Source organism: Muntiacus reevesi, chromosome 1 (genome assembly GCF_963930625.1).
Source record: "Muntiacus reevesi chromosome 1, mMunRee1.1, whole genome shotgun sequence".
Classification (NCBI taxonomy): domain Eukaryota; kingdom Metazoa; phylum Chordata; class Mammalia; order Artiodactyla; family Cervidae; genus Muntiacus; species Muntiacus reevesi.
The window spans coordinates 118,177,488-118,249,576 of record NC_089249.1 but is presented as its reverse complement, the minus strand read 5'-3'; the positions used below and the strand labels follow the sequence as shown (position 1 = coordinate 118,249,576).

The 72,089-nt window shown below is 37.0% G+C and overlaps 1 protein-coding gene across 1 annotated transcript; it reads left to right on the top strand.

Annotated features, from left to right (window-relative positions):
• The first annotated feature begins 35,117 nt into the window (after positions 1 to 35,117).
• Positions 35,118 to 61,206, top strand: LOC136163564 (calcium-activated chloride channel regulator 1-like). Its single transcript, XM_065927970.1, has 15 exons — positions 35,118 to 35,247; positions 36,945 to 37,125; positions 38,147 to 38,287; positions 38,481 to 38,628; positions 39,398 to 39,506; positions 42,901 to 43,081; positions 45,558 to 45,785; positions 46,576 to 46,800; positions 50,496 to 50,673; positions 52,314 to 52,414; positions 52,772 to 52,996; positions 53,135 to 53,405; positions 53,999 to 54,169; positions 54,701 to 54,943; positions 59,659 to 61,206. Exons 2-15 carry the CDS (start codon positions 36,967 to 36,969, stop codon positions 59,997 to 59,999), a joined length of 2,721 nt encoding a protein of 906 aa, XP_065784042.1. The 5' UTR covers positions 35,118 to 35,247; positions 36,945 to 36,966; the 3' UTR covers positions 60,000 to 61,206.
• Positions 61,207 to 72,089: the final 10,883 nt, after the last annotated feature.

Here is a 72,089-nt window from a genome sequence, read left to right as displayed (position 1 = left end):
TCAATTATTGCAATTTATGCCAAAGAATGTTCTATGTTTCCTCTAAGAGATTTATAGCATCCAGTTCTACATGCAGCTCTTTAGTTCATCTTGAGTTTATTTTTGTATATGGTGTTAACCAAAAATAGAAATACAGATCAATGGAACAGGAAAGAAAGCCCAGAGATAAACTCATCTACCTATGCTCAATTACCCTACAACAAAGACGGCATCTTAAAACTATCCAATTGCACACACATAGAGAACAGAATTATGGACATGGCTGGTTGAGGGAGAAGGAGAGGTTGGGAGGCATGGAAAAGTAACATGAAAACATACATTACCATATATAAAATAGATAACCAACAGGAATTTGCTTTGTGACTCAGGGAACTCAAACTGAGGCTTGATAACAACCTAGAGGAGTGTGGTGGGACAGATGTTCAAGTGGAAGGGGATATGGGTAAACCTATGGCTGATTAATGTTTGGTAGTTCAGTTCAGTTTAGTTCAGCTGCTCAGCCATGTCTGACTCTTTGTGACTCCATGGACTGCGGCACACCAGGCTTCCCTGTTCATCATCAAACCCTGGAGCTTGTCCAAATTCATGTCCATCGAGTCAGTGATGCCATCCAACCATCTCATCGACTGTCACCCACTTCTCCTGCCTTCAACCTTTCCCAGCATCAGAGTCATTTCTATAACACTGATCATGAGGAAGGTTTTCTTATCTCTCCTTGCTATTCTTTGGAACTTTGTATTCAGATGGATATATCTTTCCTTTTCTCCTTTGCCTTTTGCTTCTTTTCTTTTCACAGAGATTTGTAACGCCTCCTCAGACAGCCATTTTGGTTTTTTGCACTTCTTTTTCTGGGCGATGGTCTTGATCACTGTCTCCTGCAAAATGTCACAAATGTCTGTTCATAGTTTTTCAGGCACTCTGTCTATCAAATCTAGTCCCTTGAATCTATTTGTCATTTCCACTGTGTAATCATAAGAGATTTTATTTAGATCATACCTGAATGGTCTAGTGTTTTTCCCTACTTTCTTCAATTTAAGTCTGAATTTTTCAATAAGGAGTTCATGATCTGAGCCACAGTCAGCTCCCAGTCTTGTTTTTTCTGACTGTATAGAGCTTCTCCATCTTTGGCTGCAAAGAATATAATCATTCTGATTTCGGTATTGATCATCTAGTGATGTCCATGTGTAGAGTCGTCTCTTGTGTTGTAGGAAGAAGGTGTTAGCTATGACCAGTGCGTTCTCTTGGCAAAACTCTGTTAGCCTTTCCCTACTTCATCTTGTACTCCAAGGCCAAACTTGCCTTTACTCCAGGTGTTTCCTGACTTCCTACTTTTGCATTCCAGTCCCCTATGACGAAAAGGACATCTTTTTTGGGTGTTAGTTCTAGAAGCTCTCTTGGGTCTTCATAGAGCTGTTCAGCTTCATCTTCTTCACATTACTGGTTGGGGTATAGACTTGGATTACTGTGATATTCAATGGTTTGCCTTGGAAACGAACAGAGATCATCTATCATTTTTGAGATTGCACCCAAGTACTGTATTTTGGACTCTTGCGTTGACTGTGAGGGCTACTCCATTTCTTCTAAGGGATTCTTGCCCACAGTAGTGGATATAATGGTCATCTGAATTAAATTCGCCCATTCCAGTCCATTTCAGCTCACAGTTTCCTAAAATGTTGACGTTCACTCTTGCCATCTCCTGGTTGACCACTTCCAATTTGCCTTGATTCAAGGACCTAACATTCCAAGTACCTATGCAATACTATTCTTTACAGCACTGGATTTTACTTCGATCACCAGTCACATCCACAAGTGGGTGCTGTTTTTGCTTTGCCTCTGTCTTCATTCTTTCTGGAGTTTTTTTCCTTCACTCTTTTCCAGTAGCATATTGGGCACCTACCGACCTAAGGTGTTCATCTCCCAGTGTCATATCTTTTTGCCTCTTCATACCGAACATGGGGTTCTCAAGGCAAGCATATGAAGTGGTTTGACATTCCCTTCTCCAGTGGGCCACACTTTGTCAGAACTCTCCATCATGACCCGTCTGTCTTGAGTAGCCCTACACAGCATGGCTCATAGTTTCATTGAGTTAGACGGGACTTTGGTCTGTGTGATCAGTTTGATTAGTTTTATGTGATTGTGATTTTCATTCTGTCTGCTCTCTGATCAATAAGAATAAGGCTTATGGAAGCTTCCTGATGGGAGAGACTGACTATGGGGGAAACTGTGTCTTGTTCTCATGGGCGGGGCCATGTTCAGTAAATCTTTAAACCAATTTTCTGTTGAAAGGGTAGTCTTTCCCTTCTCCAGGGGATCTTCCCAACCAAGGGATCAAACCCAGGTCTCTGGCATTTCAGGTGGATTCTTTACTAGCTGAGCCGCAAGGGAAGCCTAATGTTTGAGAGACACCAATTCAAAACTGTAAGCAATTTTCCTTCAAGTAAAAATAAATAAACCAAAAAACAAAATAAAATGGCCAAAATCTCTGGGGGAAAAAAAAAAACTATCCAATAGAAAAAATACCATCTGTTCAATAAATGGTGCTGAGAAAACTAGACAGCTGCATGTAAAAAATTAAATTAGAATATTCTTTAACACCATACACAAAAATAAACTCTGTATCTGCATTCTACCCTCCCTAATATGTCTACCACATTGCCCCCAAAGTAATGCACAAAACCAAAATAGCTCTCAAGCTAATTTTAAAATAGTCTCATACCACAAAGGAAGCGACTATATATCACTTTTACCAGGAAGACATCTAGCACAAAAGCATCAAAATACGTATCAAATGGGTTGGTGCCAGGCCTGCCAATGGGGCTCTTGCTTCCACTTCCTTATCTCTTATTGTACCATCCCAGTGATCTCACATTTTTAATCTGTCAGACTTTCAGTCTTCCCAAAATTCCACATGATTTTATATCTCTGGGTGTTTATCAGGAACACCATAGTCCCTCATCCTTCTGCATTTCTAACCCTACCATCTTCAGGCTCCTTTTTCTGCCTTCTGATCATGTCTTTCTTTTAAAATCCCATCCTACAAACTTTCTTGGTTGCCTCACCCTCTTGCAGGAGTAGAGCACTCCTTATTTTCTGTCCAATTGGAAAAGGTCAGTTTTCATCCCAATCCCTGAGAAAGGCAGTGCCAAAGAATGCTCAAACTACCACACAATTGCACTCATCTCACATGCCAGCAAAGTAATGTTCAAAATTCTCCAAACCAGGCTTCAACAATACATGAACCATATTGTTCCAGATACTCCAGCTGGTTTTAGAAAAGGCAGAGGAACCAGGGATCAAATTGCCAGCATCTGTTGGATCATCAAAAAAGCAAGAGAGTTCTAGAAAAACACCTATTTCTGCTTTATTGACTATGCCAAAGCCTTTGATTGTGTAGATCACAATAAACTGTGGAAAATTCTGAAAGAGATGGGCATACCAGACCACCTGACCTGCCTCTTGAGAAATCTGTATGCAGGTCAGGAAGGAACAGTTAGAACTGGACATGGAACAACAGACTGGTTCCAAATAGGAAAAGGACTACATCAAGGCTATATATTGTCACCCTGCTTATTAACCTATATGCAGAGTACATTATGAGAAACGTTGGGCTGGAGGAAGCACAAGCTGGAATCAAGATTTCCGGGAGAAATATCAACCTCAGATATGCAGATGACACCACCCTTATGGCAGAAAATGAAGAAGAACTAAAGAGCCTCTTGATGAAAGTGAAAGAGGAGAGTGAAAAAGTCGGCTTAAAGCTCAATGTTCAGGAAACTAAGATCATGGCATCCGCTCCCATCACTTCATGGGAAATAGATGGGGAAACAGTGGAAACAGTGACTGACTTTATTTTGGGGGGCTCCAAAATCACTGCAGATGGTGATTGAAGCCATGAAATAAAAGACACTTACTCCTTGGAAGAAAAGTTATGACCAACATAGGCAGCATATTAAAAAGTAGAGACATTACAGTGCCAACACAGGTCCATCTAGTCAAGCCTGTGGTTTTTCCAGTGGTCATGTATGGATGTGAGAATTGGATTATAAAGATAGGTGAGCACTGAAGAATTGATGCTTTTGAACTGTCGTGTTGGAGAAGACTCTTGAGAGTCCCTTGGGCTGCAAGGAGATCCAACCAGTCCATCCTAAAGGAAATCAGTCCTGGGTGTTCATTGGAAGGACTGATGTTGAAGCTAAAACTCCAATACTTTGGCCACCTGATGCAAAGAGCTGAGTCATTTGAAAAAACCCTGATGCTGGGAAAGATTGAAGGCAGGAGAAGAAGGGGATGACAAATGATGAGATGGTTGGATGGTATCACCGATTCAGTGGACATGAGTTTGAGTAAACTCCAGGAGTTGGTGATGGACAGGAAAACCTGGCATTCTGCAGTCCATGGGGCCGCAAATCGTTGGACACAACTCAGTGACAACTGAACTGAACTGGAAGGTTGTTGCTGAGCTATGAAACACACCAGCATTCTTGGCCTCCTGAGGAGAGGAATTCAATCTGGGGCCAGTGACAAGACTTGATTGCTCAGAGCTTCTGTGTAATAAAGTTTTATTAAAGTATAAAAGAGATAGAGAAAACTTCTGACATAGACATCAGAAGGGGGCAGAAAGAGTGCCCCCCTGCTAGTCTTTAGCAGGAAGCTATATACCTACCAGCAGGCTGCTAATTAGAGAAAAGAAATGTCTCAGAACTCAGAGAGTGGCACCAGGCCCCACACCCACAACATGCATTTTGAGATAACATTGGAACAATAAATTGATATCAATCTTGAAGAAAGGCAGGTTTCCAAGCAGAGATACAGTCTCATAAACACAGCTTAAGAGAACATTTATATGAGTAAAACATACTGGTTTGTCAAGTTGGTTCTGAGTCTTAGGTTAAACTGACTTGAATAAAGAGAGAATCTAGGGTAAATACATAGTTCATTAACACAGCTTAAGAAAAACATTTCCATAAGAAAAACACATTGGTTAGCTCAAGGTTTGAGAAAAGTTAAGTTCAGGTGGAACCAGGTGTCATCATGGCAACACAGAATTTTAAAAGAAATCTTCTTTTAATTTTGTATAAAGAAGGGAAAAAAAATCTGACACTTGTAGTTTGTTTCCTCCTGCTGCTTAGTGGTTTGGTCACTAACAGAGAGAGAAAAATTGTCTGACACTTGCAACCTATTTCCACTGTTTGGAGACCGCTAGCCTTCCTGCCTGTTACCCTCTCAGAACAGCTCCTAGCAACCTCTAGGCGACAGCAGAAGACCCCAGGCCTCCGGGTTGGGGCAGGCTAAGCTCCCTGGAATGAGGTAGGAGAGAAGATGGAGACATAAAAAGGGAAAAGATAGAGAACTTCTAAATGAGAGTTTGGGCCCCAAGGGAAGGAGTCGTGAAGGAGGAAGAGATTCCCGAGCACTGGGAAGCTCCCTCACAAGGGGGCCCAAGGGGGAGTGGAATCTCAGGCAAAACAAAGGACCTGGAGTGCAGAAAACAGAAAGCTGCACTTCTCAGCCCACAAACAGCTCATGGATTGTAGCTCCAACCAGACGGCAGGCTCAGGGAACCAAGGGAAGTCCACAGAAGCCCCAGGGGCAGATGGCCAGCCAAGGTGCCAAGAGATGCACAGAATTCAAACGTGGAATTCAGAGCACACAAAACGTGCAGTGCAGAGGGCAGGTCCAGAGAACAGAAACGTGTGAACACAAGCCCTGTGACACAGAGGGCAGGCCTGGGGAGCTGAGACAAGTGCAACAAGTCCCACAATATAGAGGGCAGGCCCAGTGAGCCCAAGCAAGTGCACACATGCCCCGTGACACAGAAGGCAAGCTGAGGGGCTGAGGGAAGCTCACACAGGTCTCCATGACGCAGAGGGCAGGGCCAGGGAGCTGAGAAAAGATCCACACAAGCCCCTACCTAGCAACCTTTGGCTTGCAGTGCAGGGCAGGACCAGGGGACAGGAGCACTGGCAGAGATTCCAGGGACAAGCAGGGAATGGTGGCAGTGAAGATATGCTGATACGGCCACTTTGACGTGACTGCAGAAATAGATATGTCTAACACTGCCAATGCCAGGAGGACTGCTCAAAGACATACTGAACCCACAGACACCCCAAAACCTACTATTGGACACTGAGGTGCCCTTCAGAGAGATGAGATCCAGCTCCATCAACTGTAACATAGCCACAAGCTCCCCCAACCAGGAAAACATCACAGGACACTAATCCAACCCCATCCACAGAGGCAGACTTCACAATCAAGATCTATGACCTTGAGAAACTTTTTTTCCTTTTTCTCTTTTAAATCACACTATTCATTCCCCCTACATATTTCTACCTTCACATTAGCCTTTAGCAGTACTGTGGAGTGTTCCTCTTTGTTTTTCTTTTAAAAACAATAGCAAAAAAAATTTTTTTCACCCTTTTACTTGTGATTTTTCTGATTTTGTTTTTGATATATTTGACTGCTTTTCTTAAAGTTCTTTACCAGTTGGAGCTATTCTTCAATATTTAAAAATCTTTTTCACATGTCTATTTATCCTTGCTTTTCTAATTTTTCATTTCTCTCTCTTATTTTAAGCTCTCTATTCCACTGCTTCCTTACCCCTTTCCTCTTCCTTCTCCTCTTTTTTATCTCTTTTTCTTCTCCCTTTTTTCCTTCTCTCTTTTTTCACCACGTAAGTTAAACTGTTGTGCTCTCTTTGCCATATTCCCCAGTTGGCAAAAAGCTCAGCCTCAGTTTTCCAGATTGAGCCTTAGTTAGCTTTGCTTTTCATCAATATCACTCACTTTTGGTTTCCCTTGCTCACCAAGCAAGGTGAGCAAGTATTTTTCTTTAGAATACTTTGGTTGTAACTGTATGTGTGGAAGTATGTGTATATGTCCCATTATTTCTGTAATTACCTGCTTGATCTGCTTGATCTCCTCCCACTGGAACACAGATACAAGTCACCCCTAAAAAGAAGTCAATACAAACCACTCCTCCAACCTTTTCTTCCAAGGGCAAAAACCACTATGAAGAAGGAATGCAAACGTAAAGTCTGGGAAAAGGAGACTTCACACAGAGCAAAATAAGGGGAGAAAACAAAAAGAGAGAAATACAGCACAAATGAAAGAACCAGGTACAAACTCAGAAGACCAAAGAAACAAAGAGGAAATAAGCAATCTACCTGAAAGAGAATTCAGAATAAGATAGCAAAATGCTCCAAAGACTTGAAAACAGAACGGAGAAAATGCAAGCTTCATAGTGTCACAGCGGCCACCAGTGCTGGTCTCTCTCTACCCTGTTTGTCAGCAAGCCAGCCCCCATACACGTCTCTCAAGCAAAGTTCAGGCCGCTCCAGCTCCCTATCTGTCCCAGTGGACCTTCCAGGCAGTGAAAGGGGTTCCCAGAAAGAGGGAACCTCTCCTCTTTCACAGTTTCTTCCCAGGGGAGCAGGTCATCCTGATTCTTTTTTTTCTTTTTTTTCTTTTCATATTACCTGGTTACAAGGGGATCTTCCTTGAAGCTTTTTGTTGCATCAGCTTTCATCTGGTATTTTGTGATAATTGTTAATGTAGATTTATTTTTGATGTGTTTGTGGGGGGAGGGGGGACGTGAGATACACAATCATTCTACTCTGCAATCTTAATCTTTGTCCCCTTCAGTCATATCTTCCTAACTCTTTCCTGAATCCAAATTCACCTCTCTTCCTTCTTTGAACACAAATAATATATTTAGATATGCAACAAAGAGAGAGACAGACAGGCAGACCAATATACATACATTAGAATTCAGAGTAATAGATCCAAAAACGTCTAAAGGAATTAAATTTCAGAGGGAAAGTTATTCATAGGAGCATTGGCACAGGATAGGGTCTATGTCAGGCAGAGGGATTCTGCTGAAGTAAGAAGCTAGTAGTGCCTTTACGAGCTATACATGCTGGTGTGATAGACTGTAATCTGTATGAGTCCCAAATACAGAGGTAATTCTTCCATTCCTCTACCAGTTCTGTTCCATGGAACTTCTGTGGAGACTGCAACAGAACAAGAGGCTGGTGGCCGTGCTTAACAGCAGAAAGTCTCATGATGCTTAGACTCCCAAAATCCTTTTTAGAGGGAAACTGCTGTAATACACACAGACTAGATCTGATTCTCAAGATATTTGAAAGTACATGTGAATTCTAATTACCCCAAACTACAACCCATTCCTGACTCAGGTAGACTCCTTAAAAAACAAAGGGCATGCCTTTTCTTGGAGAAAGCAATACTTAACCCTATCTCTAGGGTGCTTTCAAGCACAATGTCAAGGATATAATAAGAAAAAATGGTGAACTGTGCAAAGAATCAGAAAAATATGAACTATGGACTTCCCTGGTGGTATAGACAGAATCTTCTTGCAAATGCAGGGGACATGGGTTCAATCTCTGATCTGGGAAGATCCCACATCCTGCAGAGCAACTGTCCATGTGCCACAACTACTGAAGTCTGCATGCTCTAGAGCTTATGCTCCACAACAAGACAAGCCACGGCTATAAGAAGTCCATGCACTGCAACTAAAAGTAGTCCCCACTCAATGTAAGTAGAGAAAGCCCATATACAGCAATGAAGATCCAGCACAACCAAACAAATAAATAAATACAAATTTTTTAAAAAAAGAAAACACAAGTGTTTATATAAAAAAATATGGACAATAAATTTAGAGAAAAAATTAAATATGTTAAAGAAATGAATGAAAGAGTAGAATTTCAACAAATAAGTGGAATCCCTAAAATATCTCTCAAAACACAGCCTACTTTTCATAAATGGGGTTAAAAAAAAAACAGAAGAGGTTAAAGCTTGGTTTCAAACTATATACTCTCTGCTTACTCCAAGATTTGACAGTGTCAGGAAACAATCCTTAAGAAAGAATGCTTGCTACAGTGGTCATGATGAAGCTTGCCTCTAGTGACACTGGGAAATATCAATAACCTCAGATATACAGAAGACACAACCCTCATGGCAGAAAGCAAAGATGAACTAAAGAGGCTCTTGATGAAGGTGAAAGAGGAGAGTGAAAAGGCTACCTTAAGACACAACATTCAAAAAACTAAGATCATGGCATCTGGACCCATCACTTCATGGCAAATAGATGGGGGAACAAGGGAAACAGTGAAAGACTTTATTTTCTTGGGCTCCAAAATCACTGCAGACAGTGACTGCAGCCATGAAATTAAAAGACTCTTGATCCTTGGAAAAATAGCTATGACAAACACAGACACTGTATTAAAAAACAGATACATCACATTGTCAACATAGCTCCATATAGGCAAAGCTATAGTTTTTCCAGTAGTCATGTGTGGATGTGAGAGTTGGACCATAAAGAAAGTTGAATGCTAGAGAATTGATGCTTTTGAACTGTGGTGTTGGAAATCAAAACAAAATAAAACTTTAAAATAAAGAATATTATAAGAGACAAAGAAAGACACTACATAATGATCAAGGGATCAATCCAAGAAGAAGACATACATAACAATTGTAAATATTTATGCACCCAACATAGGAGCACATCAATACATAAGGCAAACATTAACAGGCATAAGAGGGGGAATCAACAATAATGCAATAATAGTAGGGGACTTTAACATCCCATTTACACCAATGGACAGACCATCAAAATAGACAATCAATAAGAAAACACAAACCTTAAATGAAACATTAGACCAAATGGACCTAGTAGATATCTTCCAGACTTTCCATCCAAATGCAATAGAATACATTTTCTTCTCAAGTGCACATGTAACATTCTCCAGGATAGACCACATCTTGGGCCACAAATCAAGCCTCAGTAAACTTTAAAAAATTGAAATTATATCAAGTATCTTCTCTGACCACAACATTATGAGACTAGATACCAATTACAGGGGGAAAAAACCTGTAACAAACAAAAACTCATGGAGATTAAATAATACATTACTAAATAAGGAAGAGGTACTGAAGAAATAAAAAGGGAAATCAAAAGATTCCTAGAAACAAATGACAACAAAAACATGGTGACCCAAAACCTATGGGATTCAGCAAAAGCAGTTCTAAGAAGGAAGTTAATAGCAATACAATGCTACCTCAAGAAGCAAGAAAAGCATCAAATAGACAACTGAACTCTACATCTAAAGCAGCTGAGTAAAGAACAAAAAACCCCCCAAAGTCAGCAGAAGGAAATAAATCATAAAGATCAGAGCAGAAATAAATGAAAAAGAAATAAAGGAAACAATAGCAAAGATTAATAAAACTAAAAGATGGTTCTTTGAGAAGATAAACAAAATTGACAAGCCACTAGCCAGACTCAACAAGAAAAAAAGGGAGAAAAATCAAATCAACAAAATTAGAAATGAAAAAGTAGAGGTTACAATAGACAGCACAGAAATACAAAGGATCATAAGATAATATTATGAGCAACTATATGCTAACAAAATGGACAACATAGAGGAAATGGACAGATTCTTAGAAAACTTCAACCTCATGAGAGGGTAACAGGCAGGAAGGCCAGGAGTCTCCAAACAGAGGAAAGAGGCTGCAAGTGCCAGACATTTTTCTCTCTCTTAAGCGGCAGGAGGAAACAAACCAGCGATATTTTTTTCTTCTCTATACAAATTTAAAAGGAAGTTTCTCTTAAAATGCTGTGTTGCCATGACACCTGGTTTCACCTGAAGCTAACTACTCTCAAACCTTGAGTTAACCAATACATTTCTTTTTCTTATGGAAATGTTGTCTTAAGCTATGACTCTATCTTCAAGTTGGTTCCCAAATGGCCTAACCTACTTACTCAGATATTGTTCCCTAATCTATGTAAACGAAACTGTTTGTTGGTAATCTGCCCTTCTACAAGATTCAAGTCAATCGTTTTATGGCCAGGGATGAATTATCTGGAAGTTTTATGACATTCCTTTCTTTTCATTAACAGATTGTGAGTGACTATATAACAATAATGTATCCTGTCTGAGGACAGTCTTTGGATTAAACCCTCTGGCTAATTCTGTTATCTTAAAACATAAGTTATGGAAGTAGGTCTGGTCTTTACAAGGATGTATCTTGCCTGAGGACAATCTTTGAATTAAACCTTCTGGCCAACTCTGTTATCTTAAAATGTGAATTATGGGAGTAGGTCTGGGGAGGTCTTTACAACCTCCAGACATTCTTTGGATTCATTGGAGAGTATATAACTCCATTGCTAATACTAGCAAAGGGGGTACTCTTTTGCCCCCTTCTGATGCCTATGTCAGAAGCTTTCTTTATCTCCTTTATACTTTAATAAAACTTTATTACACAAAAGCTCTGAGTGATCCAGCCTCGTCTCTGGCCCCGGATTGAATTCATCTCCTCCAGAGGCCAAGAATCCTGGCGTCTTATCATTCAGCAACAACCTTTCACTCACAAGATTGAACCAAGAAGAAAACAGAAATTATGAACAAGTCAATTACAAACACTGAAATCGAAACTGTGATCAAAAATCTCCCAGAAAACAAAAGCCCAGGGCCAGATGGCTTCACAGGGGAATTCTATCAAACACTTAGAGAAGAGCTAATGTCTATTTATCTGAAACTCTTCCAAAAAATTGCAGAAGATAGAACACTTCCAAACTCATTCTACAAGGCCACAATCATCCTGATACCAAAACCAGGCAAAGGCAACACACAAAAAATAAAATTACAGGCCAATATCACTGGTGAACATCAATGCAAAAATCCTCAACAAAATTTTAGCAAACAGAATTCAACAACACATTTAGAAACTCATATACCATGATCAATTTGGGTTTATTCCAGAGATGCAAGGATTCTTCAATATACACAAATCAATGTGATACACCATATTAACAAATTGAAAGATGAAAACCATGTAATCATCTCAACAGATGAAGAAAAAGCCTTTGACCAAATTCAACATCCATTTATGATACAAATGCATAAAAAAATGGACATAGAATGAGCCTACTTCAATATAGTAAAGGCAATATATAATAAGCCCACAGCAAAATTATTCTCAATGGTGAAAAACTGAAAGCAATCCCTCTAAGATTAGGAACAAGACAAGGGTATCCATTCTCACCACTATTATTCAACATAGTTTTGGAAGTCCTAGCTATGGCAATTAGAGAAGAAAAAGAAATAAAAGGAACTCTGATAGAAAAAAGAAGTAAAACTCTATTTGTAGATGATGTGATACTATACATAGAAAACACAAAAGAATTATCAGAAAATCACTAGACCTGATCAGTGAATTTAGCAAATTCTCAGGACAAGGTTAATACACAGAAATCACTTGTATTCCTCTATATTAAAAATGAAAAATCAGAGAGAAAAATTAAGGAATCAATCCCATTCAGAATTGCAACAACAACAACAACAAAATCTAGGAATAAACCTACCTAAGGAAACAAAAGAACTGTATACAGAAAATTATAAGACACTGATGAAAGGCATCAGATTCTTGGAGGGCAAAAACCAAATCTTGTGTGCACCAGGAACCGGGAGAAAGCAGCAGTCTCCCCACAAGAGACTGAGCCAGACTGGCCTGTGAGTGCCCAGGAGTCTCCAGCAGAGGCGTGGGTTGACAGTGGCCTGCTGAGGGGTCAGGGGAACTGAATACAACAGTGCGTGCACAAGTCCTTTTAAAGGAGGTCACCATTACCATCATTACCCCTACAGTAATTTGGCCTCAGGTCAAACAAAAAGGAGGTAAACACAGCCCTCCTCATCGATAGAAAAATTGGATTAAGGATTTACTGAGCATGGACCCACTCATCAGAATAAGATCCAGTTTCCTTCACAGTAAGTCTCTCCCATCAGGAAGCTTCCATAAGCATCTTATCCTTATCCATCAGAGGGCAGACAGAATAAAACCACAATCACAGAAAAGTAACCAAACTGATCACATGGACCTCAGCCTTCTCTAACTCAAAGAAACGATGAGACATGCCATGTCGGGCCACCCAAGACAGACAGGTCATAGTGGAGAGTTCTAACAAATGTGGTTCCCTGGAGAAGGGAAAGGCAAACCATTTCAGTATTCTTGTTTTGAAGATCCCATTAACAGTGTGAAAAGGCAAAAAGATATGACACTGAAAGATGAACTCCCCAGGTTGGTAGGTGCCTAGTATGCTACTGGAGAAGAGTGGAGCAATAACTCCAGAAAGAATGAAGAGACAGAGCCAAAGTGGAAACGACTCCCAGTTGTAGATCTGATGGTAGGTGGTAGTAAGTTCAATGCTGTAAAAAACAACGTCTCTTAGGAACCTGGAATGTTCCGTCCATGAATCAAGGTAAACTGGAAGTGGTCAAACAGGAGATGGCAAGAGTGAACATTGGCATTTTAGGAATCAGTGAACTAAAATGGACTGGAATGGGTGAATTTAATTCAGATGACCATTATATCTACTACTGTGGCAAGAATCCCTTATAAGAAATGGAGTAGCCCTCATGGTCAATGCAAGAGTCCAAAATGCAGTACTTGGGTGCAATCCCAAAAATGAAAGAATGATCTCGTTCATTTCCAAGGCAAACCATTCAATATCACAGCAATCCAAGTCTATGCCCCAACTATTAATGTTGAAGAAGCTAAAGTTGAACAGTTCTATGATGACCTACAGGACCGTCTAGAATGAACACCAGAAAAAGACGTCCTCTTCATTATAGGGAACTGGAATGCAAAAATAGGAAGACAAGAGATACCTGGAGTAACAGGCAAGTTTTGCTTTGGAATACAAAATGAAGCAGGGCAAAGACTAATAGAGTTTCACCAAAAGAACACACCAGTCATAGTAAACACCCTCTTCCAACAACAGAAGAGATGACTACACATGGACATTACCAGATGGTCAATACAAAAATCAGATTGACTATATTCTTTGCAGCCAAAATGGAAAAGTTCTATACAGTCAGCAAAAACAAGACCAGGAGCTGACTGTGGATCAGATCATGAATTCCTTATTGCAAAATCCAGACTTAAATTGAAGAAAGTAGGGAAAATCACTAGACCATTCAGGTATGACCTACATCAAATCCCTTATGATTATACAATGGAAGATATATAGATGACTAAAAACTGAAAAAAATGCTCAACATCCTCAACATCGCTCATTATTAAAGAAATGCAAATCAAAACTACAATGAGATACCACCTCACCAGTCAGAATGTCTATCATCAAAAAGTCTGCAAACAATAAATGCAGGAGAGGGTGCAGAGAAAAAGGAACCTTCTTGCATTTCTGGTGGGAATGTAAATTGATACCGCCACTATGGAAGACGGTATGGAGATTCCTTTAAAAACTAAGGGTAAAACTACCATATGACCCACCAATCCCACTATTAGGCATATACCCTGAGGAAGCCATAACTGAAAAATACACATGTACTTTAGTCTTCACTGAAGCACTCTTTACAATAGCTAGAACATGGAAGCAACCCAGATGTCCATCAACAGATGAATTGATAAAGAAGCTGTGGTACATCTGTACAATGGAGTATTACTCAGCCATAAAAAGGAATGTATTTGAGTTAGTTTTAATGAGGTGGACAAACCTAGAACCTGTTATACAGAGTGAAGTAATCCAGAAAGAGAAATATAAATTGTATACTAACACATACATATGGAATCTAGAAAGAGGGTACTGATGAATTTATTTGCAAGGCAGCAATGGAAAACAGACATATAGAACAGACTTATGGACACAGGGGGAGGGGAGGAGGGAGAGGGTGAGATGTATGGAGAGAGTAACATGGAAACGTACAATACCATATGTAAAATAGATAGCCATAGGCTTTTGCTGTATGACTCAGGAAACTCAAACAGGGGCTCTGAAAAAATCTAGAAGGGAGGGATGCAGAGGGAGATGGGAGGGAGTTTCGGGAGGGAGGGGACATGGGTGCATCTATGGCTGATTCTTGTTGAAGTGACAGAAAACAACAAAATTATGTAAAGCAATTATCCTTCAATTAAAAATAAATAATTTTTAAAAAATATTCCAAAGAAGATAGATAAAATGAATTATATTCCGAATTACATCACAGTGAAAGGGCATAATATTAAATAGAGACAAAAAACGGAATGTTTCCTAAAATAACAAATAGACTAACTGGTAATTTCTTAACCACAAAAATAGGAGGCAGAAGATGGTTAATTTTTTCATTATGCTAAGAGAAAATAATTATCAAACTAGAATATTATACACAGGGAAAATAGTTTTAGGAATGAGGAAGAAGTAAGGATATTTCAGGGAAACAAGAACTGAGGGGAAAAAATGATAAAGGATATACTGAAGAGTAAGGAAAGTGACCCTAGATAGAAGATCTATCTAAGAAATAAAAAGGAATTAAGAACAGAATTAGCCAAAATACAAGTAAATACAAAAAAAAAGTTACTTACACAACAAAAGTTAACTCTTATTTAGACATTAGGGGACTTCCCTGATGGTGGTCCATTGGTTAAGAATCTGCCTGCTAATGCAGGGGACGTGGATTCAATCCCTGAACCAAAAATTCCACATGCCATGGGCAACTAAGCCCTACGTGCAACAACTACTGAACCCACACACCCTAGAGCCTCTGTTCTGCAACGATTGAGTCCACCACAAAGAACATCACAGTAAACAAATAGAAATAGAGCATATAACTTTCAAACTATTGGAAGAGAACAAATGGCAAGAGAATTGCCTGATGGTCATGAGCCCAGTCTGTTAGCTTAGCAAGTTAAAGTCAACCACAAGAAAAACTGCTCCTGCAGATTTTATTTGTATATAGAGCAATTAGTATCACACAGAGAATATTTTGTTTTATGGTTGGAGACCATGGACCTTAAACTCAGATAAAATATCTGTTTAGCATGTGTATTACTAGAGTTGATATCAGAAAATAATGTGTTACTTTCAGCATGAATGTACCAGTAATATTTTAAAACCTACTCAAATCGTATGACTTCCAAACAGGGAGTTCTCTTCATAGACCAAGGTCCAAACTTGAGTTCTTAGCTTTATTGTACAGAATACACCTGTGGCAATATTTATTATTATAATAAATGGGCACCCCATTTATTAGCCTATATAACAATGCTTTCTATTTGAATAGAATTTTGTACATACAAACAGTACTTACATTTGCATTCAGTTTCCATGAAAAGTCTTAGACGTAGATCTAAATTTATGTTATAAATGAGGAACTAGAGGCTTATACAAATTGACATAGTGTGTAGAAAGTAAATTAGTAACATACATAAACCTCAAACACTGGTCTCCGAGATGCCTATTTGTTGTTATTGTTCAGTAGCCAAGTCATGTCCGACTCTGTGACCCTATGGACTGCAGCTTGCCAGGCTTCCCTTTCCTTCACTGTCTCCTGGAGTTTGTTCAAACTCATGTCCATTGAGTCAGTGATGCCATCCAACCATCTCATCCTCTGTTGACCCCTTCTCCTCTTGCCCTCAGTCTTTTCCAGCACCAGGGTCTTTTCCAATGAGTTGGCTCTTTGCATCAGGTAGCCAAAGTATTGAAGCTTCAACTTCTGCATCAGTCCATACAATGCATAGTTGGGATTGATTTCCTTTAGGATTGACTGGTTTGATATCTTTGCAGTCTAAGGGACTCTCCAGAGTCTTCTCCAGCACCACAGTTTAAAAGCATCAATTCTTCAGTGGTTAGCCTTCTTTATGGCCCAACTCTCACATCCTATATGACTACTGGAAAAACTACAGCTTTCACTGTATGGACCTTTGTCGGCAAAGTGATGTCTCTGCTTTTTAATATGCTGTCTAGCTTTGTCATAGCTTTTCTTCCAAGGAGGAAGCATCTTTTAATTTCATTTCTGCAGTCTCCATTCACAGTGATTTCAGAGCCCAAGAAAATAATATCTCCCACTGTTTCCACTTTTTACCCATCTATTTGCCACAAAGTGATGAGACCGGATGCCTTGATCTTTGTTTTTTAAATGCTGAATTTTAAGCCAGCTTTTTCACTCTCCTCTTTTATCCACATCAAGAGGTTCTTTAGTTCCTCTTCATTTTCTGCCATTAGCGTGGTATCATCTCCATATCTGAGGTTGTTGATATTTCTTATGGAAATCTTGATTCCAGCTTGTGATTCATCCAGCCTGGCATTTCTCATGATGCACTCTGCATAGAAGTTAAATAAGCAGGGTGCAATATACAGCCTTGACGTACTCTTTTCTCAATTTTGAACTAGTCTGTTGTTCATGTCTGGTTCTAACTCTTGCTTTTTGACCTGCTTACATTACAGATTTCTCAGGAGACAAGTAAGCTGGTCTGGTATTCCCATCTCTTTAACAAATTTCCACAGTTTGTTGTGATCCAAACAGTCAAAGGCTGTAGCATAGCCAATGATGTAGATATTTTTCTGGAATTCCTTTGCTTTCTCTATGATCCAGTGGATGTTGGCAATTTGATCTCTGGTTTATCTGCCTTTTCTAAACCCAGGTTGTACCTCTGGAAGTTCTTGGTTCACATTCTGCTGAAGCTTAGCTTGAAGGATTTTAACCATTACCTTGCTAGTATGTGAAATGAGTGCAATTGTCTGGTAGTTTGAACATTCTTTGGTGTTCCCCTTCTTTGGGATTAGAATGAAAACTGACCCTTTCCAGTCCTGTGGCCACTGTTGAGTTTTCCAAATTTGCTGATATATTGAGTGAAGCAGTTTAACAGCATCATCTTTTTGATTGAAGGATTTGAAAAGACTCAGCTGGAAATCCATCACCTCCACTAGCTTTCTTCATAGTAACACTTCCTAAGGCCCACTTGACATCACACTCCAGGATATCTAGTAACCAGGATGGTGAGTAACTGCACCATCATAGTTAAACCAGTCATTAAGATCTTTTTTGTATAGTTCTTCTGTGTGTTCTTGCCACCTCTTAATCTCTTCTGCCTCTGTTAGGTCCTTGCCATTTCTGTCCTTTTCATTGCCCATCTTTGCATGAAATGTTCCCTTGGTACCTCTAATTTTCTTGAAGAGATCTCTAGTCTTTCCCATTCTGTTGTCTTTCTCTATTTCTTTGCATTGTTCACATTGCAATAAGAAAGAAATAGGCCTTCTTATTTCTCCTTGATACTCTCTAGAACACTGCATTCAGTTGGGTAATCTCAAAAATGACAGAATGATCTCAGTTCATTTCCAAGGCTAACGATTCAACATCACAGTAATCAAAGTCTATGCCCCAACTACTATGCCAAAGAAGCTTGTAGGTCTATCCACACCTACAAGACCTCCTAGAACTAACACCAAAACAAGATGTCCTCTTCATCATAGGGGATTGGAATGCAAAAGTAGGAAGTCAAGAGATACCTGGAGTAACAGATAAGTTTGGCCTTGGAGTACAAAATTAAGCTGGGGAAAGGCTAAGAGTTTTGCCAAGAGAACACACTGGTCATAGCAAATACCCTTGATGCCTATAGAATACTTTAAAAATATTTCCAAGTGCCACTTTACTAAATTTCTTTCTCCAAAAGAAGTTTAATCATAATGTATTACAAAATATTTAATTTTCAAAATGATTTTTTTTGCTATACTATAAATTTTCTTCTCAACCCATTGTGTCAATATTTTAGTGTATATGTCTGTGTGTATGTATATATGTATCAAACTACTTAAATGAGTTAATTTCAGGGAAGTAGCAAATATTGATTCCTGATAGACAACTATGATTAGGTGATCTAATACCAAGTCCCTCCCTTGGTTCTCCTCTTCTTTCAAGTTTTTAAAACTATTCTTCACATGTTATCCATAAGTTTAACTATTTGTTAACATCAGTTAAAAAATCTTTCTTGGTTGTTAAGGCAAGAATGTCTAAAATGCAAGCCAATTATGTCTTTTTAGAAACACTTTACTGTTTATTAATAGAGCTTCTTGAGTACTTTAATGAAAAGACACTATTAAAATCACATATTTATTAGTTGGTATTTAAATTTTACATGATACTGATTTTACTGAAATTTTATAAATAAGTGTTCTCAAACATCCACTGATTTAGAAAATATCACAAATCAAGTAAATTGATACTCTTATTATCACTTTGTATATATTATACTTTGAATGGATCTTTTACATTTGCATGATATTTTAATATCATGCTCTGATGACTTGGAAAATACTGATACAGTGAGTTAGGCAAGTCTTATAAATGCTGTCATATTTCATTATATAATATCAAAAACTCACATCAATTAATACCACCCACTACCAACATTATGAGAAAAGTCTTTAAGCTGTTTGCAATAATAGATAAAAGTTTTCCAAATTCTAATTTTTAAAAACTCAAATTTTATCATTGTTAACAAATACTGTTGGTTGTATTCTTCTGCATGACATTTTAAAGTATTTGCCAAATATCTGTACCTGTATAATCCCAGTTTGTCAAGTAAGAAGTAGTGTTTATGAAAACCTTGCATATTTTGTCCAAGTAGTTTTCCTAGAGTAAAAACATCATACTTTGCTATGCAGCAAAAGTGCTATATCATCACACAGAATATAAAAAAGTGTGTTCAAGGTTAGAAATTTAATAAAATTAACTTTTACTGCTTCATCAATTCCACTCTTAAATGAAAGAGGCATTATTTTATACTGTAATTATTCAGTAGTGAATAATTCAATGAATATAAGTATAGTTTGGTGTCTCTACTTATATTTCTGCTAAGCTTCCAGAAGTTATCCTCTGGAAGGATGTATCCTCTACATCCTTTAAATTATCAAATGTTAACAAGTTTATAAATTACAAATACTATAAATTCTTAGTATCATCATCAAATAGTTTTGACCTTTTAGATCCTCTGAAAGGGTCTTGGAGACCTTTAGGGGTCTGCAAACCACACTTGAAGACTATGGGCTTAGATCAGCCTGGACTTACCCCTGAGCTTGAGATAGATGTGACCTTTATTCTAGTCATGTGAAAATTGAAAACATCTGAACAAAACTGAAATTCTGTTAACTATGACATCTAAGAATGGTTGGGCTGTAGCATAAGTGGGTGTGTGAGGTTGTGATGGCTCATAAATCTCTGAACCCGTGTACTGTACCCACGGGTGATGAAAGGTTGTTGCTGAACTATGAAAAGACACCAGGATTCTTGGCCTGCGGAGGAGAAGAATTCAATCCGGGGCCAGAGATGAGGCTTGATCGCCCAGAGCTTTTGTGTAATGAAGTTTTATTAAAGTATAAAGGAGATAGAGAAATCTTCTGACATAGGCAACAGAAGGGGGCAGGAAGAGTACCCCCCTGCTAGTCTTCAGCTGGATGATATATAGTCACTAGCAGTCTGTTAACGAAAGAAAGGAATGTCTTAAAACTCATAATGGCATCAGGCCCCTCATCCATAAGATGTATTTTGGGATAATCTTGGCATCAGACGAGTGGGCCATAAAACAATTGACTTGAATCTTGTAGAAGGACAGATTACTATACAAATAGTTTCATTTACATATATTAGGGGAATGTCTGAGTATAACATAATGGTTTGTCAAGTAGGTTCTGAGCCATTAGAGTCTGGGGTAAATGCAGAGTACATTAACATAGCTTAAGACAAACATTTCCATAAGAAGATTGCATTGGTTAACTCAAGGTTTGAGAATAGTTAACTTCAGGTGGAACCAGGTGTCATTATGGCAACACAGTATTTCAAGAGAAACCTCCTTTTAAATTTGTATAGTTTGTTTCCTCCTGCTGCTTTAGAGAGATAAAAAATGTCTGGCACTTGCAGACTATTTCCTCCATTTGGAGACCCCTGGCCTTCCTGCCTATTACCCTCTCAGTGACTTCTGTTAACATTTCCTTCTTTATATCTCACATTACAAAGAATGGCATTTGCTTTTAACTCATTTTATGTAACTCTTTGAAAGGTAGTATATATAAAAAATAATTTTCTATTACTGCAACACTTCTGTGAGGCATCCAGAAAAATATCTTTCAGGAGAAGAGACAATAGGAAAAGAATAAAGAAATAACTTTTAATAAAGATCATTAAAAGAAACTTTATTAGAGATTAAGTTTTTGTAATTTGATGACAATATGATTTCTTTTACCTCTTTTAACCATTACAATTTCAATTTAAGAATTGTTTATTGGAAAGGTTTTCTGTCCTCAAAATAATAAAAAAAATGAATAATTAAATTCTGAAAGACTTGTGCTTAACTTGAAATATTCATGACAAAACAATCTTGTAAATTCCATTATTCAATCTAAAACTCAAACAAGATAAAAATTCTATTTATTTATAACAAATGGTCATAACAATCCACATTCACATGGATCTTGTACTATGAAGTACTAGTTTGTAATATAAACAAAAAGAAACTGCTTTCAAATTTTCTAGGCAACACTCTCTGATTCACCCTTTTGAAAAGTAGTATATGTTACATTTACTTTAAAAACATACATTCTGAAACTGGATACATGCCTGTTCAGTCACTCAAGCCATCGCCAGCTCTTTGCAAACCCACCAAATGTAGCCCACCGGACTCCTCCGTCCATAGGATTTTCCAGGCAAGAATACTGAAGTAGGTTGTCATTTCCTCCCCCATAGGATCTTACCAACCTAGGGATCGAACCTGTGTCTCTTGCTCCTCCGGTACTAGCAAGCAGATTCTTTACCACTGATCTGTTGCAGGAAGGGGGACCCCTTCCAGGGCCCGAAACTGGGCTCTTGTCTAACACTCGGAAATGAATTGTCCAAGGAATCACATGTGCTGACAAAGCAAGAGATTTTATTGGGAAAGGGCACCCAGATGGAGAGCAGTAGGGAAGGGAACCCAGGAGAACCGCTCTGCCTTGTTTTATGGTGATGGGATTAGTTTCCGGGTGGTCTTTGGCCAATCATTCTAATTCAGAGTCTTTCCTGGTGGTGCACGCATCACTCAGCCAAGATGGATGCTAGCGAGGGATTCTGGGAAGTGGACAGACACGCGGTGTCTCCTTTCAACCTTTCCTGAACTCTTCCGGTTGGTGGTGGCTTATTAGTTCCATAGTCCTTACCAGGATCTCCTGTCATAAAACAACTCATGCGAATGGTTACTAAAGGGCCTGACCAGGATGGGCAGTTTCCATCCGTGTACTTCCCATAGCAGATCCACTTGCGACTCCCATAACTGGTTGACCTGAATTCAGATCCCAAATCTTCAAGTTCTTTAAAGGTAGTGCCTATGTTTTACTCATTTCTGTACTCTTAAAGAACAGAACACTGAGTAGCCGTTATGGAAAACAGGATGAACATTCATCAAAAATTAAAATAACAGAACTAACACATGATCAAGCAATTCCACTCCTGGGTGTTTATCCAAAGAAAAGAAAAACATGAAATAGAAAAGATATATGGAGGGAGGAGACAAGATGGCGGAGGAATAGGACAGGGAGACCACTTTCTCCCCCCACAAATTCATTGAAAGATCATCTGAATGCTAAGCAAACTCCACAAAACAACTTCTGATCACTAGCAGAGGATATCAGGCACCCAGAAAAGCAGCCCATTGTCTCCGAAAGGAGGTAGGACAAAATATAAAAGATAAAAAGAGAGACAAAAGAGTTAGGGATGGAGATCTGTCCCGGGAAGGGAGTCTTAATAGAGGAAGTTTCCAAACACCAGGAAACCCTCTCACCAACGGGTCTGGGGGAAGTTTTCAAATCTCGGAGGGCAACCTAACTGGGAGGAAAAATAAATAAAACCCACAGATTACATGCCTAAAAGCAACTACCAGCAGAAAAGTACCCCAGACGCTCGCATCGGCCAGCAGCAAGTGGGGGCTGAACGGAGAGGAGCAGGTAGTATTGCTTACGGTAAGGACCAGGCCTGAAATCCCTGAGGGCAATCTGAGGGAGCTAACGTGAGATAGCGACTTAAACTGTGGGATAGCAAGAGAGAGAATTAACCTGGGGAAAGCCCTAAACTAAGGCACTACCCGCCCACCCGTTCCCAGAACAAAGGACTGAGTGAATACCAGAGAAGAACTAGCCACCTGTGGACCAGCCCATCCCCCACCAGAGGCAGGAGGCAGGGGGGGAGGGGAAAGGGGCAAACTCGGCCCCAGAGACAGCATCCCCTACCAAACTGCAAACAGGCTTCCAGTTTCTAACCAAAGACTTCCTGAGATTCTGGATGGTTGACATCCACCAGGAGGGTCGCATCCAGAGATCAGCTCCCCAGAACAGACACAAGGCGCACCAGACCAGCCGGAAACTGAGGCTGGGACGGCGGAGGGGATAAGGCGCCCTGCACCTGGGGTGAGTGCGCTCGTCAAGCTCCTGGCTGCCTGAGCTGCTCGACCAGGGAAGCACAAAACGCAGGCCCAACCGAGTCTGTGCCTTTGTGGAGTACCCGAAAACCTGAACCTGAGTGACTTGGGCCTGGGAAGTGCATGCAACTCAGGGCCCGCTCGCTGTAGAGCAGCCTGGAGTCTGAGCAGTGTAGATGGGAAAGCACACACGCTGTGAGAGGGGGAAAACCCAGTGTGGCCGGAACACTGCGAGTGCTCCCCACACAGGCCAGTGACATTTGTCTGCAGTGCCCCTCCCTCCCCGCAGCACGACAGAACAAGCAAGCCTAAACAAGACACCACCTCCACCTACTTGTGTCAGGGGGGAAATTAGACACTGTAGAGACCTGCAAACAGTAGCCAAATAAACAAAGGGAGAGCTGCTTTAGAAGCGACAGGTGCAACAGATTAAAATCCCTGTAGTTAACACCGACTACACTGGAAGGGGCCTATAGATATTGAGAAGTGTAAGCTGGAACAAGGAGCTATCTGAAACTGAACCAAACCCACACTGCCCACAATAGCTCCAGAGAAATTCCTAGATATATTTTTACACTTATTATTTTTTAATTAAAAATTTTTTTCTCTTTTCTTTTCTTAAAGTCTTCTATTACTCCTCTATTGCTCCTTCATTTTTATAACCCACTATAACCTTGCAAAAAAAAAAAAAGACCCTATTTTTAAAGTGAACTTCACATATATTTCTTAAATTTTTTGTGTTTTTGGTTTTTTAAATATTGTATTTTTAAGAGTCTAACCTCTACTCTAGATTTTTAATCTTTGTTTTTCAGCATTAGATATCAATTTTGGACATTTGAGAATCAAACCTTCAGTACCCATTTTTACTCAAGACTGTGATTACTGGTTTGCTTACTCACTCCTCCTATTGACTCTCCTTTTTCTCCCCCAGATCACCTCTATTTCCTCCCTCCCCCTTCTCGTCTCAATCCAATCTCTTTGGGTGTTCTGGGCTGCGGAGAACACTTAGGGAACAGAGTACTGCCTAGATCTGTCTCTCTTCTCTTGAATCCCCCCTTTTCTCCTTCTGCTCATCTCTATCTCCTTCCTCCCTCTCCTCTTCTTCATGTAACTCTGTGAGCCTCTCTGGGTGCCCCTCACTGTGGAGGATATTTTCACCATTAACCTAGAAGTTTTATTATCAGTGCTGTATAGTTGGAGAAGTCTTGAGACTACTGGATGAATAAAACTGAAATCCAGAGGCAGGAGATTTAAGCCCCAAACCTGAGAACACCAGAAAACTCCTGAATACAGGGAACATTAATTAATAAGAGATCACCCAAAAGCCTCTATACCTACACTGAAATCAACCACCACCCAAGAGCCAATAAGTTCCAGAGCAAGACATACCACGCAAATTCTCCAGCAACGCAGGAACACAGCCCTGAGCATCAATATACAGACTGCCCAAAGTCACACCAAACCCATAGACCCATCTCAAAACTCACTACTGGACACTCCATTACACTCCAGAGAGAAGAAATCCAGCTCCACCCACCAGAACAGCGACACAAGTTTCCTTAACCAGGAAACATTGACAAGTCAATCATCCAACCCCACCCACTGGGAAAAACCTCCACAAAAAAAGGAACCACAGACTACCAGAATACAGAAAGGCCACCCCAAACACAGCAATCTCAATAAGATGAAAAGGCAGAGAAATACCCAGCAGGTAAAGGAACATGAAACATGCCCACCAAGCCAAACAAAAGAGGAGGAGATAGGGAATCTACCTCAAAAAGAATTTAGAATAATGATAATAAAAATGATCTAAAATCTTGAAAACAAAATAGAGTTACAGATAAATAGCCTGGAGACAAGGATTAAGAAGATGCAAGAAATGTTTAACAAGGACCTAGAGGAAATAAAGAAGAGTCAATTAAAAATGAATAATGCAATAAATGAGATCAGAAACACTCCGGCGGGTACCAACAGTAGGATAACGGAGGCAGAAGATAGGATAAGTGAGGTAGAAGATAAAATGGTGGAAATAAATGAAGCAGAGAGGAAGAAAGAAAAAAGAATCAAAAGATATGAGGACAACCTCAGGGACCTCTGGGACAATGTGAAACGCCCCAACATTCGAATCATAAGAGTCCCAGAAGAAGAAGACAAAAAGAAAGGCCATGAGAAAATACTCGAGGAGATAATAGCTGAAAACTTCCCGAAAACGGGGAAGGAAATAGTCACACAAGTCCAAGAAACCCAGAGAGTCCCAAACAGGATAAACCCAAGGCGAAACACCCCAAGACACATATTAATCAAACTAACAAAGATAAAAACACAAAAAACAAATATTAAAAGCAGCAAGGGAGAAACAACATATAACACACAAGGGGATTCCCATAAGGATAACAGTTGATCTTTCAATAGAAACTCTTCAATCCAGAAGGGAATGGCAGGACATACTTAAAGTAATGAAAGAGAAAAACCTACAATCTAGATTACTGTACCCAGCAAGGATCTCATTCAGATATGAAGAATTCAAAAGCTTTACAGACAAGCAAAAGCTGAAAGAATTCAGCACCACCAAACCAGCTCTTCAACAAATGCTAAAGGGTCTTCTCTAGAGAGGAAACACAGAAAGGTTGTATAAACGCGAACCCAAAACAACAAAGCAAATGGCAACGTGACCATTCTTATCAATAATTACCTTAAATGTAAATGGGTTGAATGCCCCAACCAAAAGACAAAGACTGGCTGAATGGATACAAAAACAAGACCCCTATATATGCTGTCTACAAGAGACCCACCTCAAAACAAGGGACACATACATACTGAAAGTGAAGGGCTGGAAAAAGATATTTCACGCAAACGGAGACCAAAAGAAAGCAGGAGTCGCAATACTCATATCAGATAAAATAAACTTTAAAACAAAGGCTGTGAAAAGAGACAAAGAAGGACACTACATCATGATCAAAGGATCAATCCAAGAAGAAGATATAACAATTATAAATATATATGCACCCAACATAGGAGCACTGCAATATGTAAGGCAAATGCTAACAAGAATGAAAGGGGAAATTAACAAGAGCACAATAATAGTGGGAGACTTTGATACCTCACTCACACCTATGGATAGATCAACCAAACAGAATATTAACAAGGAAACACAAACTTTAAATGGCACAATGGTCCAGCCAGACCTAATTGACATCTATAGGACAACTCACCCCAAAACAATCAATTTCACCTTTTTCTCAAGTGCACACGGAACCTTCTCCAGAATAGATCACATCCTGGGCCATAAATCTAGCCCTGGCAAATTCAAAAAAATTGAAATCATTCCAGTCATCTTTTCTGACCAGAATGCAGTAACATTAGATCTCAATTACAGGAAAGGAAAAAAAAAAAAAAAAAAAAAAAAACTATTAAAAATTCCAATGTATGGAGGCTAAATAACATGCTTCTGAATAATCAACAAATCATAGAAGAAATCAAAAAAGAAATCAAGATATGCATAGAAACGAATGAAAATGAAAAAACAACCCAAACCTATGGGACACTGTAAAGGCAGTGCTAAGGGGAAGGTTCATAGCAATACAAGCTTACCTCAAGAAACAAGAAAAAAGTCAAATAAATAACCTAACTCTACACCTAGAGCAATTAGAGAAGGAAGAAATGAAGAACCCCAGGGTTACTAAAAGGAAAGAAATTTTAAAAATTAGGGCAGAAATAACTGCAAAAGAAACAAAAGAGACCATAGCAAAAATCAACAAAGCTAAAAGCTAGTTTTTTGAAAAGGTAAATAAAATTGACACAATGTTAGCCAGACTCATCAAGAAACAAAGGAAGAAGAATCAAATCAACAAAGTTAGAAATGAAAAAGGAGAGATCACAACAGACAACACTGAAATACAAAGGATCATAAGAGACTACTACCAACAGCTCTATGCCAATAAAATGGACAACTTGGAAGAAATGGACAAATTCTTAGAAAAGTATAACTTTCCAAAACTGAACCAGGAAGAAATAGAAGATCTTAACAGACCCATCACAACCACGGAAATCAAAACTGCAATCAGAAATCCTCTAGCAAACAAAAGCCCAGGACCAGATGGCTTCACAGCTGAATTCTACCAAAAATTTAGAGAAAAGCTAACACCTATCTTACTCAAACTCTTCCAGAAAATTGCAGAAGGCAAACTTCCAAATTCATTCTATGAGGCCACCATCACCCTAATACCAAAACCTGACAAAGATGCCACAAAAAAAGAAATCTAAAGGCCAATATCACTGATGAACATAGATGCAAAAATTCTTAACAAAATTCTAGCAAATAGAATCCAACAACATATTAAAAAAAATCATACATCATGACCAAGTGGGCTTTATCCCAGGAATGCAAGGATTCTTTAATATCTGCAAATCAATCAATGTAATACACCACATTAACAAATTGAAAGATAAAAACCATATGATTATCTCAATAGATGCAGAAAAAGCCTTTGACAAAATTCAACATCCATTTATGATAAAAACTCTCCAGAGAGCAGGAATAGAAGGAACATACCTCAACATATTAAAAGCTATATATGACAAATCCACAGCAAACATTATCCTCAATGGTGAAAAACTGAAAGCATTTCCCTTAAAGTCAGGAACAAGACAAGGGTGCCCACTCTCACCACCACTATTCAACATAGTTTTGGAAGTGTTGGCCATGGCAATCAGAGCAGAAAAAGAAATAAAAGGAATCCAGCTAGGAAAAGAAGAAGTAAAACTCTCACTGTTTGCAGATGACATGATCCTTTACATAGAAAACCCTAAAGACTCTACCAGAAAATTATTAGAGCTAATCAATGAATATAGAAAAGTTGCAGGATATAAAATTAACACCCAGAAATCCCTTGCATTCCTACAGACTAACAATGAGAAAACAGAAAGAGAAATTAAGGAAACAATACCATTCACCATTGCAACAAAAAGAATAAAATACTTAGGAGTATATCTACCTAAAAACACAAAAGACCTATATATAGAAAAATATAAAACACTGATGAAAGAAATCAAAGAGGGCACAAATAGATGGAGAAACATACCATGTTCATGGATTTGAAGAATCAATATTGTGAAAATGAGTATACTAACCAAAGCAATCTATAGGTTCAATGCAATCCCTATCAAGCTACCAATGGTATTTTTCACAGAATTAGAACAAATAATTTCACAATTTGAATGGAAATACAAAAAACCTCGAATAGTCAAAGCAATCTTGAGAAAGAAGAATGGAACTGGAGGCATCAACCTGCCTGACTTCAGACTATACTACAAAGCCACAGTCATCAAGACAATATGGTACTGGCACAAAGACAGAAATATAGATCAAGGGAACAGAATAGAAAGCCCAGAGATAAATTCACGTACCTATGGACATCTTATCTTCAACAAAGGAGGCAAGGATATACAATGGAAAAAAGACAACCTCTTTAACAAGTGTTGCTGGGAAAACTGGTCAACCACTTGTAAAAGAATGAAACTAGAACACGTTCTAACACGATACACAAAAATAAACTCAAAATGGATTAAAGATCTGAATGTTAAGACCAGAAACTATTAAACTCCTAGAGGAGAACATAGGCAAAACACTATCCGACATAAACCACAGCAGGATCCCCTATGACCCACCTCCCAGAATATTGGAAATAAAAGCAAAAATAAACAAATGGGACCTCATGAAACTTAAAAGCTTTTGCACAACAAAGGAAACTATAAGCAAGGTGAAAAGACAGCCTTCAGAATGAGAGAAAATATTAGCAAATGGAACAACAGACAAAGAATTAATCTCAAAAATATACAAGCAACACCTGCAGCTCAATTCCAGAAAAATAAATGACCCAATCAAAAAATGGGCCAAAGAACTAAACAGACATTTCTCCAAAGAAGACATACAGATGGCTAACAAACATGTGAAAAGATGCTCAACATCACTCATTATCAGAGAAATGAAAATCAAAACCATAATGAGGTACCATTACACGCTAGTCAGAATGGCTGCTATCCAAAAGTCTACAAGCAATAAATGCTGAAGAGGGTGTGGAGAAAAGGGAACCCTCTTACACTGTTGGTGGGAATGCAAACTAGTACAGCCACTGTGGAGAACAGTGTGGAGATTCCTTTAAAAACTGGAAATAGAACTGCCATATGACCCAGAAATCCCACTCCTGGGCATACACACTGAGGAAACCAGATCTGAAAGAGATATGTGTACCCCAATGTTCACCACAGCACTGTTTATAGTAGCCAGGACATGGAAGCAACTTAGATGCCCATCAGCAGACAAATGGATAAGAAAGCTGTGGTCATATACACAATGGAATATTACTCAGCCATTAAAAAGAATACATTTGAATCAGTTCTAATGAGATGGATGAAACTGGAGCCCATTATACATAGTGAAGTAAGCCAGAAAGATAAAGACACATACAGTATACTAACACATATATATGGAATTTAAAAAGATGGTAACGATAACCCTATATGCAAAACAGAAAAAGAGACACAGATGTATAGAACAGACTTTTGGACTCTGTGGGAGAAGGTGAGGGTGGGATGTTCTAAGAGAATAGCACTGAAACAAGTATACTCTTAAGTGTGAAACAGATCGCCAACCCAGACTGGTTGCATGAGACAAGTGCTCAGGGTTGGTGCACTGGGAAGACCCAGAGGGATGGGATTGGGAGGGAGGTGGGAGGAGGGGTCAGGATGGGGAATATATGTAAATCCATGGCTGATTCAGGTCAATGTATGGCAAAAAACCACTACAATATTTTAAAGTAGTTAGCCTCCAACTAATAAAAATAAATGAAAAGAAAAAAAAAAAGAAAAGATATATGTATCCCTATGTTCACCCCTATGTTCAGCATTATTTACAAAAGCCAAGATATGGAAGCAACCTAAGTGCCCATTAATAAATGAATGGATAAAGAAGTTGTGGTATAAATATGTAATGGACTATTACTCAGTCATAAAAGGGAATGAAATTGTGCCATTTGTGACAACATGGATAGACCTAGAGGGTATTATGCTAAGTGAAATAAGTCAGAGAAAGACAAATGCTGCATGATTTCATTTACATATGAAATAGAAAGAATACAACAAACTAGTGAATATAACAAAGAAGAAACAGATTCACAGATACAGAGAACTAATAATTACCAGCAGGAACAGGGAAGAAGGGTCAGACAAGATAGGGGTGTGGGATTAAGAGACTATTGGGGAAATTATCACAAGTAGCCTTGTTCAGGCTTCAAAGGCAAAAATAGGCCTTTGGCTGAACAGAGATCCTGAAAGGAGTTACATACTAAGCTGCTAACCAGCAGACATGGTGAAAGTAGGTCTTGGGAACCAACAGATAAGAAAAGCAGTAAGTCATGAAGCTTCTTCAGCCTTGGGAATCTGGCCAGTTCCCAGGAATGAGTGAACATGCTGAGACTTTCAACTAGAGATGGCAGCATTTAACATAACAGCCAAAGTTGCATATTTGCACTTAAGCTGATGATTATCAGCTTGTGGCTTGAAGATAAAATGTGTCAATATTTAGAAGATTTGTGTAACTCAATACTAATGCTCCAGGGAATGGAAAAATCACCTTTTACTAAAAGATTAATATTCAGTTGGTTCTGGATGAGTGTTGTTCAATGAATTGTAGATTTGGTATAGTCATTCTCATCAGCGGAGTTTCAGGTTCCCCTATAGGTCTGTTATTCAAGATGTTGAAGACAGTATTCAAGTTAGTTCTCTAGTTTTTATAAGAACCCTCATAAAGTTTAATTAATTGTTTTTGAGCCACTCCTGAGGTCACAGGGCTTGATTTGTGCTCTATAACTGAACAAACACTTACAAAAAGAATAATTTGTGCTATATAGACTGGTATTGGCATAAAGATACCTCCTGAACACTTTGGACTAATTAAAGAATGATCTAGTTTAACCCTTAAAGGTATTTGTGTTTAAGGGGGAGTAAGTGACCCTGATTATCAGGGAGATATTAAAATAGTTTTATGGCATGAAAGTAATGATTTGTTTATTAATAAACATGTAGAGTCAATTTTTATTCTCCCCTACTTTATTGAAAAATTAAAAAAAAAAAAAAGGAGAACCTCTCACTTTGTTAACTGTTCAAGGAGGTGGAGGAGTTGGATCCACAAATGAATGTAACTCAAATTTAGCTACAATCTGGGTGAAGTAACCTAACGGTCCTCCCATACCTGCTGGTGTAATTGCACAGGGGAAGGATAGCACCATGTAAGAAATGATCCCTGGACAAGAAAGATGTAAACATATTCCATTAAATCATTGTTATTCTTGAGTATAGATTGTTTTTGAAAGTCTAACTGTAATGTGGATCACAAACAAAGCCTCAAACCCAGTATCTATGCTATGATCAGAGGGACACAAAAATGGAAACTTTAGATGGAGAAATTCAACCTGTTATATCAGGATAACTTCACCTGCTCTGCAAACGAAGACTGTCCCATTCTACCTGACTTTTTTTGGACAAAACCTGTTTGGTCAGGGGTGGACACTAATTACCTGTAGGCTCAAGCTTCTGTATGCTCTACGACTTCTTCTTCTCTTACAATTTTATTAAGCCCTCAAGGCTCTGAACTGAGCACTTCCAGATATACAGTCAGTTCAGTTCAGTTGCTCAACCATGTCCAACTCTGCAATCGCATGGACTGCAGCACGCCAGGCCTCCCTGTCCATCATCAACTCCCAGAGTTTACTCAAACTCACGTCCATTAAGTTAGTGATGTCATCAAACCATCTCATCCTCTGTCGTCCCCTTCTCCTCATGCCTTCAATCTTTCCCAGCATCAGGGACTTTTCCAATGAGTCAGTTCTTCACATCAGGTGGCCAAAATATTGGAGCTTTGTGGATTTAGAAAAGGCAAAACTGCCAACCAATTGCCAAATTGCCAATTTAGAGGCAAAATTGCCAACAGCCGTTGGGTCACAGAGAAAGTAAGGGAATTCCAGGAAAACATCTACTTCTGCTTCATTGACTACACTCAAGCCTTTGACTCTGTGAATCACAACAAATTGTAGAAATTCTTAAAGAGATGGGAATACCAGACCAACTTACCTGCCTCCTGAGAAACCTGTATGCAGGTCAAGAAGCCACAGTTAGAACCAGACATGTAGCAAAGGACTGGTTCAAAAGAGGGAAAGGAGTTCGTCAAGGCTGTATGTCATCAACCTGCTTATTTAATTTACATGCAGAGTTCATCATGCGAAAAGGCAGGCTGGATGAAGCAAAATTTTGGGGAGAAATATCAACAACCTCAGATATGCAGATGATACCACCCTAATGGAATAAATTGAAGAGGAACTAAATAGCCTCTTGATAAAGGTGAAATAGGAGAATGAAAAAACTCGCTTAAAACTCAATATTCAAAAAACTAAGATCATGGCATACAGTACCATAACTTCATGGGAAATAGATGGGGAAAAAGTGAAAACAGTGGCAGATTTTTATTTTCTTGGGCTCCAAAATCATTGTGGACAATGTCAGAAGCCACGAAATTAAAAGGCGCTTTCCACTTGGAAGGAAAACTATGACAAACCTGTGTGTGTGTTAAGTCACTCAGTCATGTCTGATTCTGCAACCATATGGACTGTAGCCCACCAGGCTCCTCTGTCCATGGGACTCTCCAGCAAGAATACTGGAGTGGGTCACCATGCCCTCCTTCAGGAGATCTTCCTGAACCAGGGATCAAACCTGCATCTTTTACGTCTCCTGAATTGGCAGGAGGTTCTTTACCACTAGTGCCACCTAGAAAGCCCATAGTATGCTGTAGTATATCAGAAATTCCTTCCAACAATACTGTTGAACAATGAGTACAAAGTATTATGTGCTGTGCTTAGTTGCTCAGTTGTGTCCAACTCTTTGCAACCCCATAGACTGTAGCCTGCCTGGCTCCTCTGTCCATGGGGATTCTCCAGGCAAGAATACTGGAGTGGGTTGCCATGCTCTCCTCCAGCGAATCTTCCCAATAAAGTATTGTAAATTCCTGTAAAAACACTACTACTCTACATCTATACAATGGAAATATTACACAAAAGGTACCTTTAACACAAGTTTTCTTGTTGATATGGTTTAATAACTCACAGAGTAATGGAAGAGGCACCACGATGGATCTTGTTACTGTCTTAGATTCTCATCCAATATTTTATTTCATTCATTTGTTAAGATTCCTCAATCATGTACCCAAGTAGGTCAACATTACCAGAAATTAATACTACATTTTAATATAACCTTTCCCATCCCATCTAAATGCAAATAAAATAAGCAAGGTATGATATTCTATTAGGGACTACTGGCAGTGTGATAGGCTTAGTGAATTCTATGAATGTAGAGACTTTAGCATCTAGATTATAACATACTGATAAAGATATAGCCCAAGCTTTAACTGTTAATGCTAAATGGATACCTACTACTTTCAAACCATATTAGCTTAGTTAAGATTATGATAAAAGTTTCTTACAATTGTTCAATGCTTCATTAATAGATTAGATCAAACTGTATATATAATTTAAAAGTTTAATTGGACTATGTGTTCTAAGCAAACACTGTATTACCTTGTTCAAAAGGATAAAGCCCAAGAAATATTAATGTCTACCAATGTATATGCTTAGAGATAAATATTTAAAGAACGAATACCTAAAGATCATTATATATTAATCCCTGAAGGAAAAGCTAGATGTGAGAATGCTTGGTGCATTAGGACTATATTGCATTATAATGTACCATTGCCTTTGGAAAAGAATATTGGTTACCCCATTTCAAAGAAAACTGTTTGGATTTCAATAACCACATCCACTTATTAACGGACTGTGAGAGAGCTGCCAAGGGACTACTTCGTGGCCAGACTTCTTGTATCTGGGAATTCTGCTTATTAGAAAACTTGATCAAATGGACTATTTTTCCTCAATCTTATTTTATAAGATTTTATACTTCTTGAAATCGCTTTCCAATTTATTTGTGTTATAATCAATGATTTAAGCACAATCTCTAATTATCAGCTAGAAGTTCCATTTTCAGGATGTTTAGCACACATTTATATAAGAAAGGAACCATATACTATTGCTCTTCTGTAAAAGAACAACTGTTGTGGACTCAAATGTTAATTCCTACTTGACCTGTCCCCAATATTAGCTTACCATTAGAACCCCTACATAAAATCCTAGAAGAAGCAGAGAATTACAGATATATAAAATGAATTTATAAATAAGCATCACTGTACTTTATTAGAACATTTTATTGTTACTATTACTGCAGCTAACAAATTAATGGATGTAGGTATTAATGTCCAAAAGCATACTTCTCACTCTTGGTGGGACATTTTCTTTTCTCAGTCTCCCACTGAGCCAAACTGTTTTCTGCATTGTTTAACCCACTGTTGATAATCTTGATTGTATTGTTCTTATCAACCATATGGAAATGTTATCTATCTTAATGCATTAGAAAAACTGCTGGAGAGACCTTTCCTTATTCTTATGCTCTTCAGTCTAAACAATGCTGAGGCTGAATGTTGGGGAAAGTAATAGAAGTAGTCTTGTTCAGACTTCAGAGGCAATGATAGGCCTTTGAACAGAGACCCCGAAAGGAGTTACACAACAAGCTGCTAATCAGCCGAAATGGTGAAAGCAGTTCTTGGGAACAAACAGGTAAGGAAGGGAATAAGTCATAAGGAATGGAATGAGTCACGAAGTTTCCTGAGCCTTGAGAATCTGGCCAGCTCCCAGGGATCAGTGAACATTCTGAGACTTATGACTAGAGATGCCAGCATTTAGCTTATTAGTCAGAATTGTATATTTACATGATGATTATCAGCTTGTGATTTGACAATAAAAGCAGGACTCCTTTGGACGGCACCTTGAAGTCTCACATGTGGGTGGACACACTGCCTGGACCTCTCAATTGAGGACTCCAGAGTGCTATTCCAGGGTCTTCCAGCATTGCCTGAATCTGGATGTAGGTATGTCCCCAGTTTGGTGATGTATATATTTGTTTTTTGCTATACTACTTGTGGATCTTCCAACTGGCACTCCAAACTGGATAACTAGATGTAGAAGCTTTTCTAATTTGGTGATGTATGTGTGTATACACACACACACACACACACACACACATATTTCTTGTGGTGATGTATATGTGTGTGTGTGTTAGTCGCTTGGTCATGTCTGACTCTGCAATCCCATGGACTGGAGCCTGCCAGGCTCCATGAAATTCTCTAGGCAAGTATACTGGAGTGAGTTGCCTTTCCCTTCTCCAGACCAGGAATCGAACCCAGGTCTCATGCATTGCAGGCATTTTCTTTACCATCTGAGCCACCAGGGAAGCCCCCTGGTGATGTACTTATGTATCTATAATTATCTCTATATTACTTGTCCTCATACTGTAACTTATTACTAACATAATAACCTTCCTTATTTCTTGCTTATTTAAGAGTAGAATGGTTATTTTACTGGTCAGTCCTCTGAACCTGAAACTGAAAGTGTTTCAGCAGATCATAAATCTTTTGGCAGAACAGAGATACAAACGGCTATGTATAAAATAAATAAGCTACAAGGGTATATATATGCATATATAATTATCTCTATGTTACTTGTCCTCATACTGTTACTACTAACATAATAACCTACCTTATTTCTTGCTTAAAGTGTAGAGTGGTTATTTGACTGGTCAGTCCTCTGGGCCTGAAAATGAAAATGTTTCAGTAGACCATAAATCTTTCAGCAGAACAGAGGTACAAACTACTATGTATAAAATAAATAAGCTACAAGGATATATTGTACAACAAAGGGAATGTAGAAAATATTTTATAAACATAAATGTAATATAATCTTTAAAAATTATGAATCACTATGCTGTATACCTGAAGCTTACATAATATTGTACATCAACTATAACTCACATGACTGCTAAATGACCAAAGCAAGGGTCAGGTTTAGATTCATCTGACTCTGAAGCCAGCTCACAATGCTATGTGTACAACTATTTCCAGATAAGGAATATTGGCAGATTTGTGTTCAATCCAAAAAAGAAATCTAATTGAAGCATATTAAGTTTTCAAGTTATATGAAGACTTATAAAGTATTCAGTGCTATTTGAAAACTGAACTACACAAATAGTCATCACAGAAGGTAACTAAAAAACCCATTTCCCCCTTGACCCACAGCTATTCCCAACCACTGTGCTTATATGAATCCCATCTAAAGGAAAAATAGAAATCCTAATTCACTGCCATTCATACTCTAGTTCATTTATTCATTTTTGTTTTGTTTTTTAAATATGTCTTTTTCATGTTATTTTCATTTCAAAATGGTGCTTTTCATTTCAGTTCCTTATCCTTCCACAGAGCACTTTTCTGTAAACAGATCCCAAGACAGGAAAATGTCTAATACTATTTGATGGTGATGACAATAAAGATAATGAATGACCACTATGATAAGGATGATGACTACACAAACAGTAATCCATAGATGTTCAGCATAGTTCCCATTAGGGACTTAGCAATTAAGTTAATTGCTACTTAACAATTAAAGAACTCTTTACAATAAGATAAGGGAGTTCATAGAGGTATTTCAGTAACATATTTATGCAAACATTTGGGCCTAGAGTCATATCCCTGAGTTAACAGATCCATAAATTCTCTCCTTACATTTCCAATAGGTTTATTGTAGCATGTGCAAAAATGGTGCTCAGTCTGAACGTTATTCTGTTCCTAACTTTGCATCTCCTGCCTGGAATGAAAAGTTCAATGGTAAATTTGATTAACAATGGGTATGATGGCATTGTCATTGCAATTAACCCCAGTGTGCCAGAAGATGAAAAACTCATTGAAAACATAAAGGTAAGATAAAAATGTATTCATTTATTTTTATTTCATTAAGTATTTTCAACTCATGTTGCTTAGTTATAAACATTCACACAGAGTTATAACTTTCCAAAACTGCTTTGACAATACTCATCATTTATATGGCGTGTATCTAAACTGTCAAGATTAATATCTGCTTAGTGTAAATATTATGTATCATATATTAGTAGCATTAGTCAGTCCCTAATGAACTATAAAAGTCAAAGTACTAATGTTTTTTCAACACATTAAGCTAGAATAAAGACCTTCAAGCTACTGCAGAATGATTTTCAAGTTTTATGTTTATGAAGTTGACTTTTATAAGGTTTAAATAACTAACCTACACTTAAACCCTCTCTAGAGCTTATTATCTTATACATTTTTTCAATTTTTTTCATTCTTCATATTTGTTCGACTCTGAAAATTTTGAAATTCTTAGATTATTAATTACCTTTGTATAAATTGAGAGAAGTTAAGTGATTTGTATAGTCATATAATAAGTAGCAAAACCAGAATTTGAAGCCAATAAGCTATGTATTTTTAGAAAACTACTGCTTGGTAAAACTTTGCATTTTATGAGCATATTCCATATGAGAAGATAACTCAAAATGAATCTAGCAAAATAGTTTTTTCAATTAACAGCAATCTAAAATCTACCAAACTTCAAACTTTCAGCCCAATTTTAAGCATCTCTGTTCAGTTCAATAAGCAACTTGCTAACAGACTCCGAGTCTAAATCACCTTTATAGCTCACCTAACACCCTCACCCTCAGCTCCAACCCATCATGCTGATGCAGATATGGATAGGTAAAAACTAAAGAATTAATTTCTTAGTATATAAAAATGAGAGTCTACAGACTAGAGAGATACAGTAAAATATAATCTATTTTTCAGTTAGTCTTTGACAAAATATTTGGGGAAGGGTGTTATTGTTTGTATGTATACCCTCAAGTTCATTGTGAAATTGTTACTACAAGGTAATTACAAATAAATTGTTACTACAATTTAATTTTGTCAGGAAATGGTAACTGAAGCTTCTACTTACCTGTTTCATGCCACCAAACGAAGAGTTTATTTCAGGAATGTGAGAATTTTAATTCCAATGACCTGGAAATCAAAATCTGAGTACTTCATACCAAAACAAGAATCATATGATCAGGTAGGGGATTTTATTTAGCTCCTAAACTATTTCTTTCTCCCTGTGATTTTTAAAAATTAATACTCACAATTTTTGAGTAATTACTAATGACTACTATTTAAATTAGCAATTTTGCTAGTCTTATTTTAGATGAAAAATTCCTTGTTTCTACTGTTCTTGGAGTCTGTTTTGGTTTGTTTGTTCTGCTTTTTAGGCAGATGTCATAGTTGCTAACCCTTATCTAATATATGGAGATGATCCCTATACACTTCAATATGGAAGGTGTGGAGAAAAAGGAAAATATATACATTTTACTCCAAACTTCCTGTTGACTAATAATTTCCGCATCTATGGGTCCCGAGGTAGGGTTGTCTATTTTATACTCCTATTTTTATTTCCACTGTAAACAAATGTAGCATTGTGATTAATGATATTTTTTAAATTTTTAAAGGAAAAAATACCTTTGTTTGGAAATTTACTGGTTATGTTCAACTAATTATATTTCTTTTTTTATGTGTGTTTAATAATAAATTTAATTTTAAAAAGCCATTTATTGATACCAACCCATTTAAATGTCTTTGGGCTAATGAAATTTGTTAATTTCTAGATTTCCTTGACTGAATTAGACTGATGATGTGAGGAAAGGAGACTTAAAATATAAGGAGATTGGATTTAAATACAGGACTCCCCACTATCCAAAAGAAGTGTTCCTATGCAACCTTTCATAAGTCAAAATGGTATACAGCAAGAAGCAATTACCTGAGGACACATCTTGCTAACAGATGTACAAAATATGTCAAGATATAGCACAGATGCTCACAGACAGAGTTCAAATCTACAGGGTTTGATACTGAGATGCTAAGCACAGAGAAGCAGCTTGATGATACCGCTCTTGCTGCTCTGTTTGTGTGCTGTTGTAAAACTGATGGCTGCAAAACAAATGCAGAATACTATTTTAGCCTTTGGCCTTTTTTCATAAAAGCAAAAATCCTCTTTGAATTTCTTTCCACTAGGGAAAACAGGTACTAAGATGGGTTCTTTATAAAAGTGAAGTGGTTTAAATGAACTTTCAAAAAGCAGGGATACCTATAATGTAAATGCAAACTTATAAATGGCAATATTCTCTCATAGGCAGAGTATTTGTCCATGAGTGGGCCCATCTCCGCTGGGGAATATTCGATGAGTATAATATGGACCGGCCATTCTATATTGCCAGAAAGAACACTATTGAAGCAACAAGGTATCATCCTATTGAACAAATCTGTTTTCAAATTTTTTCATTTATGACTTTTAAATTTTCTATACTAGGCCAACAAAGGTTATTTCAGTGGCTGAGTGCTTGCCCAATTAATTGTAAAATCCAACCTGCTGCACTATAAATATGTCAAACAACTTCTGTGTATTACACTTTGGAATAAAGATCAACCAAAATTTGGGAATAATTCCATTATTCATGGAGTCGTATTAAATAGCTGAGGAAAGAAGAGAAGTGAAAAGCAAGGGAGAAAGGGAAAGATATACCCAACTGAATGCAGAGTTCCAGGAAATAGCAAGGAGAGCTAAGAAGGCCTTCTTCAATGAACAATGCAAAGAAGTAGAAGAAAACAATAGAGTGGGAAAGACTAGAGATCTCTGCAAGAAAACTAGAGATATCAAGGGACTTTTTCATGCAAGGATGGGCACGATAAACAACAGAAATGGTAATTGACCTAACAGAGGCAGACAAGATTAAGAAGTGGCAAGAATACAGAGAATAACTATACAAAAAAAATATCTTAATGACTGGGATAACCACAATGATGTGGCCACTCACCATGAAACAGACATTCTGGAGTGTGAAGTCAAGTGGGCCTTATAAAGTATCACTATGAACAAAGCCACAGGAGGTGATGGAATTCCAGCTGAGCTATTTCAAATCCTAAAGGATGACGCAGTCAAAGTGTTGCACTCAATATGTCAGCAAATTTGGAAAATTCAGCAGTGGCCACAGGACTGGGAAAAGTCAGTTTTCATTCCAGTTCCAAAGAAGGGCAGTGCCAAAGAATGTTCAAACTACTATACAATTGCACTCATTTCACATACTAGTAAGGTTATGCTCAAAATCCTTCAAGCTAGGCTTCAGGAGGATGTGAACCAAGAACTTCCAGATGTACAAGCTGAATTTAGAAAAGGCAGAGGAAACAGAGATCAAATTGCCAACATTCGGTGGATCTTAGAGAAAGTATGGCAATTCCAGAAAAATATCACCTTCTGTTTCATTGACTATGCTAAAGGCTTTGACTGTGTGGATCACAACAAACTGTGGCATATTCTTAAAGAGATGAGATCATCAGAGCACCTTACCTGGTTCCTGAGCAACCTATATGTTGATTAAGAAGCAACAGTTAGAATCTGACATGGAACAACTGACTGGTTCAAAGGTGGAAAAGGAGTAAATCAAGGCTGTACTTCTATGCAGAGTACATCATGCAAAATGTCAGGCTGGATGTATCACAAGCTGAAATCAAGATTTTCAGAAGAAATATCAGCAACCTCAGAAACACAGATGGTATAACTCTAATGGCAGGAAACAAAGAGGAACTAAATAATCTCTTGATAAGAGTGAAAGAGGAAAAAAGCTGGCTTAAAACCCAACATTCAAAAAAACAAGATCGTGGTATCTGGTTTCATCACTTCATGGCAAATAGATGGGGAAAAAGTGAAAACAGAGGCAATATTTACTTTCTTGGGCTCCAAAAGCATTGTGGACAGTGACTGCAGTCATGAAATTAAAAGATGTTTGTTCCTTGGAAGAAGATCTACGACAAATCTAGGTAGCATATTAAAAAGCAGAGACATTACTTTGCCAACAAAGGTTTGTATAGTCAAAGTTATTGTTTTTCCAATAGTCATGTGTGGATGTGAAAGTTGGACCATAATAAAGATGCCGAAGAATTGATGTTTTCCAATTGTGGTGCTGGAGAAAATTTTTAAGAGTCCCTTGGACAGCAAGAAGATCCAACCAGTCAATCCTAAAGGAAATCAGTCATGAATATTCATTGGAAGGACTGATGCTGAAGCTCCAATACTTTGGCCATCTGATGTGAAGAGTCAACTCACTGGAAAAGACCCAGATGCTGGGAAAGATTGAGGGCAGGAGGAGAAGGGGGTGACAGAGGATGAGATAGTTGGGTGGCATCACCAACTCAATGGACATGAATTTGAGCAATCTCTGGGATATGGTGGAGGACAGGTAAGTCTAGCGTGCTGCAGCCCATGGGGTCACAAAGAGTTGAACCTGACTTAGCAACTGAACAACAACAAATTATCAGAAGAAAAAAGTTGTAACCTAAACCTTAAGATCTGAGAATTAGAGTTCAACTTCCTACCCAATCTTTCATTCCATTTGATTCATAGCTTTTCAATGTGAATCTGTTTCATTGAAATTAACTAAACTGTTACAACTTCCTGTTAAATATATTTCATTTTTCATTTAATCTTGAGCTTAAAGAAAAGAAGTACTTTTCATAAGAATAAGTGAGAAAACTTATTTTTTTATTTATTTTTTAAATTTTATTTTGTTAGTTGGAGGCAAATTACTTCACAACATTTCAGTGGGTTTTGTCATACATTGACATGAATCAGCCATAGAGTTACACGTTTTCCCCATCCCAATCCCCCCTCCCACCTCCCTCTCCACCCGACTCCTCTGGGTCCTCCCAGTGCACGAGGCCCGAGCACTTGTCTCATGCATCTCACCTGGGCTAGTGATCACTAGCCAGGAGAAAACTTATTTTTTAAGGAAAAGATTGGGCAGATTCAGATAGGTCCTATTTTGAATAGATGAGATATTTAAATTAAAACTATCTGGCACATGGAGTAGTTAATGAATATGAAAGAACAATTGAAATGAGTGTAATAGGAAATAAGTCTTTAGGACAAAAATTAGAAAAAAGAGGTGTGGTAGAAAAATGCCTTTGTGTTTGCTTTATGGGTACCAAGCCACCTAGAATCTTTCACAGACTAGGCTTTCAATCCAGGACACTTAATAATCTCACCTCTTCCTATGCAACTCCTCCCAGCACCACCTCCCGTGACAATGCTTGTTCATCCTTTAAGGCTCAGTTTAAATGCTTCTTCCATAAATGTCTTTCCTCTCCATCGACTTGGGGTTATATATCCTTGAGACTGTTCCCAAAGCAATGTGCATGGGCTTCTCTCACATACAAATATACATAATATTTGTATTTATATATTTGTATATGTAAACACTTACATAGCAATATACATGTGTGTCTAAAAGTATATACGTAGCATACATAAGAAATTTAAGAGAATAAGAATAATGTTGAATCTTCCTTACCCATTAGGGAACAACTCCTCTGTGTCTCTTAACTCCATTTCCACATGCCTGTAAGGAATTACCATCTTTAGCTCAAGGTCACAAGCAACAACTATTAATAAATACAAACTAACATCATTGTTCTTGTTGAAACTGATGATAAATGGGTAGGACGCTGTGCCTACTTTCGTCAAAATGTAATGCTAGTACATGGTCTATAGGGAATGATAAGGGAATGATTTTAGGATTTTAATATTTATTCATAGTTTCTCTGGCCTTCATGTATAAATGTAATCTAATTCTTTCACCATAGATGTTCAACTCATATTACTGGTACTAATGTGGTTTTCAAGAAATGCCAGGGAGGCAGCTGTGTAACAAGGCCATGCAGACGTGACTCACAGACAGGGCTATATGAAGCAAAATGTACATTCATCCCAGAAAAATCCCAGACTGCAAAGGAGTCCATCATGTTTATGCAAAGTCTCCATTCTGTAAGTACCTTCTTTTTCTGGTCTCACAAAGGAAGCCTTCGGGAAAAATTAATCAGGGAAGCTGAATTTTCTATATCAATAGAAATAAGGAAAGTTACTAAGACAGTTAATTAACAGCTATTTTATTCAGTCCTGTGTATCCAGCCCTGTCAGTGTGTATCTGGAATTATTCCACCCTTTCTCACTATTCTGTTTTGTTTTGTTTTTCCTTCAGAGTTAGAACTGTATCCTTCTCATTCATTTCAGTTCAGTTCAGTTCAGTTCAGTTCAGTTCAGTTCAGTCGCTCAGTCGTGTCCGACTCTTTGCGACCCCATGAATCGCAGCACGCCAGGCCAGGCCTCCCTGTCCATCACCAACTCCCAGAGTTTACCCAAACTCATGTCCATTGAGTTGGTGATGCCATCCAACCATCTCATCCTCTGTCGCCCTCTTCTCCTCCTGCCCCCAATCCCTCCCAGCATCAGGGCTTTTTCCAACGAGTCAACTTCTCATGAGGTAGCCAAAGTACTGGAGTTTCAGCTTCAACATCAGTCCTCCCAATGAACACCCAGGACTGATCTTCTTTAGGATGGACTGGTTGGATCTCCTTGCAGTCTAAGGGACTCTCAAGAGTCGTCTCCAACACCATAGTTCAAAACAATCTATTTTTCAGTGCTCAGCTTTCTTTATAGTCCAACTCTTTTAAATCCTCCTCATTAGCATCACAGAATTTCTTATAACATTGCTTTCCTCAATTGACTTCCATATATTTGTGTCTAGAACTGAAACTTTACTTTTAATTTTTCTTCTAAGTGTTATTCATACTACTTTTCCAAAGTAATTCATTCAGTAGCTTTGGAAAGTACTGACAGTCTCTGTTTTCCATAACCGCCACACTGAAGTACACTAAGTTTTGCAAAGTGATATTGTGAAAACATAAATGGCTCTGTCTCTACAGAACAACAAAAGCAGAATGGTTCACAATCACCAATCTGACCAATTAAAAAATAACAACACAATAATTCAAGTTCTGAAGCTAATGTTTGACTTGAAATATCTGGTTAAATGTATGAAGTTCAGAAGAGAAGAACAGGTGCCTTGGAGTTAGACAGAGCTGATATAAAAATCCAGTCTGTCATTTTAAAGCTGTATCATTAAGAGCAAACTGCTAAATCTAAGATTTAATTCTCTAGCTTTTTAAGTGGAAATTATAATATTCACTTTACAGTGTTACTGTGGTTAGTTTTATAAGAACTAATATAAATAAAGTATGATCACAGTACTTAGCATAAGGTGAGTACAAAATAATCTTAAAATTTTTCATTTTTTAAATTTATAAAATATTTGGATAATAAGGAATTGTCTCTTTCTCTGGGTAAATTCAACTTAATTAATTTAAGCATACTATAGTTACTTAATGAAAGTTTCCAAACACATAAAAAAGACTTTTAAATATGAAACCTATGAAGTTATCAGAAAAAATGAATCAAAATAAAGCATGCTACCTCTAGGTTTAAAAGGAGCAAGTTTTCATGAATAAAATTACTAGTAACATAGACTTCTAAGGGTAGGAGTTTGTAAAGGCCAATTATTTCCAATAAGATTTAAAATTGTGAAATCTAGGGCATTAATAATGAAAAACTTGAGTAAAAATGTAGACTTTATATTTTTTTCCTAAAACTCCTAAAGAAATCCAATGAAATATTTAAGTATAAATTGTTTTCCAGCCTAACAAATCTCCCTCCTGGGAGTATTTGAAGTGTGATTCTAGATCTTTCATTGTAATCTGTTGCCTCTGGATCCACAAAGGTAGCCAAAGAATTGAGCATCCAAATAGATATCAGATAACATAACACAAGAGGATAATTCTAAAATATACTGTCTGCACCAAACTGTAAATTCCAAAGCATTTGCCTATGAGGAGATAACTCATGCTGCCTACCTGGAAAATAAATAACAATGAAGAAAGAAAACCATGTAATTGAAATATGTAGCACAACTAACTATGTAAGATATGGCTCAGAGATAAATTCTGTACTTTAACTATATATCTTGTGTGTAATAATATTCCCTTCTAATTATTGTAACATAAACTAAATATACTGCATAGCATCTATACCCAAGGCATAAGCTCAGAGCCAGGAGAAATATGCTCTGAAATAATGAATATTCAAGTCCATTATATTCTTCCTTGAAATTTCATTACTCCCACTACTTAAGCAGTTGTGTCAGCCATCATCATCCTCCAGTGTTATGATCTACCTATACCTAAAAGAATCACCAAATGACTTTCCAGTGCATACTGACAGTTTTACTTTGCTTTTTCTCCACTCAAGTATGCAAAATGGATGTGAGAATGTTAGATTATGAAATAATTTTTACTTGTCAGGAGATAAAATCTGTGGAGGACATATAAGACAGCCAACTATATGTTTGGAAAGGAAGGTAATGCTTCATCAGTTACCTATTATTGTCTTTCAATTGATTTTTTTCCAGGTGACTGAATTTTGTACAGAAGAAACACACAATACAGAAGCTCCAAACCTACAAAACAAGATGTGCAATGGCAAAAGTACATGGGATGTAATCATGAACTCTGTTGACTTTCAGAATACATCTCCCATGACAGAAATGAATCCACCAATTCATCCTACATTTTCATTGCTCATGTCCAAACAGCGGGTAGTCTGTTTGGTACTTGATAAATCTGGAAGCATGGCCTCAGTAAGACATTTATTTGTTAGCTCTCCTAATTAAGATATTTAAGCTAATAGAAATACAATTTAATCTTAGATTCAGTTCTACTAAGCTAACTAAAAAAATTTTTATTATTCTAACATTTTAGTACTATGATTTTATGTGGACAAGCACTAGAAGATAATATACTAAAAGAAAATAAATGTTAAAGTTATTGTATCATGGATGATGTCTATTCTTTAACTTTTAGTTCTAACAAACAGGAAATAACACAACTGAACAAAGAGAAAAGACAAAACTCACTCATAATTCCACCACTGAGCATGTCATTCCTGGTTTTTTTTTTTTTCTGTTCATGTATTTGTCTTTCCTCCTCAAAAATGTGATATTGTACACAATTTTTTATAATGATTTTTCTACTTACTGTACCTTAAATACTCCCCAAGGAACAAAATGATTCCATGACACAATTTTTAATGACTGTATCATATACACATAATAAAATTTACTCAGCTTCCCATTACTGGATATTTTTGTGATTTTCAACTTCTTATCAAAAATTATATTGCAAAAAACATTTTTGTGTGCATCTTAAAATTATTTCCTTATTGTTAAAAAAGAAGGTATAAATTTTTAAAGACTTTTCCAAGTAAGGCATGATGAATTTTGTTTTTCATTAATATTCTTTTTAATATAATGAAGCCAAACTCTAAAGTACAGTAATCAATTGTTATCATGATCTCTGACCCATAAACTTTGTCTTTCACCAAAGATTGGAGGAAACTCAAGAATTGTTCAGACATCTTTTTTCTTACAGGAAGACCGTCTCTTTCGAATGAATCAAGCAGCAGAACTTTACTTGATTCAAATTATTGAAAAGGGATCTTTAGTTGGGATGGTTACATTTGACAATGCTGCTGAAATCCAAAATCATCTAACAAGAATAACTGATGATAATGCTTACCAAAAGATCACTGCAAATCTGCCTCAAAAAGCTAATGGTGGAACTTCAATTTGTAGGGGGCTCAAAGCAGGATTCCAGGTAAGATAAAAATGCTTTTCTAAATATCATTCACATTTATTGTTCCTTTTAATTTTGTCCAGCTCTCTTGGAACAAGTGTCATGAGCTTAGAGGTCTCTCATTGAAATAATTTTAGAAGAATTTCTATTGTCCGTACTCCTGAAAAACTGAGTTACACTGAGGAGTGATTAAAGGGAAGAAAAATTCTGTGAGCACATAATCATCATGATTTTACTGAGAAGCTCCTCTTTTCTTTAGCATTACATAGTCTGAATCACTATGAGGGAAAAATAATGCTGTTAAAGAGATTGTAGAAGAGAGAGATTACTAACATTTTTATATTATGGATAAAGAAAATCTCAGTTCATCAAATTAAATTGACATTAAAAATCACAAAAATAGAGGTAGTTCCTCAAACATAGTACCAAACTCAAGATACATGGGTAGAAGTTTATTGAAATAAAAACTGTGAAATCAAAAGTTGCAAGCAACTTTTGAGCACTATATTCAACTGCATCCAGTACTCATCTGAATTTCTTCCAACATAAGACAGCCCTGTTTCAGTTTATTTATATTCTTTCAGTCACAAAAACAGAAAACTCTGTCCTTCCCTTCATTGATTCTCTCATTGCCTCAGCTAAAAAGTGGGGACTGTTACTCTTATTGGGCCACTAGTTAATGTCATCTCCTGGCTTTCCTCGTGATGTATATTTGCTGTAAAGAATATTGGTTTAAGAAAACACACAAGTTCCAGACCCAGACAAACCTGAGATTGTGGCTCTATTATTCACCAGTAAAAGGACCTTGGATGAGTTATTCAACTCAGAAAATCTGTTTCTTCAATTAATGAAATAGTTGTTGTTCAGTTGCTAAGTCATGTCCAACTCTTTGCAATCCCATGGACTACAGAACACCAGGCTCCTCTGTCCTCACTATCTCCAAGAGTTTGCTCAAACTCATGTCCATTGAGTCATGATGTTATCTAACCATCTCATCCTCTGCCACCCTTTTCTCCTCCTGCCCTCAATTTTTCCTAGCATCAGGGTCTTCTCCAATGAGTTGGCTCTTTGCATCAGTCCTTCCAATGAATATCCAGGGTTGGATTTCCTTTAGGATTGACTGGTTTGATCTCCCTGCTGTGCAAGAGACTCTCAAGAGTCTTCTCTAGCACCACAATTCGAAAGCATCAATTCTTTGGCATTCAGCCTTCTTCACGGTCTAAGTTTCACATTCGTACATGACTACTGGAAAAACCATAGCTTTGTGTATAATGGAAGCACTTCGTTGTATGCCCAAGACGAACATGATATTTTAAATGAGCTGTGCTTCAATAAAAAAAGATAGAACCAAAAAAAAACCATAGCTTTGTCAGCAAAGTGATGTTTCTGCTTTTTAATACATTGTCTAGGTTTGTCATAGCTTTCCTTCCAAGGAGCAACCATCTTTTAATTTCATGACTGCAGTCAACGTCTGCAGTGATTTTGGAGCCCAAGAAAGAAAATCTGTCACTGTTTCCACTTTTTCCCCTTCTATTTTTTATGAAGTGATGACACCTGAGGTCATGATCCTCAGACAACCACTCTGCCTTCTTGCATTTCTTTTTCTTTGGGGGAAAAAGAAATAATAGTACTTATATCATTTAATTTGTGAGAACTATGTCAGACAAATAATTGCTCCCCTAATGTTCATAGCAGCATCATTTAAAATAGCCAAGATATAGAAGCAAATCAAGTGTTCATCAAGAGATGAATGAATAAAGAAGATGTAGTGCACGTAGGGCTTCCCTGGTGGCTCAGACAGTAAAGAATCCACCTGCAAAGCAGGAGTCCTGGGTTGGGAAGATCCCATGGAGGAGGGCGTTGCAACCCACTCCAGTACTCTTGCCTGGAGAATCCCCATGGACAGAGGAGCCTGGCGGGCTACAGTCCATGCGGTTGCAAAGAGCTGGTCACGACTGCGTGACTAACCACAGCACAGCACAGTGTGTAGGTATGTATATATACATATATACAATGGAATATTACTCAGCAAAAAAAAGGAGATTCTGTCATTTTCAACAGTGTGGCTGGACCTACAGGGTATTGCTCTTAGTAAATAAGTCAGACAGAGAAAGACAAAAACTGTGTTATATATTATATGCTGAATCTAAAAAATAACACAAACAACTGTATATAACAAAACAGACTCACGGATATAGAGAACAATCTAGTGGTAATCAGCGGGGAGAAGTGAGGGGAGGCTGCAATATAAGAATACTGTACTAAGAAATATAAACTACTATGTATAAAATAAATAAGCAACAAGGATACATTGTACAGCACAGGGAAACATAGTCATTATTTTGTAATGACTTTAGAATATAATTGACAAAATAGAAAATTTGTATGTTGTACACCTGAAACTAATATAATATTGTAAATCAACTATATTTCAATAAAAATATTAAACAAGTACTCAAGAAAGGATTGCTATTAAAAATCATAATTCTTACATATGTTTATTCAATTCTAAAATATGAGAGTACTATATTTTGGGAAGGTGTTATACTGTTAGCACACATTGATTCATATATGTTTTTCTTAATATGCTTTGATATATTTCTTACAACATTTTGACCAGACTCTATTGCTGAAGAGATTGTATCATATCATCGATACATTCAAACAAGTAAAAACTTCTTAATTATTTATATAATGAAACATGTTTTTTACAGAATCATAACAAAATGTCTGAATTTATTAAGCACATATTACATTAGTGCCTACGTTAAATGCTTTACATTCATAATTTTACTTTATTGTTACCATTAATATTTAGTCAGGCACTATTACCATGCCCATTTTGCACACAAAAACTGATTTTCAGAGTAATTAAATATCTTTCTCAAGATCATATAGTCAGTAATTGGCAAATCCATGATTCAAAACCTGATCTTTCTTACCCCGAAGTTCAAAAAAGTAATCATTACACTGAGTTATTTATTGGGCTTCCCTGATAGTTTAGTTGGTAAAGAATACAAGCTATTTATAGAACCCTACTATAAATATAAATTATATTTATATACATAAATGACAGACTAAACACTAGCTATTCTACTTAATAAATGGCAGAGCTAGAATTTATTCTCAATTTGTCTGAGTAAATTGTCTTAGTCACTACTAGTAAAAAATCAGGAAAATACCCCTCCAAATTATAATACTTGATAAATTCATGAGCTCTTCATGACACATCCATTTTTTTTCCAGGAAATTTTGAGATTCTTCAATTATCAACTAGCTTTTATGAATTAAAAAGCACAAGTCACATCATTTAACTTTGCACACTGGCCTTCAGTCAAAGCTTTACAAATGTCTAGTATGTAAACTTCCAAAACTGTCTGGGTCATCTGCCTTCATTCCAAGTACCTCCTGAGATAATAATAATAGCTAACATTCACTGAGTATTTACTGTGAGTTAGACAGGGTTCTAAGTATTTTATTTTTTCTCTCTTGGGTGGTTTGTGTATATGTGAAAGCACTGTTAACACTCTGCCTTTGGAAACCTACATGACCATTGTACATTGCACTCATTTTCAAACCAACTCAACCGGGAATGACAATACAAAGTTTCCCTTTGCCTACTCTGAAGCATAGTGACTTCTCCAAGACCAAAGAAAAAGTTTATTCTTAGTTTATTTAGATATGATCTAATTAATAATCTGGATTTTCACTATCAGGCAATTATCCACAGTAACCAGAGTACTTCTGGTTCTGAAATCATACTATTAACTGATGGAGAAGATAATGAAATAAAGTTATGCTTTGAGGATGTAAAACAAAGTGGTGCGATCATCCACACCATTGCTCTGGGACCTTCTGCTGCCAAAGAACTAGAGACACTGTCAAATATGACAGGTAAACCTTTGAAATAGAATTTGAATACATACATTTTCAGTTTCTCTCATTCCAGGGGCTCTTTCCCCTTAAACTACAAACTGTTCAAAATTTTTCTGTCCTAAAATATTCATCTTTGTCCTTTCCTTGTCCTCATCCTTCAAATTAATGTCTTTCCTCTCCCTACTCCCACTTCTCTCTATTTCTACCTATACTAGCTTCTTTTAACATTAGTCAACATTTTCTGTCTTCATTCATTTCTCATCACTTTTACCACTACCATCAAGATGAACCTTCTTTCTCCATGGTTACTAAGGACTTACTCAAGTGCAGTTCCAAAATCCTTGCTCAGTATCTTACCTGCTTAATCTTATAGTAGAGATTCAGATAGCACTATTTCATTGAGGAAAAAATGTAAGACCTAGAGAGTACAAATTATTTGCCCAAGGCTATAGTCAGAGACCTGAATACCAAATCTTGCTCTCTGTAATCCATTCTTTTCCAGCTTCTGACACCTAAATTATCTCCCTCTTAACTCCTGTATCATTTATTATCTGCATTTAATCAATTTTAATTTGTTCTAAACTGTCATTCTCTAATTGTTTTTGTATATCTTAGATATAACCAGAAAATAAGCAGCTAGTTTAAAAAATATCTTTAATTTTCATAACATTATTTAGAGATTACATCAGCTTTACTAATGTGACAAGCACTTAAATCTAAAGATTAAAAATTTTTTTTGGCCAGTTTTTCCTTTGTTCTAATATATTTTGAGCAAGGTTTACTTATTGTAGCATTACATCTAAGATACTGATATACTAAAAGTTCCTAAGGTCTGGGAAATTAATCTTTTGTAAGTTTAAAAAGAAATTTTAAAATGTATTTTATAGTATATTGATAAGAGCATAATAGCAAATGATTTTCTCACTTAAAATTAGTATCATATGGAATATTCAGTCAGTTCAGTCTCTCAGTCGTGTCTGACTCTTTGCTACCCCATGGACTGAAGCACACCAGGCTTCTCTGTCCATCACCAACTCCTGGAGCTTCCTCAAATTCATGTCCATTGAGTTAGTGATGTCATCCAACTATCTCATCCTCTGTCATCCCCTTCTCCTCCTGCCTTCAGTATGGAATATTATGCAGTCATACAAAAGAACAAAAATATTATTTGCAGCAACATGGATGGACCCAGAGATTGTCAAACTGAGTGAAGTAAGTTAGAGAAAGACAAATATCATATGATATCACTTATAAATGGAATCTAAAAAACTAGTACAAATGAACTTATTTACAAAACAAAAATTGAGTAATATATGTAGAAAACAAACTTATGGTTATGGTTACCAGGGGCAAAAGGAGTAGGGGAGGGATAAACTGGGAGATCGGGATTGATATATAAACTCTACTATATGTGTGTGTGTGTGTGTGTGTGTGTGTGTGTGTGTGTGTGTAGACCTACTGTATAGCACAGGGAACTCTCTACTCAATATTCTGTAATGATCTATATGGAAAAAGAATCTAAAAAAGAATGGATATATGTATTTGTATAACTGATTTACTTTGCTGTATACCTGAACTAACACACTGTGAATTACTATACTCCAATAAAATTTTTTTAATAAAATAAGATTATAAAAGTAAACAAAATTCCATTTTAGGAGGATATCGTTTTTTTGCCAATAAAGACATAAATGGCCTTACTAATGCTTTCAGTAGAATTTCATCTAGAAGTGGAAGCATCACTCAGCAGGCTATTCAGGTTGGTATTTTTTAAAAATTCTTTGCCTTTTCACACTTGTAACAAATTTTTATTATCCTAAATAGTAATTTCTTTCTCTAATAAATAACGTATCTGCCTGAAAACATTTTGGGTGTCCAGAAAACATCGTTATTGAATTTGCTTTATGTAATATTTACAGACACTTTTTCTTTTGATTCTTCTATTTTTATCAATATAAATGCCTTTTATTTGCAAAATTCTTCAAAATAATTTAGCTATTTTAATTGAAATCTTAAAAGTACATTTAGAATTACTCTTAACTGACTAAACTTTGAAATGTTATAACTGGAATAACAAATCAGTTTCATGTGATTGTTGTTTATATTTGTGTAACAGTTGGAAAGCAAAGCCTTGAAAATTACAGGAAGGAAAAGAGTAAATGGCACAGTGCCCATAGACAGTACAATTGGAAATGACACTTTCTTTGTTGTCACATGGACAATACAAAAGCCAGAAATTGTTCTCCAAGATCCAAAAGGAAAGAAATATAAAACCTCGGATTTCAAAGAAGATAAGTTAAATATTCGGTCTGCTCGTCTGCGAATACCCGGTATTGCAGAGGTAAAAATATTTTTTATTTTCTCCATGCTTTATCAACCAATTTTAAGGAGAAAAAATGAAAATAACATCTCACATGGGAGTAGGAAAATATTACAAAAACTCTAAAATAGTTGTTTTTTTTTTTTTTTAAATTTTTAGACAGGTACTTGGACTTACAGCCTTCTAAATAATCATGCCAGCTCTCAAATGCTAACAGTGACAGTGACCACTCGAGCAAGAAGTCCTACTACACCCCCAGTAATTGCAACAGCTCACATGAGTCAAAATACAGCACATTACCCTAGCCCAATGATTGTTTATGCACAAGTCAGTCAAGGGTTTTTGCCTGTACTGGGAATCAGCGTAATAGCCATCATAGAAACTGAAGATGGACATCAAGTAACATTGGAACTCTGGGACAATGGTGCAGGTAATAAGAATCTGCATCGACTTCCACTGAACTTAAAATCCTACTACAGTCACATGCCTCAGAAGTCATTATTTCCTATATATGCTAATGAAACATATTTTAAGTGAATTTAATTTAATTTTAATGTTTTTAAAGTTTTTTAACTTTTTACTTAGTTACCTTGTCTAGGTGTAGACACGAGTACATTTATCTTCCTTGAATTTATAAGTAATTTTATTTTTTCCATGTAAAATAAAAAAATAATTTTTATTTTTTCCTAGAGTACAATAATTTTTTATTTTCATTAGTGTCAGTGTTTTGCATATCTTTTTCCAGTATAGTTATATTTTCCTTTTTTGTTAGGATTCTCTTATGAAATAATAATAGCTAATATTAACTGAATGCTTACTATGAATTAGACTTTTTCAAAGTCAAAGTTTGGCAAGCTGTCAACCCAAGCTTCGAATTCAAGTAGTCTGATTCGAGGGTTCATATATTTTAAAAAACTGTGCTATACTATCTCACAAAAGAACTTCCATCACTAAGGCTCATGAATAGCTGATATTGTCATATTTTATTTTGTTGTGTGTCTAATATAACATTTCAATATCAAGGTGCTGATACTGTCAAGAATGATGGCATCTACTCAAGATATTTTACAGATTACTATGGAAATGGTAGATACAGTTTAAAAGTACATGCGTGGGCAAGAAACAACATGGCTAGGCTAAATTTAAGACAACAACAGAACAAAGCTCTGTATGTTCCAGGCTATGTTGAAAATGGTAAGTGGCATTAAAATAGAAATGTGTCATTTATTTAGGTAAATTAATGTGGCGAGCATTCAAAATAAAAGGTACCGTGGAAAACCTAACTATATAGTTAAATAATCATCTCTTTGTTTCAAAACCATATTTATGATAAGGGAACTAGCATAGGACTATACTTACAACATGCTTTGTTTACATCTCCCTGAGTTCATTTCATTTATAGTGAAAAAAATTTACTGTGGCAAGCACTTTGCTAGATGTTGGAGCTACAAAAATAAGTAAGGCACTATCTTTGTCCTTGGAGAATTTAGAACCAAGAAGTAAGACAGATAAGTTAAATGATAGGACTAACACTTCATAATGTCTCTCCATCAATTTTGAAATGACACCAATAAAATAAGCTTTTTTTTTTTTTTTTCACTAAAAGCTGCTACTTTTTCAATGGCTGCTATCAATCAACATTAACTATCTACAGCTGCAAATGAGATTACAAGATAAGAAAAGATATCACAATGTGAAACGTTACAAAATTGCTTTTTTTGGTAGGTAAAATTATACTGAACCCACCGAGACCTGAAGTCAAAGATGACCTGGCAAAAGTCAAAATAGAAGACTTTAGCAGACTAACTTCTGGAGGGTCATTCACTGTATCAGGAGCTCCTCCTCCTCCTGGCAATCACCCTTCTGTGCTCCCACCCAGTAAAATTACAGATCTTGAGGCTAAGTTCAAAGAAGATTATATTCAACTTTCATGGACAGCCCCTGGCAATGTCCTAGATAAAGGAAAAGGTAAGTTTGATATTACATTTTAAAATATTACATACATTGGCTTTCATTTGCTAAAAATTTTCTAATGCCCCAGTTATAAATAACATGCATAGATGGTCTACTATGGGTCATCTATTTATGTATGTGAAAACTTAAGCCTGAAGAGATAATGAACTGCCCCAAATTACTTCTATATTTAATAAATTAGTAGTTAAACTCACTCTCATCAGATTGTGTTGTGCCAAACTGCCTCTCAAAATATGAACCATCTTAGAAATTACTTTAAGAAGACTGATTAACAGCTTTCTGTTGCATTCCTTTCTCCCTAACAGGGGAAATTTTTTCTACATATAACTGCACTTGAACAATTTCATTCATTCATTGACCTTTTTTTAAATTTTCAAATGTTGTTAGGTTCATAAGAAATAATCCCTATTGTCAACAGTTAGTTAGGTGGAAAAGACACTTTCTGCAAATAGATAATTTTATAGAATATGATGAGATACGACATTGGATAGCCACTTCTAGTTGAGAGTTAAGATCACAAGGTATAACTTAAAGGGATTTTCAGGGAAGACTATTACTGACCTAAGTCTTGAAGAATGAGAGAAGTTAGCAAAGTTAAGTGAAGATGTCCTGGAGAGAGAGGGAGAGAGAGGATAATAGGCAGAGATTTAGCTATGAAGTTTGAATTAAAGTTCAAGGACAAATTATCTTATTCATTCAAGTTCAGTTCAGTCACTCAGTCATGTCCGACTCTTTGTGACCCCCATAGACTGCAGCACACCAGGCCTCCCTGTCCATCACCAACTCCCAGAGCTTATTCAAACTCATGTCCATCAAGTTGGTGATGCCATCCAACCATCTCCCCTTCTCCTCCCACCTTCAATCTTTCCCAGCATCAAGATCTTTTCCAATGAGTCAGTTCTTCACATCAGGTGGCCAAAGTACTAGAGTTTCAGCTTCAGCATCAGTCCTTCCAATGAACACCCAGGACAGATCTCCTTTAGGATTGACTGGTTTGATCTCCTTGCAGTCAAAGGGACTCTCAAGAGTCTTCTCCAACACCACAGTTCAAAAGCATCAATTTTCCAGTGCTCAGCTTTCTTTATAATCCAACTCTCACATCCATACATGACTACTGCAACTTTCTCATAATAAATTGCCCACATTCTTAAAAGTTTAAATCACTTTTAGCTTTGCTTTAAATTTAACTGAATTAAATAAGGTTTATTGAATGCCTATCATATTCCAGTGTTTTGCTAGACTAGCAGATTCTCATAGGGTAAAGCCAATCTTGCTATTTTCCCTTTAAGGTGGTAAAATGAAAGCAAAATGCATATCAACAGACAATATCTCAGAGGTTGTTAGTGTTGAAAAGTCACTTTAAATGCTCTTTCCCTTGTGTTATAATACATCCCTTACTATAGGCTCTCTCAAAAGAAACAGTGCTTCTTAATCTTTCATTTCCTATGTAGCTATATATCTCTTTATCATTATCATACAACGAAAAAAATCATTGTAAGGTCAAAAGAAACATAAAATACCTACGAAGAGCTCCTTGTACTTCAATGCTAAGACTCTTATCATGACAGCTTCTGAAATACACTTGACTATTAAAAATATAGTGAAAATAAAAAATACTGCCACTTAGAAATCCATAAGTGAAATTATCTGACTAAATGTTTAATTCTAAAATTGAATTCAGTTAAGACCAAGTCTTTAGATCAAGACTGAATTCATAATAAATGTCCCTTATGCTGATTATAGAAACTAAAAGATGGAAGAAATTATTTCATACATACATTGAGGAAGAAAGAACTGCACTGTGTTTAACCTCAAATACCTAAAACAGGTGGGATCTGATCTCCCTCTCTCCTGGTAACAAATAGGAAGATGTAGTTCTATCAGATTTTACCCCTAGGCATTACAAAAGGAGGTAGTAACAGTATCAAAAAATAAATAATTATCTGTATAATTTTAAGTGAAAAACTTAAGTTTGAAAGTGAAAGTGAAGTCGCTAAGTTGTGTCCGACTCTTTGTGACCCCATGGACTGCAGCCTACCAGGCTCCTCTATCCGTGGGATTTTCCAGGCAAGAGTATTGGAGTGGGTTTCCATTTCCTTCTCCAGAGGATCTTCCTGACCAGGGATCAAAACCGGGTCTCCCACACTGTAGGTAGAAGCTTTACCATCTGAGCCACCAGGGATCTGTGATAAACTTAAGTTTACTGTGACCCAATTTCCATCCCAGTCATATATGCAAATCAGACTAGATGACCTAGAAATACTAAAACATGTAGATATAATTTTAATATTTTATGATCCACTAATTTAGTCATTTTGGGCATCAACTGAATAACTGTTTTTGGCCAAAAAGTAGTATTTTTATTAAAGTATAATTGACCTACAATACTATGTTAGTTCCTGGTATATAATATAGTGATTTGATATATCTATACAATACAAAATGATCACCACTTTAAGTTTAGTTACCATCTATTAACATACAAAGTTACTATAGTATTATTGACTATACTCTCCATTCCATACATTTCATCCCCATGATTCATTTATTTTGTAACTGGAAGTTTGTACCTTTTAATCTGCCTCAACTATTTCACTCATTTCCCCTACTCACCTCCCATTTAGCAAATGCTTATTTGTTCTCTGTATCTATGAGTCTATTTCTATTTTGTTACATTTGTTCATTTGTTTTGTTTTTTAGATTCCACATATAAGTGAAATTATATGGTATTCATCTTCGCTATCTGACTTAATTCCCTTAGCAATACACTCTGGGTCCATTCACGTCACAAAACACAAGATTTCATTCTTTTTATGACTGAGTAATATTCTGTTACAGGTTTGTTTGTACACACACCACATCTTCTTTATCCATTCACATATCAGTGGATACTTAGGTTGTTCTATATCTTGGCTATTGTAAATAATACCGCAATGAACATAATAGTGCATATATCTTTTTGAATTAGTGTTTTTGTTTTCTTCAGAAAAATATTCAGAAGCAGAATTGCTGAACTATATGATTGCTCTATTTTTGATTTTAATAACATCCATACTGTTTTCCATAGTGGCTGCACCAATTTACATTCCCACCAACAGGATGAGAGGGTTCCCTTTTTCCCCACATTCTCGCCACACTTGTTATTTGTTGTCTTTTTAATAATGTATGTTCTGACAGGTGTGAGGTAGTTTTAATCTGCATCTCCCTGATGATTGCTAAGACTGAACACCTTTTCATGTCTGTTGGGGCCTAGAAGTAATTAAGGATGTCAAATACATGCCAAACACAGTACCAGGTACTCTAGTTCATACAAAAGGAGTATAAAACATATTTTTGTCCTAAAGAATAATATATTCAAATTGGAAAGATAAACTGAACCTCTATAAAATTGGAAAACTAAATTCCATGCAATAAAAGTTCAGGGAAGAGAGTTACCAAGGGATAAAATACATGCCCAAGACTTCATTAAGAAACTGGACCACCTGTTGGGTGGGCCTTGAAGAATAAGTACAATTTGCATAGATAGGGAGAGGGAGGCACATTCCAGGGGTTCATGTCGGGGAGAAAAGGAACCAAATAATATGATCAAAGTCAAGAAAGCAAAATATCACTATGAAATATTTAAATTAAAATAAGGGATGGATGGATAGTTAGATGGCTAGATCCGCAGAAATTAAATGCAGAGAGGATGTGAAGAGTAATGGAGTAGATAAGTTTCATAGGACCTATTTATTAAAAGACCTGAATGTTAAGGGATAGGGCCTGAATTTAAAAGAAAACAATAAATTTAAGCTACTCACCACATACTTAAAACATATTCAATATTTCACGAAAAAATAGTCTTCACTGAAAAAAAAAGATATTTTATGTTTTATTGTTCATGGCATTTCATAATGTTAAAATATATTTATCTATTGCTCCTGTAGATTTCTAAAAGCATTTTGAATGAAACATTTGTCAGCATCTTTCTTTCCTTTCTTGATAAAATAACAATAATAATAGTTAATATTTCAAACATTTATTAAGTTCCAGACATTGTGCTAAACACTTTACATGTATTATTATACATTATATTATATAAAGTTCATATATAAAATTCCATAAATATTTGTTGAATTGAATGACTGATTCTCTTTTTTACAGATAAGAAAACTAAGGTAAGAAAGATTAATTAATTTTTTCTTTGTTACAGCTAGAAAGTAGAACTAAGGTGCAAATTAAAGTCTGCCTAGCTCCTAAACATGTTTAATTTTTAGTGCACATCCTAAATTCTCTGCCTTCTTTTGCTCTTTGTCTTTTTCCCTGGCTCCCACTCTACTTATCTGCTCTCTTACTCATACATCCTAGTACTCCCTTTCTCAACTTAATGAAAAATAATACAGACAAAGGGTATTGAATGTTACTGAATGTCATTACTATACTCAAACTTTATTGTGTTCCTTGTTCTAAATCAAAAGTAGACTCATTTATTCATATTTCTATTTTTAAATCTAGATTCCTTTTTTAGTAATATACAATTCTGAATTAAATTCTTTGTGATTAGATAACTAGATAAAAAACTGTTCATTTGTGTGTTCTTAAAGAAGATGGAATAACCAGACAAAAAAAACAGTGTGCATTCCTGATGGACCACTAAATATAAACTGATGTGATAGCAATAAGGCATGCTAGTGATCCTAACATACATGAAATATCTATTTATTTTCCAGCTAACAGCTACGTTATAAGAATAAGTAAGAGTTTCATGGATCTCCAAGAAGATTTTGACAATGCGACTTTACTGAATACTTCTAATCTAATACCTAAGGTGGCCGGCTCAAAAGAAAATTTTGAATTTAAGCCAGAACATTTTAGAATAGAAAATGGCACCAAATTCTATATTGCAGTCCGAGCCATCAATGAAGCCAATCTCATCTCAGAGGTTTCTCACATTGTACAAGCAATCAAATTTATTCCTCTACCAGAAGACAGTGTCCATGCTCTGGGTACCAAGATTTCTGAAATCACTCTGGCAATCTTTGGATTACCAATGATTTTCTCTATATTTTAAACTAGGAATTGTGTCAGCACTGATAACCAATGTTATACATAGTTGGTACACATTTATTTAGGATTTAATTTGCTATTTTCTTGTTGTTCAGTTGCTAAATTGTGTCCAACTCTTTGCGACCCCAGGACTACAGCATGCCAGGTTTCCCTGTTCATCACCAACTCCCAGAGCTTGCTCAAATTCATGTTCATTTGAGTCAGTAATGCTATCTAACTATTTCATCCTCTGCTGTCCTCTTCTCCTTTTACCTTCAATCTTTCCCAGCATTAGGATCTTTTCCAATGAGTCGGCTCTTGGCATCAGGTGGCCAAAATATTAGAGTTTTCAGCAACAGTTCTTCAAATGAATATCCAGGGTTGATTTTCTTTAGGATTGACTGGTTTGATCTTGCAGTCCAAGGGACACTCTAGAGTCTTCTCCAGCACCACAGTTCAAAAGAATCTGTTCTTTGGTACTCAGCCTTCTTTATAGTCCAACGTTCGCATCTATGCATGACTACTGGAAAAACCGTAGCTTTGACTAGATGAAGCTTTGTTGGCAAAGTGATGTCTCTGCTTTTTAATACACTGTCTAGGTTTGTCATAGCTTTCTTTCCAAGGAGAAAAGGTCTGTTAATTTCATGACTGCAGTCACAATAGGCAATGATTTTGGAATCCAAGAAAGAAAATCTGCCACTGTTTCCACTTTTCCCCCATCTATTTGTCACAAAGTGATGGAACCAGATGCCATGATCTTAATTTTTTGAATGTTGAATTTCAAGCCAGTTTCAAGCTCCCTTTCCTCCTTCACCTGCATCAAGAGGATCTTGAGTTCCTCTTCATTTTCTGCCACCAGGGTGGTATCACCTACATATCTGAGGTTGTTGATATTTCTCCCCAAATCTTGATTCCAGCTTGTGTCATACAGCCTGGCATTTCACATGATTTAGTCTGCAAAGAAGTTAAATAAGCAGAGTGTCAGTATACAGCCTTGTCATACTACTTTTCCAATTTTGAAACAGTCAGTTGTTCCATGTTCAGTTCCAACTGTTGCTTCTTGACCAACATACAGGTTTCTCAGCACACAGGTAACGTGCTCTGGAATTCCCATCTCTTTAAGAATATGCCATAGTTTGTTGTGATCCACACAGTCAAAGCCTTTAAGATAGTCAATGAAGCAAAAATAAATACTTTTCTGGAATTCCCTTGCTTTCTCTATGATCCAGCAATGTTGGCAATCTGATCTCTCATTCCTCTGCCTTTTCTAACTCTAGCTTGAACATCTGGAAGTTCACGGTTCACACCCTGCTGAAGCCTAGCTTGAAGGATTTTGAGCATAATCTTCTAGCATATAAAATGAGTGCAATTGTACAGTAGTTTGAACATTCTTTGGCATTGCCCTTCTTTGGGCTTGGAATGAAAACTGATCTTGTTCAGTCCTGTGACCACTGCTGAGTTTTCCAAATTTGCTGGCATACTGAGTGCAGCACTTTAACAGCATCATCTATTAGGATTTTAAATAGCTCAGCTGGAATTGCGTCACCGCCACTATCTGAGTTTGTAGTAATGCTTGCTAAGGACCACTTGACTTCACACTCCAAATGTCTGGCTCTAGGTGAGTGACCACACTATCATGGTCATCCAGGTCATTCAGATCTTTTTTGAATGGTTCTTCTGTGTTTTCTTGTCACCCCTTCTTAATCTCTTCTGCCTCTGTTAGGTTCTTATTGTTTGTGTCCATTATTGTGCCCATCCTTACATGAAATGTTACCTTAGTATTCTCCAAATTTCTTGAAGAGATCTCTAGTCTTTCCCATTCTTTAGTTTTTCTCTATTTCTTTGCATTGTTCATTGAAGAAAGACTTCTTAACTCTCCTCGCTGTTCTCTTGAACTCCGCATTCAGCTGGGTATATCTTTCCCCTTCTCCTTTGTCTTTTGCTTCTGTTCTTTCCTCAGCTATTTTTAAGGCCTCCTCAGACAACCACTTTGCTTTCTTCCATATCTTTTTCTTGGGGATGATTTTGGTCACTGCCTCCTGTACAATGTTACAATGAACCTCCCTCCTTAATTTTTCAGGTACTCTGTCTATCAGATGTAATCCCTTGAATCTATTCATCACCTCCACTGTATAAGGGATTTGATTTAGGTCATACATGAATGGCATAGTGATATTCCCTTTCTTCAATTTAAGCCTGAATTTTACAATAAGGAGCTCATGATCTGAGCCACAGTCAGCTCCAGGTCTTGCTTTTGCTGACTGTGTAGAGCTTCTCCATCTTCAGCTGCAAAGTATATAATCAATCTGATTTTGATATGAACCATCTAGTGATGTCCATGTATACAGTCATCTCTTATGTTGTTGGAAGAGGGTGTGTGTGCTACATGTTGCTATGTGTTGCTACACCCAGTGTGTTCTTTTGACAAAACTCTATTAGCCTTTGCCCAGCTTCATTTTGTACTCAAGGACAAACTTGCCTATTCTTCCAGGTATTTCTTGACTTCCTACTTTTGCATTACAATTCCTAATAATGAAAAGGACATCTCTTTGGTGTTAGTTCTAGAAGGTGTTGTAGGTCTTCACAGAACCAATCAACTTCAGCTTCTTCTGCCTCAGTGGCTGGGGCACAGACTTGGATTATTATGACGTTGAATGGTCTGCCCTGGAACCAAACCGAAATCATTCTATTATTTTTGAGATTGCATCCAAGTACCGCATTTCAGACTCTTTTGTTGACTATGAGGTCTACTCCATTTCTTCTAAGGGATTCTTTCTCATAGTAGTAGATATAACAGTCATCTGAATTAAATTCGCCCATTTCTGTCCATTTTAGTTCACTGATTCCTAATATGTCAATGATCACTCTTGCCATCTCCTGTTTGACTACATGCAACTTACCTTGATTCATGGATCTAATATTTCAGGTTCCTATGCAATACTGTTCTTCACAGCATCAGACTTTTCTTTCATTACCAGACACCTCCACAGCTGAATACTGTTTCTGCTTGACTCAGCTACTTCATTCTTTCTGCAGCCATTCATAATTGTACTGTGTTCTTCCCCAGTAGCATATGCTCTTCCAACCCTGATAGCTCAGTTGGCAAAGAATCCGCCTGCAATGCAGGAGACCCGATTCAATTCCCGGTTGGGAAGATCCTCTGAAGAAGGAATCAGCTACTCACTCCAATATCCTTGGCTTACCTTGTGGCTCAGCAGGCTAAGAATCCGCCTGCAATGCAGGAGACCTGGGTTTGATACCTGGGTTGGGAAGATCCCTTGGAGAAGGGAAAGGCTACCCACTCCAGTATTCTGTCCTGGAGAATTCCATGGACTCTATAGTCCACGGGGTTGCAAAGAGTCGGACATGACTGAGTGACTTTCCCTCACTCTCTCACTCACTCCAACCTAGGGGGCTCCTCTTTGGTGTTATATCCTTTTCATACTGCTCATGGGGTTCTTACAGCAAGAATTCTTGAGTGGTTTGCCATCCTCTCCTTTAGAGCACCACATTTTGTCAGAATTCTTCACTATAACCCATCCATCTTGGGTGGCTCTGCACAGCATGGCTCATAGCTTCATTGAGTTATACAAGCCCCTTCACCCCAACAAGGCAATGATCCGTAAAGGGACATTTGCTGTATTCATTGTGTATTATATAACTCTTTAAAAAGTACAAGTGAATGTACGAAAGTCATAAATTTCCTAAGTACTTCAGTTTATTAGTTCTAATTATACTCTGAATTTAAGGCAAAATGATTATACCATTCCTTATATTTTAAAAATCCATTTATTAACTCATCATAAAATAAAATGCTTATTTCTATTTGCTGGCTTGTTTTTTTGTTCGTTTGTTTTGTTTTGTTTTGTTTTGACCATGGCATATGGCTTGCAGGACCTTAGTTCCCCAACAGGAACTGAAGCCAGGCCATGCCAGTGAAAGTGTCAAACCCTAACAATTAGGCCACTAGGGAACTCCCTAGTTATTGGAGAAACTTTTTAAGAAACATTTTCAAAGTGTGCTACAAATTCATTCAGTATATTAACAAAAATCAAAGTTTATTCAAGCCATTTGAAAAATAGTTATGAAACCACAACAGAAATAATTTTATGGTAGAATTATTTACATTTCATTCTTATTATAAATGAATACTTCATATTAATACAAACTGTAATCAAAAAAGACTATAAGATAATTTTTCAATGAAATATGGTCCAAGCAGTAAAGAGGTCAAATTTGTTTTTTATCATTGATTAAAAGTAATCAATCAAAGCTTTGATTCTAGGCATAAAATGACTATTAGATAACAGGAATAATTTTCTTTTGTATGAATTGTGGAATGTCACTAAAGACCCATTTATATTCTGAGATCATTCTTATACCCGAAGGATATCAACAAGATGCTCCATCAAGGCAGGGATTTGTTTTGACTGCTATATCCTCAGCATCTAGAATAGTAGTTGATAGATAACAGATACGTAATAAATATTTGTGAAAAAAATTAATAAACATTTTCATAACATCAAAGGTGTTAAAATTTGACAAATTACATTAAAAAAAATCCATAAGCTATCATGCACACATGATATTGTAAGAATTTGATACAATGAAAGCTAACCACTTAATAATAGTGATCTCAATCAACACACAGCATTTCAGGAAACTATTGTGTCAACAGAATCTATAAACTACTTAATAAAATGTAAATTAAGCTTTAATATAGCACTAGTGTGATTTTTTTTTTTTTTCTGAAGGAGAAAGAGACAGAGAGAGTATCAGTTATATTAGAGGAAAGTCCTTTGTTTACAGACAGGAATATTTCAAAAATTCTTTGAATGTCTGAAAGGAAGAAGCTATATGATACATTTGGAAAAGTCAGGAAAAACTCATAATACAGTAACATAACAAAACCAGAGGAATATGTAAAAAATAGTAACATACTCTGACCAAGTTGAATTTATCCCTGGAATTCAAAGATGGTTTAATATTAGAAAACCAATGTAATTTATCACATTAATATCTTAAAAAGAAAAACTATATTATTTCAATACACATATAAAAATATAATTCAACCAGCATTCTTCAATTAAAAATGAAACACTTGAAAACCTTATTAACCTGATACTATGAATCTTACTGTCCAACCCAATCGTTTAAAAAAATTTTTAAAGAGTGCATTGAATCTTCAAGTAGGGATGAGAAATTAGACACAACAGGGGAGAATTCGAAATCCTGAGGAAAACAAATCACTTAAAAGTCTATAAATCATAAAAAAAAAAAATCACTGCTCATTATGAAGGCCTTAAATGGTCTTAATTTAGTCTATCTATGTGCCTGCTGTGCTGAGAAATGATTTACAGAGCTTTAACAGTCACTGAGGAAAGTAAGATTCCTATGCAGCTTGAAAAAAAAAAAGAAGATACAATAATTGGGAAGAAAGGTACAAAACTAATTACTTTTAGGTGACACAGAAAAGCCAACAGAATTAAGAAATAATTAAAACTAATAAGAGAGTTCTGTAAAGTTACCAGACATAAGATGAGTTTATAAAAAACCAGGAGCACCAGTCTGACACATAAACAGCTAGAGGTCACCATTACCATCCTCCCAAGAAACAAGCCGAATAACTAAAAAGCAACAATTATTCTTAGATCCACCAAAGAATTAAGCCCATATCACTGTATGCTGTTCCATTAACTGGAAAGACAGACAAATGCGGAGAATCACAGTTAGAACAGAAGCCCGGGACTTGAACCTTGCCACAGAGGCCAGTATCAGTAGGAACACAAACTGTAAACAGTGAACTGGCTGAGGTCCAGTGCAGCTAAAGTTAAGAGTTAAAAGCTCCAAGGGACCTTAGAAGAACCTACACACTTTCCTGAGCTTTTGCTCTAGGAGCCCCACCATGTTTTCAGACAGAACTGAAAAAAATTCCTTCAGATTTTTAGCAGGGAGAGAAGGAAAAGTAATCATTTTGAAATATGCCCAGAGCATTCTGTTTTCCTTAGAAGTCTGTCCTTGAGGGAAACAATGTTACCTAACTATTCAGCTTAGGTTTTACAAGAGCATAATGAACTTTCAGGAAGAGAAATACCCAACTTCACAGCCATTTAGTTGTTCCTGTCTTACCAAAGGAAAAAACAAATCTATAAAACAGGTTTGAAGGTCACAGCTCAGAGGACAAGCACATTAAAAGAATGAGGCCTAACTATAGGTCTATAAAATGCTTCCCTTTCCCCCACACCTTACGATCACATTAATAAGACTGCAGTATAATAGCAGAATGGGCTTCCCTGGTGGCTCAGTTAGTAAAGAACCTGCTGCAATGTGGGAGATCCACGTTTGATCCCTGGCTCAGGGAAGATCCCCTGGAGAATGGCTACCCTCTGCAGTATTCTTGCCTGGAGGAGCCAGGCAGGTTACAATACATGTGATGCAAAGAGTCTGACACAACTGAGTGTCAGGCTGACACAACTAAACAGTGTCAACTGACACAACTAAACACTTCCACTTTTTCTTTCATAATAACAGAAGATTACAGATAAAAGAAACAGAAGCCTCAGAATCAATTAAGTGTCTCTGCTGTTGCTGCTGCTGCTAAATCGCTTCAGTCGTGTCCGACTCTGTGCGAGCCCATAGAAGGCAGCCCGCCAGACTCCCCCGTCCCTGGGATTCTCCAGGCAAAAACACTGGAGTGGGTTGCCATTACCTTCTCCAATGCATGAAAGTGAAATGTGAAAGTGAAGTCGCTCAGTTGGGCCCAACTCTTAGCGACCCCATGGACTGCAGCCTACCAGTCTCCTCCGCCCATGGGATGTTCCAGGAAAGAGTGCTGGAGTGGCTTGCCATTGCCTTCTCGTAAGAGTCTCTAGGGAAGTTCAAAACATCCAAGGAGACAAAAATAGACACTACAGTAAATTTTGTTTCAGACAACTAAAGTTACAGGTTTTGCAAGCATACCTTAACTACTAGCCAGATAGCATAAAATCTCAGTTGAAGGCCTATTTACCTCAGTTCCTTTCACTGAACACACAGTGTGCGGTTTTCAACCAAATTTACAAGGCATTATAAAGGCAAAAAAACAGTCTGAAAGCACCAAAACAAAAACAAACAAAAAACATCAAGGCCAGACTTAAGATATAGCAGAAATTTTGGAATCATCAGATCAAGAATTTAAAATAACTATTATTAATGTCCTAGGACTCTAATATAGAAAGTAGACAACATGGAAGAACAAGTAATGAAAATAGAGGCATGAAAACCCTAATAAAGAATCAAAAGTAAATGCTAAAAAATAAAAAATACTGTAAGAGAAATGAAAAATGCCTTTGATGGACTCACCAGTCCAAGGCCAATAAAAGAATCAGTAAGCTTGAAGATAGGGGCTATGTGGCTCAGTGGTGGACTTCTTGCCTCCCATGCTGGAAATTCGAGTTTGATTCCTGTCCAATGCACCATGGTCATTTTGTTTTGGGCTTCCCTGGTGGATCAGAAGGTAAGAATCTGCCTGCAATACAGGAGACCTAGATTGGGATGATCCCCTAGAGAAGGAAATGGCAACCCACTCCAGTATTCTTGCCTAGAGAATCTCATGAACAGAGGAGCATGGTGGGCTACAGTCCAAGGGGCTGCAAAGAGTTGGACACTACTGAACAATTAACACACAAGCTTGAAGATATGTCACTAGGAAGTTCCCAAGCAAAAAGCAAAAAGAAAAAAGAAGACAAAAAATGGAATAGAATTTCTAAGAACTATGACATCTATAAAAATGCAGCATACATTCAGGGGGAGTATCAGGAGAAGGAGAAAGAGAAAGAAAGAAAAGAAATGATGAATAATGGCTGAAAGTTTTCCAAAATTAATGACAAATATCAGCCACAGATTAAGGAAGCTCAGAAAGCACCAAGTACAATAAATTCCAAAAAATCCTCACCTAGGCATAGCATATTCAAACTATAAAAAATAAAGACAAAAATCTTGAAAGAAGCTGAAAATAAACAGCTATAAAGGAACAAGACAAGAATTCTCTTCAGAAACCCTGCAAGCAAGAAGAGGGTAAGAGTGATATATTTAAAGTGCTGAAAGAGAAACCACCAATCAAGAATTATCTATTCAGCAAAATTATCTTTCAAAAGCAAAGGATATTATTTTTGTATATATATGTTAGAGAATGTTCTAATTTTATTCTTTTATAAGTATCCGTCCAAAACTAAACTCAAAATGGATTAAAGACCTAAACGTAAAACTGGATACTATAAAACTCCTGTTCTGCCTATAAAATAAGACAAAGCACTCTTAGACATGAATAGAAGCAATATTTTTTGGATAAGTCTCCTAAAGCAAAAAAAAAAAAAAAAAAGCAAAAAAAGACAAATGGGACCTAATTAAACTCAAAAGCTTTCACACAGCAAAGGAAACCACAGATCCAAAAAAAAAGAATACTGAACGGATGAAAATATGTGCAGATGACATGACTGATAAGCAATTAATATCCAAAATATATAAAGAACTCATACAACTCAACATCAAAAAACAACTCAATTAAAAAATGGGCAGGAGAACTGAATAGACATTTTTTCAGAGAGAAAATGCAGATGGTAAATAAGCACATGGAGGCCAACTCCAAGTAAAGTTTTATATTCAAACCAGGACATTTTTTTAGAAGAAAATGCAACTCACATATTCATTGCCATTCAAAGTGTGGATTAAAGTAATTTGAAATCAAAAGTATCCAACATTGTGCAAGTAGGTTTGTTTATTCCTCAAACATATCCCAGCCCTGGTGAAAGTCACTCAAATCCCAGAATTAACATTTCTACTTTGATGTTATTATCAGTGGTTGGATCTGTTGTAATTGTTAGTGTTTTTTTAAGTGCCATTATTTGTATTTTAAAGAAGAAAAGGAATGCAATTAGATCAAGGACTGGATTTTAATAAACAAATTGAATGATGATGTGAATCTTAAAATTCTATTGTGGATCATTACATGGCTCATGAAAATAATTTTAAGAATCTCAGTTCAGCTCAGTCGCTCAGTCATGTCCAACTTTTGTGACCCCATGGACTGCAGCACGCCAGGCCTCCCTGTCCATCACCAACCCCCAGAGCCTACTCAAACTCAAGTCCATCATGTCGGTGATGCCATCCAACCACCTCATCCTCTGTCATCCCCTTCTCCTCCTGCCTTCAATCTTTCCCTGCATCAGGGTCTTTGCCAATGAGTCGGTTCTTTGCATCAGGTGGCCAAAGTCTTGGAGTTTCAGCTTCAGCATCAGTCATTCTAATGAATATTCAGAACTGATTTCCTTTAGGATGGACTGGTTGGATCTCCTTGCAGTCCAAGGGACTCTCAAGAGTCTTCTCCTACACCACAGTTCAAAAGCATCAACAATTAAACACTCAGAGGTATTTGAGATACTATAAGTCAATATTAAAAGTAAAATTTTATTTACTGTTTCATTTATCATACATAGTTGTCAGGGAATGTTTAACAGTAGGATTCCTGTGTGCTGTTTTCTGTCTCTCATGAGCCCTCTGTTCCTTATCAGTTCCTGGTAACAGGAGTAGAGTGGCACGCTGCTCCCAGGACTGAAGTCATGAGATGGAATGCATGCATGGATTTCCTTCATTAGTTTTTCCATACAGTGAAAGTGATTATTTACGACCCTCTTTCTTTTGATATGGATTGTCTGCTTGCTTTATGATCTCTATTCCTCCTTGTTTCCCTGGTAACTTGTAAGTCTGGTCTTTCGATCTTTATCTTTACTGAAGAAGCTACCTTGTAAAACAGTATATATACTCACACAGAGTTCAATGAAGAACCCTTGTTGCACTAGAGACTTGGATCCCCGTGTCCTTCACTCTCTCTCTCTCTCTCTCTCTTTCTCTCTCTCTCTTTCTAAGTTCTCTGGGGCGTGGAAACCCGCTGAGCTCACTTTCCTGGCCTGGGCTTTCAAGACCTCCTCGAGAGGACGCCCTGTGCCTTCGTGAGCGCTACAAGCCCTGTTCTAGGGCTTTATTGGTTTTCTGCATAACCCAGGGAATATTAGTCTCTTTCCTTCTTTCACTTTCTTATTGTCGACTCCAGACCACCAGCTTCTGGTCCATTAAAGGACAGCAACACATAGTGATAAATAAAACTCTTTTTCCTTCTTGCTGTCTGGTTGAATGTTACTTCATACAAAAATTTTCTGGAATAATAATTCAAACTTTATCAACATGTTAAAGTTGTCTATGTGAATAGTAAAAATACAAGTGTCAGAATGAAAAGAGCAATATTTGGGGGAAAATTAATTTGATCTTGGTCCTATTAAGTATTGGTGACGTTGTATCCTCTAAATATCTACAAAATAATGTAATGTTTATTGCACTTTATGGAAATTGAATGTTCTAGCATACAATACAGTCACCACCTATCTTATCATGACTTTTTCCTATTTCATCCCAATATAAACAAATATCTATGCCTTTTACCTTAAAAATACATATGTCCCTTATGCTTTTCTTTTGCTATAGAAAAGAATTAGTGAAGCTGCTATACACTGCCTTGTTTTCAGATAAAGAAAGAAAAATAAATGTTTATAAAATATTTTTTCCATCATTTAGAGTCATAGAGCCTGAGACGAAGATGGATTCCAAAACCTACATTTGATTAATCTCAAAAATTGTGCTCAAGACATACTCTCCAATGATTCTGAAGGGCCTGAGGCTTACGGAAGAAAGTCTGAGTTTCTTTCTAAGTGTAGAAGAAGTTGTTGATGATCTATAAGTGTACTCTAATTTACATTTCAAAACAGTTCTCTGGTTTCTGTGTATAAAGGGAATCTACAATACATGAGAGGAAATGTCTTATGAGAAAGCTATAGCAGTTGTCCTGGGTTTGAAATGATTTTGGCTTAAAGAAGAACAATAGGGGAAAATGAACATACTGAAAATAAAATTAAGTGGAATAGAGAAGATATGGTCATGGACTGTATGGGGGAGATAAAGAGGAGTGAATGTGAGGATGAATTCCAAGTTTCTAACTGAAACTATGGGCAAACAGAAGTGTCATTTACTGAGATGAGGAAGATTTTGGAAAAGAGAATTTTAATAAAAGGAATAAAGAGCTGAGTTTGGATATTTACATTTAGGTAGACTGTGAGTAAATATCAAATAACAGTATCACACTGTCAGTTGAATCCAAAGGCCTGGAGTCCAAACATTTGTTGTTAAATAGAGATACACATTGTATCGTTGTCAGCATATAGATGGATTAAAACCATAGTAATGATTAAATCAATTAAAGAGAGAGTGTAGCTTGAAGAAAGCAGATTTAAGTAGCACAGCATGACCATGCCTACAAAGGTCCTAACAATGAAGAAAAAACTAATAAAACAACATAAAACTATTGTCTACCATGATGCTAAAAGAATTTGGCTTCAAGAGAGTGGTAAACTTATCATTCCAAGTTTATAGGCTTGTTGTTTCTTTCTTCTCATGTTGCAAAGGGAATTTTACCACCAAAATTCAGCTCCCTGGGGACTGGAGAGATATGAAGATGACCATCCATCTTTTGCCTCCTTATCACTGATTTGGGCTTCCCAGGTGGCTCAGCAGTAAAAAATCGCCTGCCAATGCAGGAGATGAGGATTCAATTCCTGGACTGAGAAGATTCCCCTGAAGAAGGAAATCACAACACACTCCAATATTCTTGCCTGGGAAACCTCATGAACAGAGGAACCTGGTGGGCTACAGTCCATGGCATTACAAAAAAGAGTTGAACATGACAGCGACTAAACAACAACAATTCACTGATTTGGAAGCAAACCAAAATGCAAGCCAAATAAGGTGAGCTTGGGGGGGTCATCCTTAACAATCTTCAAACACAGTCCAGACTTTGACCTGGCATAATTCCTTTGGTCTGAGTGGCAGGATTGACAAGAAGGGTGCTGTGGTTCAAATGAGAAGTGCAGAAATCTAAAATTAGAGGAAAGTGGGAAGTCCTCAGTCAGTGAGATGTTCTGACTTATGATCATGACACTCAGTGGAACATAAGCTCTGCATATAGGCATTCTGGGGCCTGCCTGAGCTGTTGAGGCAGAAAATCTGTTGGCACTCTGTTCCTCCAGTGAGC

Bases quoted from the DNA above. Each gene is read 5' to 3' on its own strand.
- LOC136163564 (XM_065927970.1), top strand. From the start codon at position 36,967: ATGGTGCTCAGTCTGAACGTTATTCTGTTCCTAACTTTGCATCTCCTG. The intron at 43,082-45,557 runs GTAAGTACCTTC...ATTTTTTTCCAG, and splicing joins TTATGCAAAGTCTCCATTCT to GTGACTGAATTTTGTACAGA. The intron at 52,997-53,134 runs GTAAAAATATTT...TTAAATTTTTAG, and splicing joins GAATACCCGGTATTGCAGAG to ACAGGTACTTGGACTTACAG.